Here is a 72,089-nt window from a genome sequence, read left to right as displayed (position 1 = left end):
AATGATATAACTGCCCTGTGGCTCTGATGTATAATCAGATTCCAGATGCAATAGATTGGGCAGCAGATTATCACCAACCCACTCCCATTTAAGCTCAGGTGACAGACTATTCTTTCCATTAATATGTTGATTTTTTTATAAAAACAACAAAAGATGGAGTATGGAATGAAATAAGGAGGAGGATGTGGAACTGAATGTTCCTTTTATCACCAGCTAATTCACCTTTTAAAACGTATGTACCACCTACAGTGGCTCTGAAGATGGACTTAAAGCATCATGATGCCTGCCTCATATTTTCCCTGTTTGAATGTATTTATATTTAATCAGGATATTGTGTATTTTTCCAGATACTACTTTGCCTGCAGCTATAGCAGCAGCCTTTTAGAAGAGTCTTTTAAATTGTAATTAAATAAAATAAATAGAAACAGAAAAAGTGCGGAAGCTGTTCATTGAGTATAAGAGCATTCAGAACACAAGAGGTGCTATTTTTCTGTGTTGACCTCTAATAATTTGCATAAACCACCTGCCTTAGTTTATCCAACTGTTAAATTGTTATATGTGCATGTTTTTCCCTCCAAGGGTTGTGGACAGGACTCATTAATGTCTCATAAACACTTTCAAATGCTTTTCTAAGATCATCCTATTCATAGTGGGTCACACTAATGAGATCTACTGATCAAAGGTAAAAAACAAGTATTATTATATTATTCACTCACAAATATTTTGATAGAGGATAACAATCATGGCATCTTTACAATTAGAATTGTATCATAATTTTTAATTAAAGCATTATTTCTAATTAAAACAGCATTAATTCTACAGCAATAATATTAATTTTTCCATTGACAAACCAATCAAAATTCTGACACTGACAGAGATTCTGCAATTAAATTCTTTATAACACATCACAGCTCTGACTCTGATTTTTATCTCTTTCCGTACATAATAACTTGATGACTTCTGAGAGAACAGCCATTTTCTTCCCTCCTCACCCTCAGTTGAGAAGATTATTGCCAATCTTCAGTGACTCCTGAAATGGGCCAGGTGTATGTGCATGAGAAAGGTGTTGACCAGAAGCATTTAGCCATGAGGCCCTGTTCTCATGTCCCCTGGCATCTCTGTGTGGCTGGGCTGGGACTGGGGCAGTGTGAGTCACCAGGCAGCCGTGTGCCTCTAGTGAAGGTGTGAGGCGAGGGTGCAGCAGGGCAGGTGTGCTAAGGTGCACAATAACTCCCTCACAAGGCAATGGAAAGCCAGTATAATTACTAATGCACAGGCACAGACAGGACCTTGAGTTTGTTCGCTTCTGAATCAGGGAGATGTAAAAGTTTTGCTACATTATTTAAGTTTTCCAAAGAACTATTTGAATTTTCAAAGGTAAGGTCTCTTCCAAACAGATTCAAATACTTTTTCCCAGGATACCCTCAATTTTTCTTGAAAATGATCCCTGAAAGTAGTGCTTAGTGCCTTGTGGAGGATGCTTAGTTCTCCAAATCTGGGCATGAGGTACAGACTCAATATGCTCAGATAAAGTTTAAACCTGCTCTAGCCAAAGTCAGTGGAATTATGGCAACCAGGATTTCATAAATACATGAAAAAATATCATTATATACTGTCTTCCAGATCTTTTTTCTCTGTTTTCAGTCCTAGGACAGCCTAATAGGTGTTAGCTTTGTTTACACAAGAATGCCCAAAGAAGTGCCTTCTAAAGGGAGGGATCTGTGCAGATTTCCTCTCTCCTACAGCTTGCTATAAAGCAGGCTACAAAAAGGAAATCCTGCTCTGTAGGAATTCATATATTCTTAGTTGACTGATCCTAGTGAAACATTTGAGAATGCATGTTACATGAGGCAGAAAAGCTGAAATGATAACACTGAATTGTTTCAACATTGTAGAAATCAATTTGCAACAAGATTTTTAATTTACGATTCCAATGAAATTAAAAAGTTTCTGCTGAATATTTTGATTTATCTGAAACTCTGCTTCCAATTGAAAAAATACAATAGCAATTGGAATACTGAATCCTGCTGGCAATTTGCGAGGCTATTTAATGTTGAACCACTCTTTTTAAAAATACCTTTTTTAAGGAGGCTTTTTTGGTTGCAGGTAGTGCATGCAGCAGTGCAGGAGGAAAGTTCAGCCTGGGTGCTTGGCATTGTCCTCCAGGCAGGATACCTAGGAAAGACAGCCCACAAATGCAAGCACCTGATTTAGGTGCTCCAAGACTCCTCTTTATATGTAAATAAAACACTTCAGCATGGATTTTTCTTAACTTCACAGTCAAGTTTTTGCACTAGGAAGGAGATGATCAGCAAGGTAGCAGAAGATACTATGTGGCAGAAAGAATAGTGTGATTGCCTAGTGATGTTTCCTTCATCAATTGCTTGGAAAAAAATGTTGGCTCTTTACAAAGGCAAACAGGCCCAGATTTATGGGGCTACCATACAGCCACAGGGTATACAGGTGTATATAGCCACATATACCATGTACCTGTACATACAGGTGTATGTAGCCACATACTTGAAAGACAAAAAATAAGCTTTAATTGTAGATGCTTGATATGCCCTGGAAAGGAGCAAATAAAGTGTTACCCATCCAGAATGAAGACTGAAGAATTTTTCAGGAGTCCACACATGAATCACTGCTGAAAATCTACAGTATTTCTAACAATGTACAAATCTGTTACCTGTTAACCCAAAACAGCTTTTAAGAGCTCTGAAGGTAATAAGTAACATGGATTTTGCTGCTTTATGAAAAGTATTGAGGTCCTAAGGAGGCCTTTTGCTTTACTAATGACCTGCTGAATATTGTGAAATTTAAAAATGTGGGTCAGATCTGGCCTAACACCTTTTTTTTTTTCCTTTCTGATGAGATTGAGGGCTGGGAATTTCTACTACAATGACCAGAAGAAGGTAACTGAACGTAAGGGAGATCCAGACACTTATAGACCGTGGAACATTAAAGATCAAACAACCTTCTCTTTCCCAGTCAGCTATGGGGATACAGCTAGTAAGTAACTCACAGAGTGGGCCTTCCTTTAGAAACTTCTCTTTCTCTTGTCTCTAAAATACATTAGGCTTTCCCCATCTATATGGATGACTTTCTGGATATTTGACTTTTAATGAAACACAGAGGCAAAATGTTCTTTTGCAAGTCTTATGAACACAGAAAGGTACACTTCTTCCAAGCTTTTAATTTTGCCCGGCACTTCTTGAAGGTCTGCCAATTGTATCAACAGCAAAACAACACTGCATTGTGTTTAACAGAAAGTAAAAATATGATGTGCCTGTCCCAAAAACTATGATCACGTTGTTGATCCTTGTAACCCAGCCATGGTACAATTGCCATGAAATGTACTCTGGCTACAGGAGGTCCACAGTTCTCGCTGACACCAAGAGGTGGAAGTACCCTTGAGAGTATGCAGTGATCCAGGTGCAGGAAAATCTCCATCAGAGCAACTGAACCCTGCTCTACTGAAGAGATGGAATGAGACAGTGAAGGGTCTCGACTTTGCCCACGGCACCCATGGAGTCTGAGTGCTCCCTGATGAGCTGGAAGCTGCTGACCTGGCAAAGCACTGTCAACCGAAAGTGACAGCCTCTCCTGTCACATCTCATCTTTGCAGCTCAAGGACCAAAAGTAAAAAGCTCACTCTACAGAAAATCTGGAAAGGATGTCTTCTGAGTGTCTGACAGAGCCTGGCCACTTCCTTGTATTCTCTTCATACACCACAGAGGATACTAATAACGGCCCTATGTCACTGAGGCAAGAATTTGGGACTCACTTTGTACCTGTAAGGTTTCTTTTTCGACACAGTGTACTCTTTTAACAACCAGAATAGCATTAGTGGGTTTAGCTGTATGAAGGAACACAGAACTGTGCAGCTTCCAGCATCACCCACTGCAATTGTACACTGCTGGCTATGCTTCTGAGCAGCCACCTGAACTGCAGACTGAACCAGCAGGCACACCTGGCTATGCTAGAGGAGGTTTACCACAGGTCTATATCCACTCATTCCCTCTTCAACATCCACATATTAAGTTCTTCTCTGATGATTATGTCTTTGTAGCATAAGCCCTGCTTTTGCTTGGTTGAGAAGAGGCATTACATGCCTGATGATTTGGAAGCTCCGCTGTAACACTTCCAAACCCTACTACTAACAAAATAGTAAACCGAGCACAGAACTACTTACTCTGTCACTTTTTGCTGCCAGTGAGTCTAAAATAAGTCCCATCTGAAGCCTACAGACATAGCTTTGGACTGAAGATTGGCTTTAAAATGTATTGAAAAAATATATAAGAAGACATTAAAACTGACATCTAGCCTCGTGTGAGAATACTGATGCTAATTCACACACACTTAGAAATGTGTGCATTGAGTGTACAGTGTTTGCACTGAACAGACCTCTGGTTGTGTAACTGAATTAAATGAATAAAAATAAAAAGTGTTTTCCCTCTGTGGCACCCATTTTGCAAATCTTCTAAGAATCACCAGGCTCTTAAAGCCCCTGTAGAATCTCCATCCAGTCTTCAGGGCCACAGATTGCTGGTGTCCCAAGTAGACCTCTTACAGATAACATCACTGAAAAGCCTCTATGCATGATCCCATCCTGGAAACTACAATTTGCATTGAACTGCTTCAGGATATTGCAGAACATCTTATACCTTGGGAAGGTGAGGACAATATGAGCAAAAGGGCTGGTTGCAAGCTGCAGGCTGCATCATGAATCAGTGCTGATGACAACTATTTGTCAAATGTGTTTTACATTTAACAGCAAACAACTTCCAAAACTGTCTGTTGACAGCTCACTGATCTGAATTTATTTAGCTAAATGTTTCCTACATTTTCTTTCAACATGAGAATCATGGCCTTTAGTGCAGTTCTTATCAAGAGAATCACGCTCTTGTTTCTCCCCAGTAGACTGAGCTCTCTGCTGTGTTAATTGGCAGATCGGTCCATTACCTCATATTAATACCCCCAAAGTCCACGCAACAAGGTTACCTAAATCCAGTACTAAATGGCAATGCTAACAATTTAACAATCTAGTTACAAGCAGTAAGTTACAAAAGAAGTCAAGTCCTCTCTGCCTTTCCTTAGTTTTCCCCTTAATGGTCTCATTAGTTTTTGTAGTTGGGCACAGCAGTTAATGGCCTCAGCAATAAATCCGGTAAAGTGAGGTTTTAAATCTTCAAGGTAGATCTGTGCTACTGGTTTGTCTTGTTATTTTCCATGTTGACCTTTGCTACCTTTATTTAGGTCATTCTCCCTTAACTTTAACTGTTTCAGTTTAACAAGCGATATTTAACTCTGAAATATTAAATTTGGACCACATATATGCCAAGTCAGTGAGTGCTCTAGGCTCTACAAAATGATGTATCAGGACCTTCCAGGACTACCGTAGCTTAAAATTGGAAGTCTTTAAAAACAGTAACAGTAAAAACACAGTTCCTTTTCATTTGTCTCTTGCACTTCTGAACTTTATTATTCAGGTTTTTCCAGCAGTCCTATGAGTGCTAGAGAGCTCCTTTTAAAAAAAATTACACCACCACAAAACCAACAGCTTTTATTAAATCATATGACTTGAGAACGTGGGAGCTTAAGGAAGAACAACAAGGAAAACAATAATCACAATCAGAGCTCAAGGCTGGTAGCAATGTGCCTGACACAACGATCCTTCATCATGACTTCAGGATCAGTGTACCACAATATTAACCAGATTAGTGATAAAGATCATTGCATTCTGTGTTTCCTTTCTCTTGACAGCTTTCATGTCTGACTCTCTATGGTGCTTATTGAGTCCAGGGATATTTAGCTAGTGTACGACTATAGTAAAATAGCCATGAATCATACCCTCAAAGTGCTCTTTACTGTAGCCACTAACACTTTATGGTGTTGTCTAGAAATCCAAAAGAATGATTTAGTCAAACCATGGCTTTTATTTCATTTTTATTAAACCTGGCTCTCTGCCTAAACTCTCAGCATTTTGAACAGTGAATATATTGCTTTGTCCGTAACATTTGTAACCTTTATTGATCCACTCAGGTAAAAGCACCAAGTAAAAGTCCTTTATTATTGATGTGGAAAATATTACTTCTCCACTGCTTTTTGATCCATAAACATCTGTCACTTTTCCTTGATAAATCCCTTTAAGTCTTCTTTCTTCAAGGCCTAGAAATCCCATCCATGGTTATTTTGTGGGATGCAGTTGTTTTTCCATATGGAATCATAGAATAGTTTGGGTTGGAAGTGACCTTCAAAGGTCATCTGGTCTAACTCTGAGCAGGTTATGTCCACGTTCAAACTAACCTTGAATGTTTCTGCAGATGGCATGTCTACCGCCTCTTTGGGCAACCTGTGCCAGTGTTTTGCTACTTCAGATGATTGAATTAACACTGGCTCACAGCACTTTCTCCACATCTAACCTTTGAATACAATATTTTTGCACAAATACAGCTTACTGTAGTCACTTATCTTCTCAGAACTATGTGGTCTTCTGCTGCAGCTTTGGGGGACCCCCCCCTCAGGAACCTCATTGCATTCACTGCAGCAGTACTGCTCCAGGGTGAGCATCGTTCTTGAGAGCACAGTAGGTCTGCAGCCTGCTCCTCACAGCGTGCACATATTTTCCAGAAGAAAGTAAATTGTTGTGCACAGCTCTGTTTCCTGATTTTATCACTCCTGATTTTATCGCCCCTGCTACTCCTGTTCCAGGAGCAAGAGCTGAGCTCCCCCAAGCAGAGAGGAGCTGAACATCCACACCTGCCACAGAAGCTGTGGGTGTAATATCACGACTAATGATTTTTCGACTTATTTTTTTCTGCCTGATGTCCCTAGTCAGTGTACCTGACAGTTCCAGCAGTGTAAGCAATAATTTTCCTGCCTGTCACAAGCCCTGTGACCTGGCCGTGGCCTGGGGAAGGTTGCTCTGTGCCTCTGCCCTGCCAGGGCTGCCATTCCAGCACCCTTTTTGCTCTTATGGCTTCTGAGGCAGAAGAAGCCTCCCAAGGTTTTCGGTCAGTGCATGGCTGTCATGTCTCATCGCACGTCAAAGTAATACCTTCGACAAGTGCATTTTCCCATACCATTTGTTGATTTCTTCTTTATAATTTCACCTGCTAGGACCCAAACTGGCACCACATCGGTCACCAGGGTACAGAAAATTTCACTGGATATTTTCTCTCTCTGAGTACAGTTGGTCATTTTTACTTATTAGCACTTAAAATTATTATAGATTATTACTTATCTATGTGTCTTCTGAGTGTAGGAGTATGTGTTCAGGCCATTTATATTAAATGTTCATTCCCATCTGGGCTGCATGTTAACTTTGTGTATATTTGTTTGCATATTGAGGGTGATATTCATCCTTGTACAAACAAGGTGTGTGTGTCTGTGTCTGTGCAAGCAACTTAATGTATCTCTTCATATATGTGCAGCATATTCCTGTCTGTATTACACAAAGATGAGCAAATGTTGTGGTTTGTGCTTCTGCACGCAGCACTTCTCTGTCTGCATGTTAATACTTCTCAGCACCCTGATGATTTAATCATATGTTAGGTAAGGAAGGCAGCACTGCTTCCCAGTGGAGAACATTTATTTTAGGTTTCCATTTTCAGAAATTATTTCAATATGATGCTCCACCATTATGAAAGAAAAAAAAGAGTATTTCACCTGTCTAAGGTATTTACTCATATTGGGAGCAATATTATGCTCCCAACATACTAAAGAACATCTCTGAATCCAGTGAGTGGGATCAACCTCCCCTGTTCTTGGCCCATGTAAAGTCAGACTACTCCAAGCTCATCATTGTGGCTCTTTCAGTAGTCAGTGAAAAAACCCACAGCTGTATAGACTCCTTCTGTAGACATCTCATCCTATGATAGATGCCTAAGGCAGTGAAAGGACCATTGTCCAGGGACAGGTGTTTGTAGTAGCCCTTTGGAACTTGCTGGGTTTTGCATTGCTTATATAGGAGGAGAGCTTTACTCGCATCTTTATTTGATGAGGTAAGCCTTGGTCTCCAGAAAAGCAAAAATAACTGAACTGAATGTAGCAGTTTTTCTCTTTATTTGTTTCATGACCACAGTTTTTCTTTCATGCAGGTTTTTCAAGTCTAGACGTGGCCCACACTGTATTAAAGGCATTAAAGGGAGTGGACTAGAATATGTGAACTATAAACAGAACAGGCATTTAATACTGGAGATCCTGGAGGGAAGTTTTAACAGAGGAACTGTGGATGCAAGACTAACCCCAAAGCCAATGAAAGACAATCGTCTTGAATTTATAGGCTCGAGTATCATCCCACAGGTGAATGATGATTATCTTGCAAATGAAGAAATCATCTGATTTTTAGTATAGGGCGAGGCCAAGAGCTAATGTTTACATTGCACTGGAACTGCTAGTCAAATAAACAGGACATCAGTGCTAGAGCACCAACAAACAACTATTACCCAATTTTTGATGATTTCTTCTAGCGTACTCATGAAAGATAGAAATCCAAGGTGAAACCTTGTGCCTTTTGTAGCTATTAAATGATAAAACAAACACAGATTTGGACTTAACAAAACTACAAGATGTTTATTATGCAGTGAAACTGGAACATCAAAAGTGTCTTGGAAGTCTAATAGAATACTCAAATTTGAACAAAAGGGAAAGATATGAGCTTTCTCTTTTTTAGCTTTGATAATCTTTAGATAATCAGTAACATGATGGATCTAGGGAAGCACACTTATTTATAGAACAAAAAGGTTTTTTATGAGTATCAAGTTGCTGATATACATAAAAATTTACACTCCTTCTTTGTTCTAAATCTCTCCGTTTAGAGAGGCCACACTAGGCATATGTGGGATTTTTAACATATGATCAATTTACAGCTTATCTTTGTGCAGGGTCCCAGAATGATACAATTTGAGGGGAAATAACTGCCAATGTTTAATTTTAAAGGCTGAGAATGTTATTTTTTTTTTAGAATTTCACTGGACTTCAGGTGGAGCTGAGTCCAACTCCCTGTTTTAATAAGAATGTTTTGGATTTTCCTGATTTTACTATTCTAAATATGGAAATGCTTCAGATTAATACTTTTTTTTAGGGCAGTAATGCTCATTTGTTTTAGGTACACCTCAAAGCTGCAGCTTTTCATTATATTCTTTTTTCCTCCTCTCCTCCATCATCCCATGACCCATGACTCCTCGGTGTCCCTGCCTTCAGAGATCTATAGCACTATATTTCCTTGCCACCAAGTAGTGTGTTCTTTTTCTCTTAGATTTGGAACTGAGAGTGTAAGAGGAAGTGAAGAAACATAACCTAACAATTCTCGTTCTTCTGTTCTTCAGTCGCAGCAGTACCTCTGCTCTCTCTTCTGTATCTTATCTTTAATGCTGTCATGCCTCACTAAGAGGGCTTGACTCATGGGTTGGGAACTACTGCTTTTAGTGATGACTTGTTACTTTTTTTTTCTTCTGTTTATCATGTCTGAATGAAGTCGACAGCTTTCAGTCACTGCCAGATTGTCAACACTGGACCCAGACATTCCCTGTGTACAGAACAAAAGTGGTCATATCTTTCCAAGTGCAGTATCTAAAAGCCTACTGCTCTCTGCTTCTCTCCTCTCCACACAAAATATGCCTCATTTCTTTCCTGAAGGGATGACACTGGCACCGAGGAGGGGGGATTTGGCTTCTTTGCTCACTTACCCTGCTGCCCTTTGGTTGAGATGCCAGTCTGGGAGTCTGCAGTGATGCTGGTGTTGGGATGTGGCTTACAGCAGAACTGGAACGGCTGTTTCCCATCTGGTTCAGAGCAGCTGTCAGATGATAACGAATGCCAGTATCCAACAGCAGGAGCCTGTTTTCGTTGCGTGTATGTGTTTGTGTTGTGCATGTGTAACTTCTGAACCACCCTGTGCTGGGAAGCAGCTCTTCTCTTTGTTAATGAATGCACTGAATGGCTCATGTAAAGGTACATATTACCCTGTGCTGTGGTTTGCAAACCATAGTTTGCATTGCTCTGGCTCACTAGCTAAAAGACCAAGTTAATGTGTACGTCTTAAAGTAACTTAATGAACTATTAACTAGACTCTACGCTTTATATTTTGCAAAGGGAGAGATGCTGGCTTGACATCTTCACTTAAAATCAGAAAGTGATAAGTGATAAGTCCTTCATTTCACATATAACATGACCTAATAGCTACAACATCAGCTATGATGTGTATAGATGGTGTTTCTATAGGAAGCATGCAAATGAAACAGGCTTCCCTGAAGGGCAGTATTCCTGCAAGGATACCATGTTTTCCAGCATTGTAGAAATATTTGAAAGTCTGCAGCAAACCCACAAAATGGAAAGAGGTTTAAAACTTTCCCTAACAGAACATTTTGAAATAAAAAGGTATATGTCTTCCCTGCAGCAGGTCAGTTTGGATTCCTGCCTAAGGAAAAGTGAGTCCTCTTTAAAAACTGAGTATGAGGAAGCAAAAAAAACTAAATAAAAGTTAAATAGTGTTAAAAACTAGCACTGCTTGTCTGGGATTCTGGACAAGACTTCAGTGAAGTTTTACTTACCTCAAGTATGGACTGGGTAATGGGACCAGCTTTCCAGTGCTTGCTCTTGCCCATCTGGCTGACAGGCTCTCTGTGCTTGGCCAGGACCTGACAACTTTCAGGACTGCTGGTGTGTGGCATTTAACCAAGGGAGCAGCTGTTGCTTACTGGAGAGCCAAGATCCTGCCCAGTCGCCAACTGAGAGCTTGTCATATAACGTAGCCCCATAATGGAGATTATAATGCTTGCCCTTCTTTAGAAATTACTTTGAGATCTGCCAAAGAAAAGGGCCTATTCAAATGCAAAGCCTGATGTTTTTATTTATTAATAGATGTTGTGCCAGAGTCACCAATCTGCTCCTGGTGCCTAGTGTGGCTCTGAAAACAGAGGATCTGCCTGCTTGATTGAACCCAGCTGGTGAGTTGAGGCCTAGGGCTGTTTCATGATATTGGAAGAAGAACAAAACAGCTAGATGTTAACCAGCAACTACTCAAGTAGTTTTATTCCTCTAAAACTTGAGCAAACATGGGAGTGCCTAAGCTTACCTCCTGGCAGCACCACTGCTTCTGATGCAGAGGACTGGTCTTCTCAGAACACCGTTATTCCCTTAAAGGATCTCAGATTCTTGCAGAAAATAGCAGTTACAGGTAAAACTACCATCTCCCTGGGGAATATATTTTATCTACTCCATAGGAACCCAGGGGAATCTTGTGCTGCAGCAGGCTCCTGGCAGGACCTGTGGCCCTGGGGAGAGAGGAGCCCATGCTGGACCAGTCCTCCCACCAGAGGAGGAAGGAGTGACTGGGACAATGTCTGATGAACTTACCACAGCCCCCATTCCCCATCCCCCTGTGCTGCTTGAGGGTAGGAGCTAGAGAATTCAGGAATAAAGTTGTGCCCGAGAATAGGAAGGTGTGTGAGGAAGGTGGTTTAAGATTTAGTTTTATTTCTCATAGTCTTGCTCTGAATTGATTGGTAATAAATTCAATTATTTTCCCTCAGCTGAGTCTGTTTTGTCCATGATGGTAAGGGGTGAGTGATCTCCCCCTGTCCTTATCCCAACCCCATGAGCCTTTTGCTGTATTTTCTCTCCCCTGTACAGGTGAGGAGGCAAGTCATAGGGAGGCTTTGATGGGTGTCTGGCAGCCAGATAGGGTCAGCCCCCCCACAGACTCATAAGCATAGCATAGGATTAAAGGCTTCACCTATTGCATTGACATTACTACAGCACTACCTGGCATCTCTGGGGCCTCTAGCTCAGCTCGTACCCAAACAAAATTTCCAGGGAAGACCAGCAGAAAAAAAAAGCTCTTTTCAATCTTGCTTTGGCTTTATCTCTCTGCTGTGAATGATTAATAGGTGAAAGGTCTGCTTGTCTAATTTTTTGCCTTCCCTGTTCTCTTTTTGACTGCACTTTCCTGGTGTGGAAAGCCTGCTACTGATTTCAGTCAATCCATAGTTCGCGCTGCTGGATTCATTTTTTCTGTCCCCAAGGGAGTCTTTTCATAGAATCACAGAATCACAGAATGTTTTGTGTTGGAATAGACCTTAAAGATCATTTAGTTCCAATCCCCTTGCAAGAGGCAGGGACAACTTCCACTAGATCAGGTTGCTCAAAGCCCCATCCAATTAACACTTCCAGGGATGGGGCATCCACAGCCTCTCCGGACAACCTGTTCCAGTGCCTCACCACCCCCACAGCAAAGAATTTCTTCCTAATATGTAATCTAAGCCTACACGCTTTCAGTTTAAAGCCATTACCCCTTGTTCTGTCACTACTTGGGGTTGTTCTGCCTGGAGAAGGGTTCTGAGAAACTTGAAAGCAGCCTTCCAGTACTTTAAGGGAACCTTCAGGAGAGCTGGAGGAGACTTTTTACAAGGGCATATAGTCACTGAAGCATTTTTATCACAGACGAATTGTAGAGTGATGAATAATTTTAAATGCATCCTTAACTCTCCCCTGTAAGTTCGAGCGAGTGTAGCAGAGCCCTGCTGCCAGATGTACACCGGGGTGTTTCGATAAATAAAGTAAGGGCTTAAGCAGGACCGCATGGATTTCCTGTCGGAGCTCCATAAGGAGCGCCTCCCGGCCGCGCTGTGGCCGGGGGAGCGCCGGGAGGTGGCAGCCTCGGCTCGACAGAGCCGGCTCGGCTCCGGGCGCTTCCGAGCGGAGTGGAAATTCCCCCTCGTTAAGCACAAAAATAAAACACTGGGTTGCCATGGATTTAAGGGAAAGACGAAGGGGCATTGTTGGGAAAGGCTTTGCCTTGCTGCCCGAGCGGCTCCTGCGGCCACTTTCAGGGCGAAGTGTGGGGCCGTGGGGAAAGCGGGATGGCAGCGAGGGGGCCACGATGAGAGAGTCGCACTAAGCTTGGGAAGCTCGGTTTGGCAGATGAGCACCTAATTTTCAGCTAGTTTAAGTCACTGTCATTCATAAATGTAAGGAGCAGAAGGTCATTGGAGCAAATCGAGAGAAAAAGAGCAAGCATTAAAATCAGTACTCTTTGCTTTCTCTGATTACTAACACCTTTTAATGATGTTCTCCCTCACTATGGAATGGGACTTTTGTTGGCTTACTTCAGTTTCCATTGAAGTAACTTGGAAAATTCCAACAGCTTTGGTGGAAACAAACTCCTGTAATCTGGGATTCTTGGAAGTGTCCCGCCTTTCCGAGAAACATCATCCTTCTGTGATTGAGAGAGCTCTATCTTCTGCAGAAGCTTAATGCTTCATCACTTTTGATGCTGAAAATGTACTGCATCAGAAATAAAGCCCAGTGCAAATGCGATTATACACTGAGCTTCCTACTCAAAGAGATTAAATAGCACATAATTTTAAATATCTTGCATTAATATTATTTCTTCCTTAATTTAATTTCTTTGTCTGACATTTGAAATTTATTGAATAATCTGAATTACTCTTGATTTAATTAATTGTCTTTAAGGAGTTGACTAAAATAGTGATTTTGGCTGGCTGTCTTTGAACAGAGATTTCTGGTTCTTACTAGCAAATTCCTGGAGCTGTAAATGCTTCTCTTGGTTTTTATACCTCCACATTGTTGCTGTGAATTGACAGAATCACTCAGAAATCAAAGCTATTTTTGGGTGTCTCCCTGGCCAATAATGAAAAATGTTCCTCTTGCAAAAGAAAACTGTTTCTCTTCTGCATGAGTCATGACTACTTGTATGCACAGAGCAAAAGATTTCCAGCTTCTCAGGCTTCACTGGCATTCGGGGTAGGATTCAGCCAGCCAAGACTCACATGTGGAAACTAAATATGGTCATAGGGTTACACTCCCATTTTTTGCCCATTACTCAGGCTTCTGCATTGTGTATTTCAGTGCCTACTCCCCTTGGGCTGCTGTGTATCTTGCTCTGCAGTGATAGTTTACTCTGTGGATATAGCTAGTAAGATCTTAGCACCAGTTACACATAAGTAGTGTGTTTCATCTGCTTAGGAGCACTACATAAAGACCCCCAGTATTAATCCTGGGAGGAAAGCTATAAGCTCAACACCTTTATAAAGCTCCAGGGTAAAGAGTGTAATCTTAAGTCTTACTCGAGCTTACAGCTGTAGTAATTGCCACAGTTTTCATTGTAGAACGTGCCAAAAATAGACAAACAAGAGGGAGAGAACATGTTGTTTTTTTGAAAACAAAACAACCCATGTATTTTCAGCAACAAGAAGTCAGAGGGACATTTTTATAATTATATACAACATGAGAAGGGTTCTGATGTCATGGGAGACAGAAAAATACATGCTAAATTATACTACATTTCACTATGGAGGGTAATTAGCACTCTAGAGTTGCATTTTAGGCACAGTGAGGGTGTTCAGCCCCTTCTTGAGACTGGTCAATATGTGTGGCTATGGAAGAGCAGTGGTGTACACAAATTACTGGGGTCTATCAGCTGTGCACTGCTCTGACATGGCAACACAGCTCTCAGTAAGGCACTGGCTCCCTTCCCATCAGCTCTCACAAGGAACCCTAATACCCCCTTCATGGGCTTTATAGATGGGAGTAGCAAAGGGCCCGATCTGATACTTTGGGCTCAGTTTTGACCTCCTTAAGAGCTCTGTGTTCTCGATTTATCTCCAAGCTATTCTGTGCTGCCTGGAGACACAAACTGCAAGGCATCCATCAGTGGAGAGCTGATGTCTGAGCTGCTCCCACCTTCCACCTTCAACATCCATGCGGAATTCAGTACAAAATGGTAACAGCACCGTGGTCAAAGATTTCTATGAATGAGTCCCATTTTCAGCAGAGCTTTTATGTAGTGTCAGATTTATAAGCTTCCTCAGCAAATTATATGAGACCAGACTTGATTAAGACAGAATTATGGTCAGGCTGGATTACCATTTGGTTGGGAGATATTTTGTTAGCTGATGATTTACTCTTATCCTGTAAAACCTCCATGGGACTTCTGGCTGGCTGCAATATTTCTGCTAGAAACCAAACCAAATAATTTTTTACAATAGCTGTGGTAACTACATGAATTAGCAGCCTTCAACTAGGAGTATCTTATACAAATTTTCAGCCAAACATTTAAAATTACACTTATTCTTTTCTGCATTTTGTTGTGTTTAACTACAAAATAGTTACCAGTGGAAGAAATGCAAAATAAATTATTCTAACTTTAATTAGATAAATAGAGCTTATTTCTACCAGAAGTGCCACACACTAGAGATTGGATTCACCACAATCACATCTGGGTATGGAAAAAAAGTCCTGCAGCTTATTTCTTTAACATGAGAACAAGCCCTTTGAAGAGACATGGGATAGACAATGCTGCAGGGCAATATGAAAGTGTTTTTATTTCTGTCATGTGTACCAATATTTGTTCTGGAAACAGACAACTGGTTTTGTGAGAACTATTCTATTTCATACCCTTTTCCAAGATTATTGAACTGGCTTTAGAAATATTCAGACATGCATTATGCCAAGTATTTGCACCTGTTACATTCTTTATGCAAAATTAAGTCACTGACTGTAAAGCTCCTAAGGGACTTATGTTCTGCCTCAAAAAATCATTTGGTGTTTATACATATGAAATTTGATAGTATGTGCCGTGAAAATAGATCAGCATGACTGCTCATCTGGGCCTCAACTACCCACCTACCCTTGGTTGACAGATAAACTGGTATTTTTTAAAATAAAAGCATTATTTCTTAACAGACTTTCATCCATAGCAGTGTTTGTTAACCCACCTGGACAGCTTAGCTTTGGGGAGCAATTTAAAATTTGCATTGGATGTGACCCTTGGAGCCATGGCAAGTAGCATCATATACTGAAAGAACTGGATCTAATCCATCACTGCTACCTGATCACATCAGTCATTATCTGATGGACATTTAGAAACATAGTACCAGGACTCAACAAAGAGGAATAAAATGGTTAGCTAGTAGGTTTTAGCCAGATTTAATCTGGTTTCCTTAAAGGAATAAAGGCTTTTTGTTTCAAGCTGGTGTCTGTAAATGGACACAAAAAAGAATGCAAGCTCCACCTACAGGAAGCTTATGAAATATTGTGGAACAGGCAGAAGATCAGCTAGAGAGGGCTTTTATTTCCCCTGTGCTCGGCATTGGTGAGGCTGCACCTTGAGTACTGTGTCCAGTTCTGGGTCAGTCATGACAAGAAAGGCATTGAGGTGCTGGACCATGTCCAGAGAAGGGCAACAAAGCTGGTGAAGAGTCTAGAGAGCAAGTCATGTGAGGAGTGGCTGAAGAAGCTGGGGTTTTTTAGCCTGGAGGCCCGGGAGGACCTTATTGCTCTCTTCAACTGCCTGACAGGAGGTTGTAGCAAGGTGGGGGTCGGCCTCTTCTCCAACAGGTCAAGAGGAAATGGCCTCAGGAGCTCCAGGGGAGGTTTAGTTTGGACATTAGGAGGAATTTCTCCACTGAAAGGGTGATCAAGCATTGGAATGGGCTGCCCAGGAAGGTGGTGGAGTTACCGTCCTTGGAGGTGTTTAAGAAATGACTGAATGTGGCACTTGGTGCCGCGGTCTAATTAACTTAGTGGTATTCAGTCTAAGGTTGGATTTGATGATCTCAGAGGTCTTTTCCAACTTAATTGATTCTGTGATTCTATTTGTATAAGCTTTCTATCGAGAATCATCTACATAACTGCTGGAAGCTCATGCTGAAACGGAGGCAGAGTACAACAGAGATTAAAACAGAAACAGAGCAAGAACTTTCTTTGAGACTCCTGCAAGTTGTAGACCTTCTGCAAGATTGTCATGAGTGAATATGGAGGTGGCTTTGGAGGGAAAGAAATACCTTGAGCTGAAGCTGCTGAGTAGAGCAGCATGGCTTTGTGAATTCCCTGTAAGTGTCTTGAAACAAGGGGGGTAGGGCTGAGCATTCCTATCAGCTAGTGACATGTCTGTGTGAATGAAGGTATTCCTGGATGTCGTGGTGGTTTAACATTGATGGTGAAATAGGGAGAAGGGCTTGCTGGAATGTCAGTAGTGACCACAAAAGGGCAATAGCTGAAGGAAGTACCATGGTTGTGGCCACTGTGAAACTGACTAAAAGGTTTAGTGCAAAGAAATACAGCATGAGCCTTTAATTGTTGCTAATAAAAATATATGATTAATTCAGCATTGTTAATTCTTCCCAAGTTTATTTTATTTTCTCTCGTCTCTATACAGGCTTAATGTTCTAAATGACAAATATTGCTTATTGATAGTCAGCGTTCAGTGACCCCAAGACTCAAGTGGAGAATTCAAACTGGAGGCTTTTGCTAGTGCTACAATCAATCCCTCTGCATATCAGTCTAGTTCTTGTTGCCATCAGCAACAGGGTTGCTTTGAGTTTCAGTCCTCAGTAATCCATGATGCAACAGGTCTTTGAAAATTAAGTTTGGTGTTGGGGTTTTTTTATTTCACTTTGGATGACTATCTACCAACAGGGTAGTTTCAACTGTAAAATTTTTAGTCTCTCAGCCAGGAAGGAGTAAATGGATACATGGCAAGGTCCAAGTTTTTCTGAGAAATCCTCAACAGAAAGGCTTTCAGCACTCTACTGAAGAGCTGGAGAGTGCTGGCTTTTACCTCTCTGTGCTGCATATTGGTGTTTTGCAACCTAGAGGAGTAAATCTGTACTTTTAGTGGCATCCTTCAAAGGATATTTGTTAGAGATACACAAAGCAATTTTTTAAACTATAGAAATGATGCTCCAAAGATACTGAAATTCAGACCAAAAGATCCAATCCTGCTAAAATATGACAAAAACTGTTACAGTTTTTTGTCCCTAAGCATCTTTGTGTCATAAGTTTCTTTGGGCTGTTTCAGCACAAATGAAAAAGCAGAATTTTAGCTGCTTTCAAATGTAGTTGAATCATTAATCATTCTTTAGAACACCTGCTTTTGTTAAGAGAAGACAGCTGAATTGACAAATGTCTGTAACATTCGAATTGGAGTCTACATATCATGAAATAAAGAGATAAAATACTGTACAAGCTGAAATATGAAAAGTCAGGAGTTGACAAAGTATGAACAAATGTCAAAGGCACTTGTCTAAACCTACAAGAACTCATATGCTCTATTTAGTTGCCAGTTCCTATTATTATTTAGTGTCCTGAAAGGAATCTAGACTACAACAGAAGATTTCTGTCAGTGAGACAGAGCATATCTGTAATACGAGTAATCTGGCAAGGCAGCAAATGCTTATCACAGGAAACACAGGGTAAGCATCACCCACCAGCACATCTGGATTGTGTGTTGGGGTTGCATGCAGAGGGTTTTCATGCATGAGTCTGACTGCTGCTGGCAGCTCAGGGTGATTCCCCAGCCTGCTTCCCAGTGTGCTTCTCAAGGATAGGAAGCAGCTTCCAGGCCTGTTGTCTGTCCAGCCAGGCTCCTGCTGTATGAATCTGATCATACATACCACATCCAAGGTAAGTTCTGAGCTTACTTATCTCTGCATTTAAACATAACCCTACCTGACCATACCTAGTGATTTCCCTTCAAGGCACCTCACACTTAAGTAGGAGTCTGCATATCTTAATGATACATTAATGCCTTGGTTATTGCTGTGTCTACTTGTACCTATCACTGCATTGTTCATATTTGCTCTTGTGTATATTCTCTTTTGGTTCAAAATTTATCTGCAAAAAGTTATAGGTAGGAACTGAAAAAAGGTATGAAGAGTCATGCCTCTTCCAATGGGTGCCAGGTCACTTTAAAGGCACTGCCTGAGCTGTGAGATACTATTATTGATCTAAAGCCTTCAGAATCCAGATTTTCCCTTTTATCAAGTGGTTAACAGTGCATCATAAAGGCATCATGGTCTCCAGTTCTAGCCCTTCTACAGATAATTCTGTTTTCCCACTTGAAATACTAGAGATCTAGGCTGAAGGTTGTTCTGCAGACAGATAGAAGCTCTCAGGAGTTGTTTTGGCACCCAGGGACTAACTTAAGTATAAGGCTGTCATAGGTGCAACCTTCTCAGTTGACCATATCTCTGAAACTTTATCCAGAATATTGAGTACCCCTACACGAAAGGAGGGATGGGGGGAAAGTGTTTTTAAGACTGTTTTATTTCTCACTCTTTGGCTCTTATCCTGTTAGTAATAAATTTAAGTACTATCCCTGCTTTGAGTCTGTTTTGCCTGTGAAGGTAATCAGTAAGTGACCCCTCCCAACTCTTATCTCTACTCATGAATCCTCAGCTGTTTTTTTTTCCTCTCTCCTCTGTCCGCTCGCAGAGGGAGAGCGAGAAAGCAGTTTTAGTGGGTACCTGGTACCTGGCCAGGGTCAACCCACTACAGTGCCTGATCACTGTTTCAGGGGAGAATTCTGAACCTCTCCTGGTGCAGCCTGAGGCCATTTCCTCTTGTCCTGTTGGAGAAGGGGCCAACCCTCACCTGGCTACAACCTCCTTTCAGGTAGCCTCCCCTGAGGCTCCTTTCCTCCAGCCTAAACAACCTCAGCTCCCTCAGCTGCTCTGCACAGGACTTCTCTCTGGACCCTTCACCAGCTCCATTGCCCTTCTCCGGACATGCTCCAGCACCTCTCAATCTCTTTCTTTCAGTGAGGGACTCAGAACTGGACATAGCACTCAAGGTATGACCACACCAGTACTGAGTACTGGGGGAAAATCACCTCCCTAGGCCTGCTGGCCATGCTATTTTTGATATATACACTACTTATTAAAAGTAGTTATAAATCTGGTGAAAATACTGTGCATTTATATCTTGTCTTAGTTATCAAATGTGCATTTTACCACTATGCCTTCAGAAGGCCATAACAGAAAAAAGCATCTTTGAGACAGGATGTGCTGGTTGTACTATACAAGTGAAATTTTAATTAAAAATTCTACAGAAGAGAGCAAGATAGAAATAAAAAACCCTATGTTGCATGATGTCCTAATGCCAGGTAACATGAAGTGAAAAAATCAAAGTTTGTAAGACATAAATGAAGATAAAAAAGGTGTTCTAGCCTAGCAAAGACTTTTATTCTGTGCTTCTTTCCCCCTCCTTGGGAGATGAGGAAACAAGAGGATGCAGCAGACACGAGGCAATCAAAGCAAACAAGTGAACAAAGAACAGTTCTATTTTGACCTAAGAGAGGGTCAAAAGGTAGCTTGGGTACAGCTACGGAAATTCTCAATCATTATTAAAAGCCTAAGGTTTGTGACTATATCTTGTTGCAACTTCATTTCAATAAAAATATTTTTAATAAAATGTCTGTATTTAGTTTGTTCTCAATCAAATAAAGTTCAATCAGAGGAATCAACCACAAAGCCAGACAATTCACACTTTCTCATTTCTCAATACTTGAGTGCTCCAGCTGGTTTGGAGTGTCCAGCTCCCTGATACATGGTCTCAGGGTAGTCAAAGTAAAACAGCTCAAGCTACATGGCAAAATTTAAGAACTGGTGACTCAGAGGATGAGAAGAGTGACCAATGAGAGCCAAGAAAGTTTTCTAGGAGGAGGAAAAAGAGATGTTGAGCCCACCTGAGTGCAAAGGTCCTGACTTTTGTATCCAGCAGTGTAAGACTGTCTACACCACGTTTACAGCCATGACAGGAGATTGCCTGGTGCCACTGTCCAACACCTAATGTCTAATCCTCTAGTAGACAAACCTGGATCTTACTATGGGGTGTATCATGGCTGTGGTATGGGTCTTAAGTGTTATAGCAGGAGCACTGATATGAGATCCAGCCACAGCACAGCCCTGTGACTGCTGCTCAGCGAAGTGCCAGGGACAGAGCGATCACAGCGTGAATTTGCACATCTCTCCCATGAAGTGTCTTGTAGTCATGACATTATAAGTGGTTAAGCCTGAATATATCAGGCTCTTTGCAAAAGCAAGATATTTTTTTGCTACCACTGGCCTATTAACCACTGCTAAATACACCATTCTGCTATTGGAAAACATACAATCGACTACATTTATTTGTTATCTGCCATTTGAACATTAAAATACTGTTAACAGATTTGTAAGCCATTTGTAATAGCCTGTTTTGTTGGGCTTTTGTGCATACTAGCTTAACAGTGTGACAGGTATTGTGCAATAAAACCATAGAAAAAACTGTCCTGTCACAAGTTAGGTCTTTGCACGGCTGAATAAAAGCTGTCATTCCCCTATTTCCATACATTAAATGCTTCAGCTAGTGAGCTTTTATTAGGAAAAATCCTGTTTCCACTGGACTGACAAAGACAGCTTTGAACAATTTTTGTCCACATGACTTTCAAGGAAAAAGAAGTCAGACAGGAGCTATCATTAAGCATCTTTTTATTGTAGTCATTAATGTACATGCAGAATTTTAAAAAAAGTGCCAGTTATATCTGTAAGCATATAACAATAATGTAAATGTTTGGATCAGCAATGTATTTAGATTAGGGACTAAGAATCTAAGTGAACAGACATCTTTCAGGATACACAGTTTGTATCGTAAATCAAGGTTTCTTTCAGAGTGATTTTCCTCATAAAACGATAAAATATTTCTTGTTTACAATCTTGCTTGTTTTTAATACTGAAAAAATCTATAATAGTACACTCTTCATTATGTACATAGAAAAACATAAAACTATACCCATACCAGTGTCTGTTTTAAATGCAAATAGTAGTTAATAGTTCTGTAATTTTTTTTGTGCACCCTCTCTCCCCTTCCCTCCCCCTTAAAAAAATGCAGCATTTCCTAAAGTTTTCAATGCTTTGGCAGAAATAGAACCGAAGGCTCTCCCATGTTAAGTAAAGCAGTATGTGAAATATCAGCGCTAAATAATAAAGCTGTAGGTGTACCAGACAGCTCCATGTTCATCCCAAGGGCCAAATCTTGCACACCTGGAGGGCAAGAACTGATTTGCTGGAGATTGCAGCTGGAGCAGGCTCAGGCCCCAGCTTGCTTTACAATAAAGCTGATTAGCCTCACAACTATTTTTACAAATGCTTCACACACACCAATGAGGATGCAGAGAGCATCTCTGAACACGGTACTACCATGAGGGCAAAAAGCTCTTGCAGGTCACAGCATCAGAACATGTTGCAAAGGCTCTGCTACCGAGGCCTTCCACTATGCAACACGGTAGTTTCACACAACACCCTCTAAGACTTCCTGATATGGCAGCTCAGCTAAAAATGAACAAACCAACACACAAATGCGAAGATTCTAAACCATCTCTTATGATGGATAAGTTTAAACTCAGCAAAGCATCCTGAAAACAATCTACATGCTAGTGGCAGGCTGACTTCTGCTGATAGGGAAGTTTTGAAAGATGATAGAAAAGTTTCTCTCAGGGGCAGTTCCTCCCTGGTCTCCTGTGGCTTGTTTGGCACATCTTCATTTTTCTTGAAACTCAAGATTATCTTTGGCATACCTGCGATATGCATTTATAAGAATACTTTGCAAAAATACCCCAGAAGCCTATGACATAAGCACCTAAATGGTTGCTAAGGGATGTGTCATAAGTCACAGTCAGGTAAACATTTCCATTATGACTAGTTTTTGAGCTCTCAACTGCAGTTTGCTTCTGCAATCCTAGCAAAGGCTGAGAAACAACAAGATGCAAACTTCCAAGAGAGAATGAGACAGAAAGGCACCCACCTAAGCTTTTACGTGTCAATTTTTACAGCCTGATAAAAGTGTTAAATTTTCAGGACATACACTAGTGCAGTAATATGTTTACTTAACTAATTTATTCATAGTGCACAATATCTGACCATGACTGTAAATAGCTGCAGTCAACTGACAATCCAATTGAAAAAGAACATTCTGCTAAAACCTGCCAGCTGGTCACGTTCATTCTGCTGCGATAGCTCTGCACTCTTTGGCCACAATAAAATGAATGGCTTTATAGTGTTGGAAAGCATTTTTGTCATTCTTCAGTATCACTGTGGATTTATCTCACAAGGAATGAAGGGTAAGATAAAAAGGCATCCAACAACACTTCAATCTCTGAATTGAACATCCAGTAAAATGATATGCAGCTGGCTTGGAAGAATAGCCATTTAAGGTTAGTTTGAAATGCAGACTGGAGGGAAAAAAAAAAAAAGGGGGAGAAAGAAAGGAAAAAAAAAGGCAAGTAGTCCAGTAAGAATAAACAGTAGAAAAAGAAACTGAGCAAGTGATTCTTTGTTTTGGGCCAGTATATCCACCACCAGTTGCTGTATGTTGCTTTGGGAAATACGAAACTGGCACCAAAACACTCCAAACAACACAAAAACCCCCTTCCTAGGCTGATGGTTCTCCTTGACATGTCCCTCAAATCTCTTTCCGTACTGTGAATCGGATGCTGCTGAACATTTTGCCTACAGCCTCGAACAGTGGGTCGCAGAATGTGTGGATGCAGATCGAATAGACGCGGCTAATGCACTGGATCTCAATCAGGTAGCTCCTTATGCACGGGACCACTGCCCAGATGTGCAGGAAGGACAAAATAGCAAAGTAGATGCCCCAGATGAGAGCCATAGGAATACCAAAGATTGCTGACAGTAAACGATAAAACCAGTATTTCGTTACAGTGAAGGTGGTAAAACTGGCCTTCCAAATCCCATCAAAGCTGTGTGTTCCCTCTGGCTCAGCAATCACATCTTCAAAATCGATCTGCAGCAAAGAACACAAAGTCAGGTCAGTCAGACATTCGCATCAAGGGTGTATTCCAGAAACACCTTTCCTAGAGAGCTATGGTCCCCTGCAACAAAACACCAAAGCATGTGCTTCTTACATCCCAACGTGATTTCAACCCATTATAACACATCATTTAAGTAATGAATCTTCAGTAACTATCTTTTTTCCACTGACTAGCAGAGAGACTCAATGATTAGCTCTAAATTAGATATCTAACTTCTAGATGGGAGTTTTTCACAAAGTTGAATATATTTTCTTCATCTCCTACAGCCCTAAGGTATGCCCTTAGTCTACTTAAGGGACAAACCAGGTGAGTAGAATCATTATGCTTTCATCGCCTAACTCATTCACATCTTTATGAATGGAGTCACTACTTTGACTTTTTACACACCTCAAGCACGTATCAATAAAATCTCTTTTATTCATCCAAATTTTGCCATCTTTCCATTGCTGAATGTTGGCAGTGAATAAACAGTGAGGCTAGCTATTTAAATACATGCTTTGAAACAGGCATAGATAGTTCCTAGTAGACTGAGAAATAAAATTATGGACTTAGACATGGATCAGGTGGAGCTCCTCTTCAGTCCTAAAGTGTTAGGGAGCTCTTTCATCTTACTAAATATGAGGAGGCTATTCACTTTAGAGTTATTTTGTTCTAGCCTATCCTATTTATGTGACAACTCTATTCATGAAAGACATGGTCAGGCTAACATGTTAATATTTAGAAGGAACACACTCTTCCATGTATTTTGTAGTTTTGACTATTCAAAAAGTCACTTAAGGAAGCAGTGCATTCCAAAAGGCATATTTTAGCACTCTCTGTTGAAATACTGAGCTGTTCAGGAAGCTTAATTGTCATAACATTTCTATTAGAAAATTAACAGAATTGCAATGATGGTTCAGCTCCATGTCACACAGATGTGTTTGATATAACCCACAGTACAGGATATTTAATTTAGTTAGCACAACCAATTGTATAGATACTGCATTCAGCAGGAAAGAGAACATCACAACACTATTCATCTGCAAGAAACTAAATGACTGTTTAAATCAGATGGAAAAAAAAAGAATTTGCATTCCTGGGACTGGATCCCAAAGTGAGATGACAATGCTGCTGAAAGTGAAGATTTACAGGAGCAGGGTAAGTATGATATGGGCCAGCAGCCTCAGAAACTTGTGCAATAGTACCTTAGCATGCTGGAAGGAGATGAATATACACACACTCAGTGTAAGTATTGCTTATACTATGGGAAAAAGCTCAGTATCACTTCTTTTAATCTGAAATATACATAATAACTGGAAAGCACTCCTTCTTCTCTCCTGCTGAATTTTTATCATCTCCAAACATAAGTTACTAACAAAGGGAAAAATACTACAAAACCACTGGACTTTCTTGCTTCTTTAACAAAAAAACATAATTCCAAGCAAAAGTGCACATCTAGGTGCAATCTTACATGAAGGGCTTCAAAGTCCTTGGGAGAAAATTTCTGAATCATCTGTGATATCAAATATCTTGAATGCCTAACATCAGGCTGGCTTAATTGGACATATTATTGTGCCTAAACATCACTTTCTCTGCCAGTTCTTCTCTCTAGACATCATGTAATGCAAACTATTAACCTCCTCTTTGTCTGCTACTCTGAAGGAGGTTCTAGTGGTCTGAAAGTCATTCTTTGGGATAGGAATTCATCATCACCACCGTCACCATCACAATCACACCTAAAGATAGCATTTGAGTTGAACTTCCACCTACACAGAAACCAAGGAACACAGGTCATCTCTACATGCTTGTCTGTAACAGCAAGCAGGGCCAAAAGTCTGACTGGACTTTCTGAAACTGAATAGCATAATTTTAAGTAATAGCTACAAAATGAGAAAATTAAATGAGTTTGAATAATGGTTCTGTTCTGCAAAAGTTCTACAGGTATGCAATAACCTCTCCTTTTGTAGGTTAATTAATTTTTGGTACAAATCTTGGAAAACAGGTTCCTTGAAATCAGTCTAAAGACAGTGTAGGAAGTACACTACATTCACTGCTCAGTGATGACATGAAATTGGAAATTATTTGGGCTCTGTAATTTCAATGCGTGCAAGACTGAAGCTCTTGTGGAAATAGCTCTAATTTTGGGGAAGGCATCACAAGCAACAACATGCTCTCTGTTTTCTTTGTGGGGTTATTAGATATAAATGTGCATCTTTGGAGAGTAAACAACAGACAAAAATTAGCTTTATGAAGTATGTTGACCATAATATAATTATCTACACGAGACATTAAAAGTTAGCTGAAGTATAATAAAATAGAGCAAGAAACTTTTCCAGATGTATTGCGATCTTTTTACTAAACGAAAAACACAGATGTCCTTGTATCAATCACAGGATTTTAGGACTGCATCATGAAAGAAAAAAGAAAAGGTCGTAGATGTATACATGGAGAAGCCATTATTACCAACGACAGCATTTTATCTTACATTTATTCCTACCCCTGCCCTTCCAGATGATCTGAAGATCTGTACATTGTCCACTGAAATCAATCTCATTAAACTGATTACACAAGCTGGGAAAATGTATGCCTGAGTTTATGGAGCACAAATATTTTCTTTTTGGAGTACATAAGTAAGCACATTTATAGAATCTGTTTCTGCCGTTATTCAAAAGCAAACTTTTCATGGTAGCCCACATCCCATGTTAGTTCATTTTCAAATGAATGGGTGTTCTTATCATCAATATTTGCCTTGCAATCAGATAATAAAAATATGCAGATGATGGCAAAACCCAGGATGATTACAGCAAAGAAAATTACTTCTCAAAAAATATTACTACGTAAAAACTATATGGTTGAAAATAGACCTAATTTCTAAAATTTATGACAATTTATTGCATGCTTCACACCAGCTGATGTTGTGATCGTTGGCAAAGGCAGCATAGCCAATCCTAGAAGTTCAGAGCATTGAGGGCTAGTCAGTGTCATACCTAAAGTCTTTTTATTCAGTTCAGTTGTGGTAGAGTCCACCTTTTATTTTTTCAACTCGTTGGTAAGGGAAATATTAAATCTCAGAAGGAAAACAAGTTTGCATTGAGTTCCATGGGCCTTTTCATGGTTACATCTTTAATCTAGCTAAGTGGGACCTATTTTTATCAGAAAAGCATTTTTTGGCATGCAAAAAGAAACCATGGGTTAAAGTGAATTTTCTAGAACTTTTGAAATATACAGTAAGACTGGTCCATAATTTGATTCCTTTCAAAATAATCCATTGTAATGAATGTTTTACTGGAAAATGGAACCCAATAAACTCACTGGTTTTCAAATCAAATAGTAAACTTTCTGTAACTGCAATTCTCAGTAACTAATAATGTTAGCCTGTTGTCTTCAACAAAATATCCATGGAGTTAATCCTGGGGAGCTGACAGAAAAATCATGCCATATAACATTTCCAGATGGACAGCCCTGTCTTCATTTCAGGAGATGCTGCTAATATTAGAACATTTATGATATATCTTTTGTCAGGATTTCCAGCTCAAGTCATACACAGTTGTCCTAAAGTACTCAGGGATAAATCCGTCTGTAAGATAATAGCAAATACTCATGCCACCAATAATTATCAAGGTTACTTTCTTGGAGCAATTTCAACAACTCTCAGAATGTTTCTACCAATGCACAGAAGCTGAATAGATGGCTCTGTAGGAACCATGGCTGATGTAACACTACTATGCCTTTCCCGTTTTATTATTCCAAGTCCCAGGTTCCACATTAGTCTGAATAAGGGAACTTGTGAGTGAAAAGACAGAAAAACAGCCTGACAACTCAAAAGACTCTTAGCTGAATACAGTGTTAAAATGAAGCTGTTATCTCCCTGAAAGCCGTAAGAACATTATGGAACTACATACATGTCAAGAAAGTCCAGCTATGCCTGGCACACAAACCTCTGCAGTGCTGTCCAAAACCAGACTCAACTGCAGTGACGTCTAAATAAAGATAGACAAGGAGTTGAGATAATCTAGGCTCTTCTATTTCTCATCTGCTAACAGATTACATAGAGATGCACTGGCTGGAAAATGATCTATTTATTTCACTGTTCAAGCAGTATAGGTAAGTCCTTATGCTGCAGGAACTGAGATATCACTCAGATTCTTCCTGCACTAAACCACTCCCATGAAGGATCCTACTTTTAACTCCTAGGGATTAGTCCTCCACAGGCAGCAGGAAGAACAGGTGACCAGAAGCATTTTGCCTTGCTATGGGTTACATTTACATCACTCAGGTCACTTAGTCACTCCTCAGTCACTCCTATTACTGTCCTCTGATTTTTAGTTCAGTAGCACTCACTGATGGTGAGTGTCATCAGACTGATAATGGGAGTCCAACTGAACTAAGTAAAAATAGGACTGACAGATGAAAGAAATGGCCAGAAATAGAATGCTACAGAAGAAAGACAGTCATTTCTGGAAATGAATCTAACTGGCTTGCAAGGATAACACACCTTTTTGGGGGTGCTGTTCTCAAGGCCACATTTGCCAAAGCATCACATACGTGTAGATCCATGAAGAACTCAGTTTTATCTACATATAGGCATGCTTAGGTTAGGCACAGGTCTTGTTCAGTAGATTGCATGTTCAGTGTGTAGTTTGTCCCTCCAGAGCAGTCAGGGTGTGCTCTAAAATCACACTGAGGTTGTTGATAAGCTAATGAAAATACAGGCACATTCACTTGTGACAAGGAGAGAAGTACAGGAAATTTGTTTTGACCCTCTAAAGGATGGTAATAACTTGCTACAGCCTTCTGTTTCAGCCTATAATATATAATGGCCAGTCTTCGCGAACGAAGATTTTGGGAAAGGTCTTTTACCTTTCCAGCCTGCGCAATGGATTTTTTTTTTTTTTTTTTTAGGTGAGACACAGCATGCGCTGAACTGAGCCCACCCTTTAATCCTAAGGTTCATCTGCCGGGGCCAAGCGAGCTTGGACAATGGCAGTGAGGTCCTCAGGACGTAGGTTTGTTTAGAGTGACCTTCTCATAGATGGATGGCCTCACAGGGCTAACGGGCTCCATCTGCCCGGGGGACTGGGATTCGAACCTGGGTTGCAGCGGTGAGAGTCCCGCATGCTAACCACTAGGCCACCAGGGGTCCCTGTTTCAGCCTAAACTATTAAATATTATCAACTCCTGTACCATGCCTACAATACACTTCCTGATTTCAGCTATTCTTTGTTTCCTACTATTCAGTTTGGCAAAGCCAGGTTTTATGTTACTTGAAGCTTTTGTCTTATTCTGCTATGATAATCAACACAACTTCTTTTGCTCTGTATATGTTTATCAGGAAATTAAGGAACCTGCTTTGATTCTAAAATAGATTTATTTACAAGAAAGGGATTTATTTACAAGTATGGGATTTATTTACAAGATTTTTTACAAGAAAGGGAAAAAGTCTGCTTAAGGAAAAGAATTACTAATTAAAAAAGCTTAATGGTGTTATCATCTGACTCAAGAATATATGCCTTATGTACGAAATCAGTTGACATTCTGACCTTACCATTGTAAATCTCTATGTATCAAAACCTGGCAGGCTGGAAAGGTGTGTTAAATGCCAACCTCAAATCACCTACTTACCAGTTGTGGTTTTCCTCAAAAGTTTTTTCTCTGAGGTATGTAATACCCATTACATAGAAAAAATTACTGTGCTGGGTCTATCAGAAAAAAAATTATTAAGACCATGAGCATTAGGTTTTGACCTACACTTCTGTGATTGTAATTATAATAATTTAAATCTTTGTGTGTGGTTGCTGCATGCTGACACTGTGCTCACAGCATGCAGTTTGTATTGCCAGGCACTACCCCTACTCCACTGAAGAGGAACCCAAACAAGCAGAGAGGGCGCCTACATTTTTGAGTGCCATCAATGTATTTTGGAGTCAGTAAAAGGTTGCTTAGATCGTTACTGGATATCTCTTGATTGATCACTATTATCTCCAGTCAGGGAAACCACTTAAATACGCACACAACCTGAAAAATCTGAACTGCCCCACCGAGGTCAATATGCTTATATACTCTGTCAGATCAGGGTTAAAGTCTAGTCTGAATGTATACAAGGAAGAGTCATAAGCTAGCTTTCTTTAATTTTTTTGCACAACTGTGGAAACTGTATTTACTGCTTATCCTGGGCTGTTTTTAAATAGGTTTTCCCTGGTTCCAAGACTGTAAGTTTAATACTGTTTCACCATATTATATTGTGTCCTTACAAGACTTGAAGCAGATATGGTATTTTTACAAATGTAATTTTTTAAAAATCCCCAATGTATTCAATGTCCTTTAAAGAAACAATCAACAGAAGAAAATACATAAAATATCACAAAATGACAAGCCTTTCTATGGCATGAGTCACATCTGGGCTGTGACATTCAGGATAGGTGCAACACTACTAACACTGAAGAAGGCCATGGTGTGTATTATTAAAAATAAGAAAATGCATGACCATACGAGATCATTATTAGCTTTTGTACTTCCACATACTATTTGAAACTTAAAAATTTCCAGTTACAGTGCCTGGAGAAGAAAGGCATCACTGAACAAAAACCCCAAGCAATAAACTCACAACCTTTCTGTTAAATCAGTGGTACAAGCTAAACATCTACGTGTTTCCTTGATTCTCTGGAATACCATGTTTCCACATATACTGATGCTTGTCTTCCAGACCACTGCCACAGTTTATCAGAAAATTATGAAAAAGTTTGTACTATTTCTGCTGAATCCATAGGAAAGAGGACGGAGAGGTGCTGAGACTTAAAGGAGTAAAGCTGCTCTTCTCCCTTCCCTCCCAGACATCAGGAGACTCATTCACCCTTTAAAGAGTACTGTTAATCAATATCTGGCAAACGTTTACTTGTAGTTATGTAGAGAAGCTGGTACTTTGTTCCTGAAAACAGGGAACTTTGTGATTCCTAGATGAGATACTTCCTCCCTAATCAGGTTTCCACAGCAAACATTAGGTGCTCTCAGGTGTTTAGTAAAGCCAAAAAGCATTCTATTCCACAGTATTTATATAAACCTCAGGCTACAGCATAAGTGACTACAAAACACGAACACCTAGCAGTGTCCAGCTCCATTCAAGACAAGAAATCACCTTGACTCTTGGCATTGGTGGCAAGCATCTAACAAGGGAACCCCAGGAGTCCCTCCAGGCAGGGTTGCACCAAGCTTAGGCTTTGCCTGTCAATCTTGAACTTTGTTTTCAGAGCACACTGATCTTCTGGGGACTGGCCAGATCACCAGGTACAACAGTTCCTCTTTTGAAAAGAATAAAATAAATAAATAAAAATAATAAATAGATAAATAAATAAATAAAGGCCATGACTGCAGATGGCTAGGACCACAGCTCTTGTGTGAGGCTGATTAAGTGCAGAAAAATGACAACAAGTACTTCCAAAGTGAATGAAAGCCTAAACAAGCAAGCAGAACTGTTGCACCCCAGTTACTTGCTCAAATTGACCAATGACTTTGCTTTACATTCCCTGTGTCCCTATGCCTGCTTTCCACAGTACAGCAAGAAAAGTGTTCTGCTGGCAATCTCTTAATGGAAATAGTGAATTTTTCCTGAGTGCTATAGAGACTGCCAGAAAAGCAAACAATGCTTGACGAACAAGATATTCAAGTTAGAGAGCAGGATAGAAGGACTGAACTCTTCCAGCCAAGGAAGAAAAACAGTCTGGTCAGGAGTGATTCCTACTGCATGCACAACAAATATTCAAATAGATTATGAAAATTTTTAAATGACTTAGAAAAAAGTGACTGCAGATCATCATTTCACAAAACTAAAAATCAATGAAAATAGCCAAAAATTAATTTGCTACTAATTACTGAGTGAACAACCTCCTGCTCCCTGCCCACGATGAATTACTGATTACATACCAGAAGAGCCCTGGTGATGGGCTTTGTTTTATCAGATGGGCAGGCTCATCAAAATGTGTGGAAGTACTTGTGAGAAAAATGCAACTGATACCAACGGGTCAGCACTGTAACAATCAGCTGTTCTCCAGAGATCTATTCCTGAAGCACTTGCCTGTTTTGTCTCAATACAGTCTGGCAGAACAAAAGACTATCATCTTCAAGGAGAGATCTGCACTCCTCTACAACACACTAGAACTTCCTGTGCAGGTGGGGATATCATGTTAGCTAGTTCCTTGAAAAATATCTTGAGATGTTGCTTGAGTAAGCAGTTAGAAAATAAAATTACTGTTTTCCTCCCTGGAAACTGGGCTGCTGGGAGGTTATTGCAGTTTTCCCTAACAGAAACTCCTAAGAAGCTTTCTTTGTTTCATGTTTCACAGTTCCCTGTTCAATACAGCTAGTTTAGCAAAGAACCCTGGTACATATATGTACATCCACATATGTCTGTCAATCTGTTTGTTTAAAGAGGTATATTCATCAACATTAACACCAGTGTGAAGTTTTGACTACACTAAACATAATGGGAATTTTTTTACTTATTTCAGTGGAGTATGGAGTTAAGCAGAATCCAAAAACTTAATAGAAGCAAAGATATCCTGTAAACAGATTTTCATATTTTACACTATATTTTATTTAATAAACATAAATATGATATATTTATATTTTATTGTTGTATGCTTGTATGCTATTAAGGTAATAAAGTGCTATTAAGTATAACTTTTTGGAACTTGGTGTAGCTTCATCCCTCCTAAGTTTAGGCACTAATGGGAAATGGAAATATAGAGATCTCAGACTCCTTTACAGTGCATGGAGAGAGACAGGGACCTTTGGGGGTTGTTTTAGATCTGGAAACCATTTTTTCCTCTTTATTGTTTGTAAAGGGATTCTAAAGGAGGGAGACTCTTGACTATGTATACTACCCATAAACACATTCCAGCTAACTGCTGCAATTCTTTTTTGCAAATCTGTGTAACTTGTTTTCACCTTTTACCTCATTTCTACCAGAACATGCTTATTGCTGACAGTGTGCAGTGATGCCCAGCTGCCTCTCCGTTCCTTTAAAAAAAATTTGCCCCAACATTCGTCCTGTTAGAAGGTTGTCTTTCTTATGCAAGATCTTAAGTTACCGATCCCTAATTATGAGATAATTACTTCTTTAGCATTTCAGAAAAATCAAGATATCATTATTCTACAGTTCTGCCCTTGTCAGTTTATGAGATGGGATTGAGTGCATTGTGATGCCACAAAGCTGTGTGGTGCAGCTGACACGCTGGAGGGAAGGGATGTCATCCAGTGGGACCTGGATGAGCTTGAGAGGTGGTCTCATGTAACTTCACATGAAGTTCAACAAGGCCAAGTGCAAGTTCCCGCACCTGGTTGAGGGCAATCCCAAGCATAAATACAGCCTGGGTGGAGGACAGACTGAGAGCAGCCCTGCAGAGAAAGACTTGGGGGTGTTGGTTGATGAGATGCTCAGTAAGACCCAGAAATGTGCACTTGCAACCCAGAAAGCCACCAGCACTCTGGGCTGCGTCAAAAGTGTGATCAGCAGGTCAAGGAAGATGATTCTCCCACTCTGCTCTCATGAGACCCCAGCTGGAGTGCTGCACCCAGCTCTGGGACCTCCAAGATAAGAATGTGGACCTCTTGGAGGAAGCCCAGAGGAGGGCCACAAAGATGATCTGAGGGCTGGAGCACCTCTCCTATGAAGACAGGAGAAACTTAGGATTGTTCTGCCTCGAGATGAGAAGGGTTCGGGGAGACCACTGAGCACTTTCAGTATATAAAGGGGGCTTACAAGACAGCTGGAGAGGGACTTCTTACAAGGGCATGTAGTGACAGAACAAGGGAGAATGGCTTCAAACTGAAAGAGTGTAGGTTTAGATTATATATTAAGAAGAAATTCATAAGTGAGGCACTGGAACAGGTTTCCCAGAGGTTGTGGATGTCTTATCACTGGAAATGTTCAAGGCCAGGTCAGATGGGGCTTTGAGCAACTTGATCTAGTGGGTTGCATCCCAGCCCATGGCAGGGAAGTTGGAACCAGATGATCTTTAAGGTCTCTTCCAACCCAAACCATTCTATATTTCTACAATACATGAACTTGGACTTCAGAGAACAACAGATGACTTTACAACTGATATCTACAGGAGATACTAACCTGATCTTGAGGGGAAACTGATTATTTTTTATAGCATTTGTTTGAATTTCAAGAAGAGATTTCAAAGTTGACAAAGGAACTGTTGCAATCCATCTAGGAGACTCCCTTAGGCTTTTCTGAAAATGCGAATATAAATTCAGCACAGCAGGAGTTTGGACAGAGAATTTGAGGCTTTCACCTTCAGCTGTGAGAGTGTCTTCTCACTTATCTGTGAAGCTGAATTTATCAGTTCCTATTTATTTGAAAATAAAGTATGTGGGCCAAAAAAATAAAAGACTAGGGAAAAACCCCACCCTTGTACAGCCCAGCTCCTTTATCTTGAATAAAATCGTATTTTACCACATGCTCATTAGAGTGGGGATAGTGGTACTGAAAATATTTGTTCTTTTGAATGTTAATCTGATAACATAATTTCTGATAAGAATGATATTGCATGAAATTCAAAGTTTGTTTTGAAACTAGCAAAAGACATTTTCATAAGAAATCTGTCAGGAAAATATAAAGAGACTGGTAGGGTTAAACCTGCCTTCTCAATAAATCAAACAAAATTAAATGGCATAACCTCTCTTTCATGTTCAAAGTCCAAGATGGGTTTTATTACTGTCATTTGTCTGGAAAAGAAAAGAGAGATGGCAGTTCTGGATCAAAAAGCTCATAAAATCAATTACTGATGTACACTTCATCCTGCTGTCTGTTTATTACACGAGTATTTGAGAGTTGTGGGAAATACAAACTTATCTTGGTTTAGAACTATATCTGTCTTCAGTTCTCCAGAGATCACAAGTGTTACAGAATCACCCAAGTTCATTTCTTCTTTCTGTTGCCTAAAATACAACAAAGATCAAATTTCCTCACTGGGGACCTCATAGGCAGACCACTCTACTGTACAAAATTACGCCTCTTCTCCCTGGAGAGTTTTGTATTTTAATATTTTTGTTTGTTTGCTTTAGATATCCATAACCTATGCAAGAGAAGATGGTGTTTCTATCCACATAATGGGCTAAAAACTCTACAATTAATTCAAATTGTTCTTAAAATTTTAAAACCTAATCTGAATTTTGATGAAGCTAACAGAATCGAAAAGTATTAGTCTCCTCTGAATCTGAGATAATGTTCAATAAATTCTAACAAAAGGAACAGCCATGCTGAATTGTTGGCTCTCTGTCCTCAGGGACATCAAATGAACATTTTCCTATGGAGTTATGAGTCATGTTCATCATGCTAAGCAAGAACGCTGTGCATAAGGCTTTAATAACACCACGAATTTAAGTACAAACATATTTTTTTGAGAAAGAAGCTTTCATTAGGACAGATGCCATTATTAGCTGTAATCTTACGGACATTTTGAAATTCCATGTCTGCGAACTCCTAAATAATGTGCAAGAAAAGTGTTTTTGAGAACTCTCAAAACCTTGCTCAATCCTCATATAAACTGGTATTCATAATGATGTTGAGTTTTTAATCTCTCACTCCTAGACTAGCCTTGGAAGAAAAATTTGAAACAGAATTGGATCATATGGGGAGCCAAAATCAAACATTTGAATTTTCTTGCATTTTAAATCTAAACCCCGTAGCCTGTTAATAGGAGACAAAGTTAGAGAATAATTACATTTAAATGCAGCTATGTACAAGTAAGGTGTCATGTCTAAGCTACATGTATCAGCAATTGAGAGAAACATGCCCTTTGAGAGCACTGCTTGTTCCATCCTATGGTTAGGGCTAAACTCTGTGATGTGAATCTGCCTCCAGAGGCATCTCACTTCAATCACTGCCAACTGCAAGCGCCCGGATGACAAGCTTGGATTAGAACACACACACACACACACATATTTGCATGTCTATATATTTATACATTTATATATTTATGTGGTTATATTTAAAATTATATAACTATTTTCTCAGGATTTTAACAATACCTAAAACCAAAGAAAAAGGCTCTGCATTAAATTTCACTTAATTGTGTCAGAAATAGCACCCTGTTGAGCTCTGCTTTTCTCTCATTTTATTATGTTGAAGAGCAGAACTGTGTTCCTCTCACGTTGACGCCTGTTGTCACATCCGAATGACAGCCCTCAACACCTTAGCCTTCCCATCCAAAAAGAGCAGGGTTCGACACCTGCTTTCCTTCCAGGAGGTTCTCAGGTATAGGGATGGGAAGTGCTTTGCCCAGTCATCTCTCTGTGCATCTTACATTTTTTTTCACTGCAACAGGGAGATACCTTCATTGTGAAAGATTAAACAAAATGGCAAACTGCTTTTCAAAAACCCTCTCTTTTCATTAAAAAGAGGCAGAAATTGTAAATGGCTTTAAAATGGCTGAGTAATAGTTCCCTCCCTAATGACTACATAAGGGTATTATGGTATTTGTCAACATCTGACTAAAAATTCCAGACTTTTCCTTGCAGTGAGCTGAATTGTCCTTAACTGCATTAGTTCTAAGTGGAATGCATGAATACATAACTGTTTAAAACTTTGTACAAAGGCTCTGCATCCTCACATCTGTAGCCAAGTACTGGATTTTTTTTTTCCCAGACAAAAAGGACTCCTATATAACAAACAGTGGATACACATCACTTGTTTAAAAGAAAATAATAAATATGTTCTAGATGGTAGACCAGGCACAGGCCTTTCTTCCTAGCACATCACTGTAGGAAAAAAAAAATGTAATCTGGCTGCAGATGTGACTGCACATTTGGTCTTCAGTAGTCCCAAAGGAGTAGGCTTTTCAGGGTTGGCTGCAAGGTCCATCCCCATCCTGAGCAAGGAAGTTACTGAGAAGAGCAACCTGTGGGAGAACTGGCTCTCTCCTCTGTGTCTTTCAAATTCAGTAAACTCTGTGCAGACCTGACCACAGATACTTTGAGAAACTTTGGACTCCAGAGTTGGAAGGCTGCAATTTATCCATACTCTGGAAAACACAAATATTGTGTTGGAAAACAAGAAGAGCAAAGGAAGAACTTCAGGCATCTTCATGTGAGTGCTGGGTCATTGGGGAAAAAATGAGAAAAAAACCCCAGCAATCAGCTTTCTACCCTGATTGTTGCATCTCATCACACACAAATAAAATGCAGGATACAAGTCCAAGGGTAGAATTGCCCAGTGAAGGATACAACTGTGACACAAACCACCTGTATCACCAGCAGTACTCCCAGAGAGCTACCAGGTGCACAGAGGCTGTTTCTCCTTTGCCTGATTTTGTCCTTGCCTCCTCCCTGACTAGCCACTTTCACAAACCAGTGCCTGAAAGAAGGGGACTACTAGTACAAGTTCTCCTGCTGTCAAGGTGATGCATGAGGGCAGTTGTAGGAAGAAGAAACTTGTTCCTTTCTGGTCTCTACTGTAGGAATTGTAACAGGAAGGAAATTCTGGTGATTTTCACTAGATCGTGCTTCCTCCAACACAAAGTTGCCAACTTCATTGTCTGCATACCTCAGGTTCTGTAAGGCCTCATTCACATCCCTCTCTTAACAGAAATCCAGTCATTTGCCCCAATTTTCTGGAATCCTCTGAGCTATTAGCTTCTACTTGGTAGCTAATTTGAAGACAAACCATAAGCAAAGTCACCAACAACTTTGGTGTAAAGCTGCTCCGTGCATCTAGTTTTTATAAGAGGGTCTTGATCAGGTTTCTTCCCCTTGCCTGGATCCCAACCCTATTGCTGCCTGTACCATGCATCTGCTGCAGGGGAAGCTGTGCAGATGCTTTGTGTTGCAAACCAAGGGAACATGTCTCCTGCTTCTCACAAGAGAAGGTTATTTTTAAAATGTGCTATGGGAAGTATTTGAATGCAGACAACACTGAGGCCTTTTAGAGAGCTGCTTACAGAGCAGATTCCTCGTTCTCTGTCTAATCATTTCTATTTCATGGCTGACCGATTTGTCCCCAGTTTCCATGCTATTGTGCCTATAGTCAAGTGGCAAGAAATGCATAAAATACTGGGTAAAAAGCAGAGGGTCCTGAAACTAGAAAAACGTAACCGCTCAAAACAAAATTAAGCTCAGCCTGAACCCCACTTCTGGCTTTACAGCACTCCTGAACATTTTTTTTTCTGATTTCCAGTACCTGACTAAGACTGGGGACTCATTCTGTTATACAAGTATATCTTTTATACTCTGCCTGGATGACTTACAGCTGAAGTACAAAAGGCAGATGCATGACAGAAGGGGACCACAGACTGATGGCTAAGACAGGAACAGAATCTGTGTATCTTCACCCCAACACAAGCCTGTCCCCTAGGTATTGTGTCTGAATTTTATTGTTACATCTGACAGATGACTCTGAACACAGTCTCCAAATAAGCACAAATCGTGGCAAAATTCTTCTCTCTACTCTTCAGGTTGGACCTATCTGTGATACACTTACAAAAAGCAAAGTTATTTTTATTTATCCTCATAACAGAAAAGATTGCTTTACAATGCCATTTTTTACAAAAACTGCTGTTTTTATGATGCAAAATGGATCCCGTCTGGTTAACATCAAATTCATTTTGGTATATTCCTGTGTCTTGATGTGACTACGTTCCTACCAGGAGCTCACTTGTTGACACAGAGGCAGTACTGGTATTCTGGCTGTTTGCTGTTTTTCAATGAATGTATTGGTCCATAGTTGTTTCAAAAGGACTAACTGAAAAGCTAGCTTTTTCCATTTCTATAATTCTTATTTTCCAAGTTTCTTTTAGAAGACTGGATGTAACAAACTTCCTTAATCCTTGCCCCTGTGGGATGCAGAGAGGGCAGGATGGGCTTTGTATGCTTCAGTTTAAGTTCAGTAGGGTTTTTTGCTGTCAGTGGTCTCCCTATTTTCCCAGTAGGATCTTTCTTCACACAGTTTGTGGACACCAGGATTCTGACTTGCCTGGGGGCTATGACTCATCCTCAGAAGGTTTGGTTGCTTTGGGGACTTCTGTTGGTGTACGAAATAAGCCATGATGCAGTCTCCTTCATCAGCTTTTTCATTCCCTGTCTACTCAGCTGCTCCTTCATGGTTAGAAGAAAAAAGAACTGCTCTCTTCCTTTTAAAATCAACCATTTTAGTGTAAGTTTTGTACCAAGATGAATTTTTCTAAACAAGTAACAACTTCATGCCTTTTCTTTCTATACAGCAAAGCTGACAATGGCTCCTTAAAGGTATGGACTGCTTTGAAGAGTAATTCTTAGCATTGATCCAGCATGATGGTTAGTCATATCCAGCACCTCCAAATTGTGTTGAAGTCTGGAATTTGAGGTTACTCGGGACCTTGCTAAATTGTCTGCACATAGCATGAATAATTTTACAGATACACATTCAGAAACCAGAGTCTAGCCTCTTGATTCTCTAGAAACAATGCAGTATTTCTCTTTATAAATAACGGGTCTTCGTGACCAAGAAACATGGCAAACTGCACACATTCTGACACTGCTGGACACTAAACAACCCAGCTAGTGGCTTAGTCATCCACTACGACTGGGCAGCTCCCATTTTTCCTAGGGTCTGACAAGTCCAGATGACAGCATCCTCAGTTTTCACATGCACAGTGTAAAGTTTGTCTGCTAAGAGAAAAATTAAGCTCTGACTTTTATGACCAAAGTGACTTCAAGCAAAAGTCTCCACTGACCCTGACCTGTGAAGATAGTCAAACTGATTTATAAACCCAAACAAAAAAATCTAGACAAGGACACAGTTAGATTTTGCTTAGCTTTCTTCCCTTTATCACCTTTTGAAGGACACAAATCCAAACGACCACCAGGACCTCTGATTTTGCACCCGCCAGGCTTAGGGAGGGCGATCCGCTTTGTGCCATCTCTCTGCCCTGCCTCTGTGCGTGTTTCGGGGAAGGAAAATCCTTGTGACGGTGTTACACAAGGTCACATAACTCATCCCCCTGCTCCCCCGGCCCCGGGCGGGACGTCCTGGCTGCGGAGCTGAGTGCCGGCACACACCGCAGCGGGAGCCACCCCGCTCCCCGGCGGGCGCTGCGAGCCCAGCCCGGTGCGCCCCGGCGGGAGAACGCGGGCATCCCGCGGCAGGGGAGCCCCGCACCGCACTGGAGCGACGAGCTACGGCGGGCTGCCCTGCCTGCTGCCCGCCTCTCTCCGGCTGTCTGCCCCCTTTCTTTGAAAAAACTAAACTAAACAAAACCTAAACTATATATAATCAGCCCCTTCCCTCTTTCAGCAGGTGGAAGGATGCGATTAGCTGCTGCCGCCCCGACAGTGCCCACGTACCTTGGTTCCGCAGGACCTGGCATCGCCCCCCGCCCCGTCCCGCCTCGGCCCCTCACCTTAACCACGTCGTCGTTGAGGTGCTTAGGGTCTCGGTTGACCAGGTCGATCTCTTTGGTGTGCACGTCGTGCACCGCCTTTTCGCTCAGCTCATCTGCCATCATCTTGTTGTTGGGCTTGTAGATGTTGCCCTGCTCCCGGACGGGCGCCGTGTACAAAAAGCCCTGCGGGCAGGAGAGGGAGCGCGGGCGGGATGGGAGATCCCAGCTGAGGCAGGGAGGGCAGGGCCGGGCAGGGCCGGTCCGCTCCGCGCAGGGGGACGGGCTGGGGGAGGCGGCCCCGCTCCCGCGGGCGGCGGTATCCCGGCAGCGCGGAGGCCCTCGCCCAGCTATTTAACCGTGGCCGCGGGGCGCACACCACACCCCCGCGGTGCCAGGCACGGCTCCCGCCGCCAGGCGGCCCCGGTCCCGCACCCCCCGCACCCGGCCAGCGGCGTTCCCCCAGGGCGGAGCGAGCCCCCCCTCTGCGGGGAGGGCGCTCCCGCGGCCCCCGCGGGCACAGCTGAGAGCGGCCGGGGATCCCCGCACGGCGCCCTCCCCACTCTGCCCTCGCCATACCGCCCTCGCCGCGCTGACTGGAGCACGGCGCACTCACCGTACTGTCCTCACTACACTGACCCCACGGTATTGCCCTCCACGCAGAGCCATCACTGTGCCCCCTCCATCCCGGTGCACCCGCCGTAGTGCCCTCCATGTAGCGCCCTCCATATACCGCCTCCTTATACCGCCCTCCACGGACTCCAGCAGCCCCTGTCCCCGCGTCCCGCAGGGGACAAGCCCCCCCGGCTCCCGCTGTCCCTGCCCGCAGGTGCCCGGCTGTCCGCCCTCCTGCCGCCCAGCCGTCTGGGCCCTGCTCCTCCGACGGGTCGAGGAGCTTGGGGGGCCGAGCCGCTGCAGGTACTCGGCGGCGGCGGCGGCGGCGGCGGCGGGCGGGAGGGCAACGGAGCAGCATCTCGGCCCCATCCCCTGGCGGTCCTACCTCCGAGTCTACGTATTTGGTGCCGGACATGCTGCCGCGGGCTGCTGACGGCTCTGCCGCGAGTGACTCTGCCCTGTGACTTGTAGGACCGGACGCAGGAAGATCCCGCTCTGCGGAGCGGCCGGCCGGGGGAGGTAGCTGCGAGGAAAGGGCTGGCCGGTGGCCAGGGCGGCTCCCTGCCTCCGGCTGGGGTGGATGACAGCCGCGATACGGCCCCGCACACAGCAGGGCAGCCGGGAGCTGCCGGGGGTGGGAGGAGAAAGTAGCCCTGCCCCGGCAACCTGGGAGTTGGCGGCTCCGGTCCCGGATGCTTGGGCCACGCTTGCAGACACAGGGACACTACCGGGACAGGGATACTGATAGAGACAGGGTTCCCTCCACGTCGCCCGCCCTGTCCCGGCCGCCCGCCACCCCCGACAGAGGGTCCCCGCCGCTGATTGCGGAGGGCGACAGTGGCTGCGTGTGGCAGAGCTACGAGGGCAGGGGCGAGGGGGCAAGGAAGCAATGAGGACATGGAAAACTTGGTATCACGTCCAGAGCGAGCGAGGCGTTTGTCGGGCTCCCCCCTCCCGGCACTGACAATAGTTTACATAGAAGCATCGCTGTTCCAGGAACAATTGTGGAAACTTGGACATCCTTGGGATGAAGAGAAAGAGATTTTCTCAACTGGTTCATTTCAAAACTATGCAAATATTTAAGAGTTCTGCACTCTAACAGTGCTATATTTTTCCCGGGAGGAGAATTGATCCATGCGTGTCTGCCATGCATATTAACCTCTGGGATTTACTTTTAAAGGGGAATGGTGGGATGCCGACGTCTTGCCATGCTCTGACCTCAAGGTTCTTTTTAAGCTCGGGGGCATATGTTGGTGTAAATGCTGTAAAGATTCATCACTGTATTCAAGATGGCTCAGGTTAGGGTTGTAACATCACTATACATCTGCAAGCTAAGAATTTTTTTTTTTTTTTGTGCTTGCAGCCATTAGTTTTGTGTTAGGAAATCAGACTATGGTGAAAGATTTATAACATTAACAGAAAAATAGTGACCTTAGTGTTAGTTTAGCACAGAATTGCAGCAACAGAAGTAGAAAATTCTTAACTGCAGTATATTTGGCTTTGGCAATTCAACAGAGAAATGACCTTGGAAAAGCCACTGGCTAAGATGGATGTAAATAACTGCACCTGTTGAAAATGCAGTCCACATAGACGTGTATTGCTTATAGGGTCATCAGTTAGCAGTCAACTTTCTTTAGGAGTTTATATTGCTCATAAACTTTAGAACAAATGCTTTAGATGGAAGTTTTCCAACTTTCCAAGTTAGTCGTAACTTTTAAAAGTAACTTTTTTACTGATGCAATAATTCACTTAAGCCATCATTAAAATATCTTCATCTGTCCACACATTGGAGTGTGTATATGGAGTCAAATGAGTGTATCGAAGGACATAGCCATCTGAAAAAACCCACAAGACAGTTCTTTGTTCTCATACCTAGGAAAGTTTTTCAATTAGTCCCTGTCCTGCTGTCCTGGTTAGAACGGCTGGGACCAATTCATCCCTGGATGGGTGTAACCCAAAACTGTGTATTCTATAGCCTCCATGCCATTTCCCAAAAACTGCTGTCAGTAGAGGCCTGCAAGGTGGGAAGATGTTCCTGTACCCTTTTATGGAATTCCCTGCTCTGATATCCTTATATGGAATCCCCCGCTCTGATACCCTTATATGGAAGAGGGACTGAGCATCCGCTTGCCCTTTTATGGAATTCCCTACTCTGAGGGAGGGACTGAGCACTCCCGCCTGAACTGGAGAGTATATAACTGGGAGTTTCAGAGCCTTAGACTCTCTCGTGGGATCCAGAGGAAGACTCCAGACCACTGCCTTCAACTAGACTGAGACCACCACCCTCGACTGGACTGCAATCACCACTTCTGACCAGACTGCAGCAGCTCTCCCACCAGCAGGTTTATTCCCTCTCCCTTTGCTTTGGACTCGGGGGTGGGCCAAGGTACACCACTCTTGTTCATACCCTAGGGTGCTGGTTTATACATTTGGGTTTTGTGGGTTAAAACCAATTGTCTGTCTGTATAATTGTACTTATTGCATTATTTTAATAAATTGTTATTGTGACTTATAAATCTCTCTTTTAAATTGAGTTCATTTTCCCTTGCTGGTTAATTTTTAAACCAGCACACCTGCACATAAATCAGAACATTTTGATTCATCATTCGGTATTACGGTGTATCTCAAGAATGACTGAAAAAAGAGAGATACTTGTTAATTTGAAATGATGAATTGATTCTGGAATTGTTTCTGCAGAACCACAGCCCCCATTAAAAGACATTTCTGAATCACACAACACCACTGCAGCTAGCAGAATATCAGAAGCTAGTGGAATTTATAAGTTTTATGAGATGAATTCTGGAATAGGCTGCATACAAAGTGAAATGACCCATCACATCTGATGAAACTTAGTGGTGTTTTCTTGAGCTGAAGAAATATCAAGGAGACAGCCTACAGAGAAAATGACATGGGTATTACCAAGCTGTAAGAGTGAGCAAGTTACACCTGCAGAGATGGAGAGGGATGGAGCCATGGCCCATTGCCTCTAGCACCGCTGCATGAGAAATGCACACAAACTTAGCAGCCAGAGACTTGGCATGGGTGCACACAGGAGTTCTACAAAAAGTTCCTATTACATTCAAAAGAAGAGTATAGCTCAGTGGGAAAGGGCCTGGTAAGAGCCTGCAGGGAACTTCTGAAAGTGCAAAGGGGGGTGTCCTAAAATTGCCAGAGATTGTAGACACCCAACCTGGCCTTGGAAATGACACCCAAACAGTCTTCTCATGGAGCTTTGCTGTGTCTTCTAGTAGCCCAGGTCAGTTGCTGAACACTGGCCACCTCACTGCCTTTCTTCTTTCTCCTTCGTACTAGCCTTAGGCATTTCATATCTAATTTTAAAAAGTTTTTATTGCTCCAAAGTCTTGCTTTAACTGAACTTTCAAACCTCGGGATTACCTTAATTGAGAACTTGCTCTAAACCTGGAGCAATTTGTGTGCAAGTTATGATCTGGTTTTTTTCTGTTTTGAGAAGAGGAAAAGTTTAGTATGGGTAGTAAACATGTCTTCCAAAAAGCCAGTGCAAAAAAAAAAAAGGTTGGAAAAAATTCCTGGTGTCAGAAAATGAGTCACAAAACTGAACTGAATGTGGATGACTGCTCACTGAGTGTCTTTGTCTGGTATCAAACACTCCTTCTTCCTCCATCCTCAACTCCCCTTTTTTTTTAAGCTTATGTAATTATTCCAGTTATGGTATTAGCAATACTCCTGATATATTCCAATGTCAGCAAGATCAAAATCAGTCCTGGGAAACTGTTTTCTTTATGTATAGTTTCAACAGCAACAAGGCTGCAGATAACGGAGGCTGTATGTTAGCAGCCTGCCTTATGCAGAGCACTTACCAACCTGAGGCTTAGGAGTGGAAGATCATTGCTTTTTTGCGTATCTTCTGTTCAACTGCCTAATCACATAATTTTATGTGCATTTTTTTTATGTTTTGCTGGATGAAAGCCTTAGCTGTCAGAATTGTTGTTACTGAACTTTTCTGAGCCATCCTACTGTCTTCACCCTGCTGCCTGATAACAAGCACTGGCATGGGTTTAACATGCAGGCCAATGTATTCCTCATTCCATTATTTATAGACTTGTAGTCCTGGAGAACTCACAGTGATCACCCTGTCCCCACTGTCTGGAGAACTTCTGTATTTTAAATTGCGAGTCCTTGGATCAGAACTTTTCCTTGGAGAGAGGTGTCCCTTGCCCCCAATATACAGGTCTGCACTTTCATGTATGCATTTGTTATTTGGCCTATTTGTTTCTGGCATCAAAGGAATAGTTTTCCCAGGAGAGATGGGTACCTCCTCTTGCATTCCTTCCTTCTCACAACCTCTAGCTAGGAGTGATTTCATTTTATGTGGACGTGCTGCTGCCATAAAACATTTCACAATAGCCTAAGGGCTAGAAGAAGTAAACCAACACTGCAGAAACCTGAAATCAATTTTGCCTGAGATGTGCCAATGCATATGGACTCACTCCTGGCAAAGTATATTCCGGGAAGTACCTTATTATGCTGATGTGCAGTAAGTGTATTTTAAGGAGTCTAAGGCAGTCTCTTCCCTTCTTTTGGGATTCTGACTGGGCTTATGTGTGAATAAGATGCCAAGTTGCTCAAATAAGGGCAGTTCTGGGCATGACAAAAGTAAAACTGTAGGTACTGAGAGGGGTTATGCGAAAGGGAGGTGCCTTCTGAGTTCAGACATGTTCCTGGTTTGGTGGCAGCTGAGCAGGGATTACAATTTTGGATTGAAATGCCTAGCTTTCTCTCACTTCAATCCTGTTGTAGGTGTGTACATATTTTATTAGAGCTAGTCCTTGAAGGTCTTGATCAAGATACCTTGTAACTGCCTTGGCTGGAGAGGCAAAGACTGGAAGCTTTAGTTCTGCCAGACCTTGTGCAAATCAAGTCACTCTTTTCTCAGCGCTTTTCAATGTCAAATTCCTTTCTACTGAGCTGGACCATGAACACTGGTCTATGTCAACACTGTTCTGAACCATTCTGTTGGTTCTACCTTATTATTAAGTGTTAAGGTGTTTTATAGAAAAATCAGACTAGTGAGAACTAGTCTCATTAATGGGACTTGAATACCAGCTCCTTAAGGCTTATGTATTGTCACCAAGCTTCATTACCTAAGAATTTCATAGTCAACACTATCTGATAGTTGTAGCATTGTGTTAGCTCTGATAGTGTAAAGTAAAGCAAGATGAGGTAGGTACATGGGGTAAAAAAGCCACGCTTATTGAACTGAGGCAGTTGGAAAAGTAGACAAGCTTTCCTTGAGGTTTGAAATAAAAGTGTGAATTGCTACATTTTATTCAATTTAAGTGCCTAAAGTAGGATTTCATTCAGTGCTATGTGAAGGGGTCCTTCTTTGTCCCACTTGCAGCTGGAAGGGGAACCAGGGCAACAGATGAAACATCTAACACAGGTGACACTCACCCTTGGCCTCAAGTTGTGAGAGAAGTATGTAGAAAAGAACCTGCCTCACTACTTACATGAAGCTGTAGTTGCTTCCATCAATCTTTCCAACTTCTGCATCAAATACAACTATTAATGTAGCAGAGGAAAGAAGCCAAGCCAAGCCCAACATTTTGCATTAATCAATGCAGAGTGTCTTCTCTGGATGATGATTCAGAGCAGGAGCATATCTTAGATCCTCTGAATTGCCTCTCAGAAGACATTTTCTTTTTGTCGCAATAAGCTTAGGAAGATTAGTGTCACCAGGCTAAAATTAGCCTTTATTAATTCACCTCTAATTGGTAAATCCCTGCATGAAGAAAGCACCTTTATTTTTAATGCATAACTGCTGGTTCAGCATACCCACTGGAGGCCTTTAACTGTAATTTTTATGAGCACAGACAGACAACAAATAAGACTGGTAAAGTGTCCGGTGTTTGACCTTGTTCCATTTGCATTTTTATTTTTAAAAAACCCAAACACATGTATTTTTCTATGTCTTTTTAAAAGAGAGTTAATAACTACAATAGTTTTATCTCTGCAGGTGGGGGAATGATCACACCCTGTAAAAATAAGGGACTTACCATTCTTTGGCTTCCACTAAATACAAGTGTGTGGTCTGAGGTCCCAGAGCTGCAGGGATGTTCTGAACTTTTTAGGCAGTGAATGCCTAAGTGAACTTTTTGGATAGGTGGGAACAGGCTCTTCATTTACAAATACATCAAAGTTTCTGTTAAGAATTTATTTCAATTTATATTGTGAACAAGTAAGGTGGGGAAACATAAGATACAAGTATAAATGCTCCAGAGTCAGATTTGGAGGATTTTAGGAAACTAGTACTGATAGATTTATTTTCTTTTAAATGAATTCATCAAGGGGGTATTTTTCAGTGGAAAATACCTTTGTAAAAATCCTTGGACACTGTAAAAGAAAATAACTCTCAAAAGAGTTCAAGTCTAGCCTGGCCAATTTTTATTTTCAAAACAGTTATTTCCATTTTTAACAAGCTAACTTCTTGCCGAATAAAAAAAACCAAGGGAAGTTTCCATGGGCACTAATCATTGAGATCCAGTTTTTGAAAGCCATATGAATCCCTCTCTAAATGTCATAAATGCTAAAAATACTTTTAATATACAAAGATTTTCTTAATGTACAAAGAATATGCAGTGTCAGCTAGCTTCAATAGGCCAATAAGCAAGAAAGGGACATTTCTGCAGGTCATCTGTAAAAAAAGCACACGCTTGTAAAAAGAATTAAGCATTTTTTTGAATGTTGCCAAAATTCCGCAGAGAGACCCGCTTCAGAGAAAGCAATTGTTCTGTATGGGCTTAATCACACACAGAGATACGTAATTTTCTACTATAAACATGTTAAATGCAGTTGATAATAGTGAAACTGTACTGATGCTCATCCCTTTTTTTACCTCTCACATATTTTGGAAGAACTGCATAGTACTCTATGCTGTTTGGCATTTTAAGAGTTTTTTTTAAAGCTGATAAATCTGAAAAAAAAAAAGATCAAGTCGAAAAGGGAAACAGTTGATGTTTTATTTATATATCTTGTGTTTGATAAGAAATTTGAGACATCATTTTAGAAAATAGCATTCTAAATCATACAAACATTTTACAATTGCAACTTACCATCTGTATTTAAAGGAAACAGCAGCATAAGTCCATCAGAAGGCTAATGTAATTTTAAGGTACCTCTGCATACGTTCTGTTATTCTGATTTAAAATGTCATATTCTGCATAGGTGCAGAAGAAAGAAAGGCTTTTGGGGGGGGGGTTAGGCTTTGAAGTAGTAAATAAGCAACACAGAGAGTCAAGTCAATAGGTCAGAAGAATTAGACAAGGATACCAATTACATTCACTTGCCTTCTTTAAGAGCTTGCTACCTACTTAAAGTACTAGCATAGTGTCTATTGCTTTAAATATCACAGTGTTCACACCAATAATATACAGAAACAGGCAGGGTTGCATTTACTATACCCCATTTTAATAAAAACCATTTCTCATAAACAGATATTTCCAGATCTTTTGCACAGTTGTGTATGAAAACACTTATAATTTTTGCTTTTACATGCAATGATTTATAATTAATATACTAGAATTGCACAGTAACAGTCAAAATTTACTTATCTAATTAAGCTAGTTTATTCTAAAGTTATTTTTTGCAGCATCCCACTCTTGCTGCTTAATAAGTTGGTTAGAATTCAAATACTAGAGAAATAATGCATCAAAGAAAACCAATCAAGTGTAATTTACAAAGGTACAAAATATACAGCAAAGTTAACCTCTCATTAAATAAAATATACAGATTAGCTGATGTTACAAATCATTAGCTAACACCTTATTTTAAGTGATAAACTTCTAGGGAGCTTCCCCCTCACCTTCAATATAGGAGAATTACACAACAGTTCCTTTCTCTGTATGTTTATGCAATGAGTCACATTCACTTTAACTGCTGATAACAGAGGACTGTGTTTATCATTTCGCACAGTGCAGCCAAAAATGATCCCTGGTGGAACTGCAGTAGAGTCAATGTGAAACCCTAGAGATCAGTTTTGTCTAAGGTATGACAGCCTATTCATCTAAATATTTATAGTAATAATGCCAATCATTATCACTGTGGTGGCTGTTAAACCTCCATGAGAATTCTCCTGTAATCTAGCAATCAATGTATCATTAAAATAAAGTGTTGCCAATATACTCTGCGACCACTGTTAAAACAGCAAGCTATGAAAACTGCCTACTTATTCTTAAACGGATCTCCCTGATAAAAAATGAGTTTTAATAAAAATAGCATGTTCCCACTTAAACCAGCCATTGTAATTAACAGTTTGGAATGAAGGGTAAGTGCTTGTATGTTAGGTTAGCAAAGAAGTATAACACCAGCCCCGACTACTGCAATGTCACATCCCTGATGTTTACTCTTGGTCCAGGCGTATATTAACCATGGCAAAGCATCGGCCTAGGCTCTGAAAGAATGGTACAGCAAAAACATCTGTCAGGCTCTTCCATACAGTTTGCACTGAAGGCAAGACCATGAGACAGGTTTTCACAAAAGGCACCACAATCCTGTAAAAGAGAAAATTAAAGATGTGAAGATTGGTGCTGCTACAGCAGGGGGAAATAAGGATAACAAAACACAAGTGTGACATCTTATGGCAAAGGAAGTGATTTTATAACTCAAAATATTTAAACAAGTTGATTTCACTCTCTTGCAGTCCTTCTCCATCAATTTTGTTTGCTTACAGCCTCATACCTGCACATGCAGAAGCACCATGATGCATGTGGTCCTCAGGCCAGAATAAATTGTGTGCAACACAGGGGACAGGAGACACCAGCTTTCTTTTCATCATGTCTCTGCTTCCTAGTCAGAATTTTTTTTACATGCCTTTTAGAATGATGATATTTTGCTGTTCTCTCGCTGCTGCTGGCAGGGCTGGTGTACATGATATGCTGTAGCCCTGCTGCCACCAGCTGTGGCTGAAGAGCAGACTCATCTCCTAAAGACTTACTTGCGCTGTGGTAATATCTGAATGTGGGTCTTCGGGGCTAGACAGAAACACCATGTTCCCCACTTTGATTGACTGAAAACAGTGCTCTTTACAATCTGTTCTTGCCCTGCTGTCTCTTCTGGTGTTTCTCCTATCTGTCTCTCTCCCCCACACACAAATGCACAGGCACACATGCACATCACCATTGGTGTCTCAATCCTGCCAATCTAACATCTCTGTTACAAGTTGCTACAATAAAACAGAAAAGGAAAGCAATATCCAGTTACGTCAGATTACTACAGTACAGAGACATGCCGCACCGCAGAAAAATGGGCTGATCCTGTAAATGTTTTCATTTGTGGGTGAGAAATTAACATAGAATGAGGTAAAAATGCCTCATCAGGGGAAAAGATAATCTTATTCACTCAGGGTGCATACTTGAAAGTATTGTGCTTTCATCTCCTGAGTACTGGTAAGCAACTGGTAAGCAACACTCCATATGTGCCAATTCCAAAGCAATATCTTTAGTGGTGCCTTTAGCCAAGCACACTAACAACGCAGGTGAGCCTGAATTGCACATATGGGCAGCTCACGAGGGCCAGTGGGTACATGATAACTGACCACACTATTTTAAGTTATTCTCCTTTCTTAATTATTTACCAGCCTAAACCCCTGGTCATTTCACTAAGCTGGATGTTCTTACTTTGGTGCAGACAAATTAAATGTATAAATAACTTATGTAATACTGAAGTGGTACTAGAGCAAAGTTTTAAAAGAATCTCTGTGCCATATAGAAGACATTTATTTCCTAAATTAGGTAAAAGAAGCTATAGATTCTTTTGATAAAGATAATAAATTCTGTTCTAGTTTGCCGTTGCATTAAAAATTTGAATTCCCAATCTTGCATCAACATAATTCCGCTGCAAAACTCTCACTGACTTTGGTGGGAATGACAGAAAATATTTAATTTACTATTTCATCATAGGTCTGAAAAAATTAAAAAAAGTACTGTGCATTTACATTGCGTACCTCTCAGAATAACAATGTAGAAAAAAACCCTGACCCATTCAAAAATGTTGAAGGTTAGAAATGCACAGAGTCAAAATTAATTACTTTCACTGTTTATCTAACTGGATTCTCAGCTTTTGTCACACAATACAAGCCATATACTAGTATGTCCATGCTGCAGTCTAAGCTAGCCCAGATGGATTTAAACGAGAATAGTTTTTCTAAAACCTTCTCTTTTGTCTCTGCTGAAACAGCTAGTAATATACACCCCATATAGAACTGTGGGTGTTACTGGAATAATGTGTCTCTAGTTTTAAACTGAACACTGTAAACTATGTGCTTTATAACCCCCTATAATACCACTGCACATAGAATTGATGATTTCTAGAGAATAAAATCAGGCCTTCACCTGTTAGAATACAGCTGATAAACATCAGTAATGCAAAGGAAAAAATAATTAGTATTTCTCCAAGGAACACAGGGAAAACGCCAGAAATGGCTACTCAGCTTGTGTTGACTTCAACTCTTTTCCATTTCAGTTATGTCACTGTCATCTAAAATTAATTTGGCATGACTTTTTTTAAAAATCTAACTGAACTGGAGAGAAGCAGAAAAGCTGACATTTCTACTGGACCCTCTGTTGACAGGATTACACAAAATACAAACTAAACAAACACCACATTATGCAGAAGTTTCTTAGAAAGATGTAGAAGGCTGGAAAAGCAGTGATCATAGTACTTGCGACTGCTGTAGGAGTCATTCACACAGTGCCAGAACTCAGCCTATATTGATAATTTTAAATAAAATAAACATTAAAATGTTTTGGTAATGCTTTATAATCTTTTAGCACTTGCTATCCAATTTTATGGTAAACGCATGCAAAAACCAATGTAGGCTAACTCCACATGAGACAATACATGATAGCAACCAAAGCTAATTAATGTAAATAACTTTCAATTTTAAAATAAAAGTCAGTCTACTTAGACAACAATTACTCAAACACCTTTCCTCAGAGAAGAAACTCCTTTACAGCCAAGAGAGCCGTAAAAGGTATTTTCTAGCTTTTAAAATATGTTAGTGTGTGTATATATGTATTTACATGTAGGTAAGTCCACATCCTGTTCTGCATGGGACAGGTTATTCTACGGTGCAGTATTTCCAAATCATCAGAAGGTGCAATGTGTCTTCTGTGGAGTGACCAGGCACACGCAAAAAATAAATAACCAAATGCCATTAGAAGCCATGTTTTTGTTTTGTGACCTGACAAATATAACATACACATTCTTTACTCACAATGCTGTGGGTTTACTCCAGTCTGCACTTCTATTCACAGACGTGGTAACTGCTTGCTTGAATAATGTCTAACAGTGAAATTAAAGGCAGCATATCCCAAGGATATTAACATTGATGCCATATACTGGTACTACTAGTGTTGCCATGTAGTACAGCACTGGGAAGAAAATGAAAGCTCTGTTGAATTTGTCCTCTAAGCTGAAGACAGCTACCTATATGACCTCTCATTGAATCTTGCTATGTATGTATATATTATAAAACACCCATCCTTTCACTAAGTAGAATGAATCGTATCTTTTGGGAACTGTTGAACTGAAAAGAGCAAATTACCCCATTTTTTCCCATCCTATCCTATTTTGTCTTCATTCTGTTCAAGACATGACATCTACAAAATCATACCCTTCAAACTTTCTCACTTTTACTCACATTTCTTTTTTTTCCTCCTAATTCCTGAGCGAATGTTGTCAAGAAACAAATACCTCTTGGAAATGGCAGAGCACAGTTAAACTCCCACTGATAAGGAAAATCAACTTGTCAAATACTTGGGCAATGAGGTTGGAGTAGTCATGCACTGTTAGTTCAGATTCCTGCTTCAAAGTGAACAATCACATCTTCTCTTGCAATGTTTTTCAAAATGGAACCTCAGACATGTCTTAATGCTATTTTTCAGATCCTACGTGTCTTAATGCTATTTTTCAGATCCCACATGTTTCTGTGCTTAAACTACCTAATTACAAGTATGCACACATACTACATCATGATTTTGAATTAAAAGTCTTGTATGGTTCTACAATACAAGCAAGCATTGTGAAAAGATGGCTAACTATCACCTAGAATTGTACAGTTTCTTGTTGTGTCCCATTAACCCTTGGGATGAGTGAGGCAACAGATAACCACCAAAGCCCTTCACAACTCCTACGCAGTATACGAAGTGCATTATAACCAAACATTATCTACTCAAGGACCTGGGTACACCGGAAAAGATAAAATTACTATAAAGGAAGCAAGAGAACATCCACCTACTTCCTCTTCATAAACCAAGGGATATGTATTGGACATCAAAGAAGAGGCATCAAGGCAACACCACCAGGTCATAAGGTGGGTCTTCATGGCATAGCTGCACTGTAATTTATTTCAATTTCAGGCAGTCAGTAGGGAGATGGTTTTAGAGTTGAGTATGATAGTAGTAAGTTAAGTAAATGAAGTTGTGGAATAAAAAAAAGGTAAGAAATTATGCATGTCCATATGTGCTTCTCGGCATGGAAGTTCCTGGCTACATCTTAGCACCGTGAATGGAAGCTCAAGCCAAGAAATACTAGCTGATGGTAAGAGTATAAAGCTGTGTGAATCCTTGTGGTTTACAGCCCATTTCAGATCCCAGACTCAAGCTATGGATCCTCAAATGAACCACTGATTACTAGCGTCAATATGCAACATACCCAAAAACTATTCAGGTAAGACTACAAAAAAGCATATATGAAATCCAAGTTTTAATTTCCAAGAGGAGGCAAATATGCGGCTTGGAACAAGAATCAGCCACTGATCTATAATAAATATAATGGTTTTGCATGTGCTGCCTGAAAAACCAGAAGTGTTCTGCTCATGTTCAAAAACCAATAAACTTAACAGCTGCAATCTAAGGACATATTTAAAAGCTTGCTAATTTTCACAGAAAGATGTTAAAGCTCAGTCTGGAAATTTCTGCCATGTATAGTCTGGGGTGAGAATGACAGTCATCTGCAAAGGAAAAGTGAAGCAGAATTCCTTGAACTGGCTTATGTATAGATCACCAACCTGCTAGCTGGCCCAGTTTCAGCCCGTAAGTATCTTTTACCAGGTAGTGTAAAAGCAGATTCTGGCTCAAGAAGCCAGTTTAATAACGGAAACAGAATATGCTCCATCTTTATGGTTAAAATGAAAATTAAAGTATTATTACATATTTCTTACTCAGCTTCCTTTTTGCTCTTCAGGAAGACTCACACGTTTGCTTCCTTCTCTAGCAATCATTTATCTGGTAAAAGACAACATTTACCATCAGGTATGAGGGGGGCAACTTGCAAGGTGTCCTCGAGCATGAAAAATGTTGAGTCAGACTTCTGTGGATTTTATCATACAACTGCAATGTGTGACAATCAACAGAGCTTTGTACTTGAGTACTTCCAAAAGCTGTTGAAACACTTTTGAATTTAGCCTCAGGAAAGGCTCCCTTATGCCATATCAACATCATCATCTCACTGGTTTGGATGATAAATGTGAGGCACAGAGACTCTGAGTGGCAGCCTTCTGGGAGGGTGCACCCAGGGTTTTCCCATGACATTTAAACAGCTGAAGACAGAGTTATAATGGAATTCCCTTCCTTTCACGCACAAAACAAGAAGTTACTTTTTTTTTCAGACCCAATGGGGCTACAAGGGAGCCAATACCATGTGTTTAGGGCCTCTGTACCTGCACTACTTCTGCACTACCCTCTTAAATGCAGAAATGTTGAACTTCTTACTCCCATGAAATCTGGAACACTAATAAGAGCAGAGAAGCCAACTTAGTTTTGGTGTGTTCCACCTCTGTGTTGAAACAAATCCAGCTTGGGTTTGTGGGAAGATGAGACTATTGGCTTTGGATGGTAGCACTGGATGGGGCTCAAGGAGGTGTAGATAGCACTACTGAATTACATGATCCTTTCACACTCATCCCAGGTGCAAGGAAGATCAAAGGGAGAGATCCCTTCAGTAGTGACAACAAATGCAGGGAAAGAAAATAAGTTGCCGAGGAAGCAAGGGTGTTCACAGAAAGTCAGGGGAAACTTTTCAAATGAAGTGCCACATTCAGACCTATTTCAGATGTACTGAGAACCCACAGTTCCTGAGATAGTCACTAGGGACTACTTGCATAAATAGAAACTGACCTCTGAGTCCTGGATCAGTGAAACTCATGTCTATGTATCCAGTCTGTGAAACCCAGATACAAGATCATTGTGAAGCACAATAAAGTACTACAGTTTTAATATATTTGACACTGATGAATTTTTCCATGGATGTCCCACTACTGGAAACTTATATATACTCACTGTACCCTTAAGCAGTCACACTGTACACTATGGCACAGTGACAGCTGACAGACCTAAAAATCTGGGCACACTATGCACTGTTTGTTCATAACAACTTGGGAACCAGAGGTGTAGCAGGTGGGCAGCTCTAAACTGCATTACAGCTCCTTTGGGTATTATGCAAATACTATGCTCCAAAAGTCAAGTAAATCGGTTTTCGAAGTGGGTAATGATGATGTCATCAAGCCAAACTTCCATTCCACTTTCAAAAACTGAAATCTGCATCCACAAGATTGACACTACAGGTTCAGATAATCAACGTATTTGTAGTGCTTTGAGTTTGTTTCCAGTCACTGTGTTGTATTTTGCTTTCCTTAACAACTTCTTCATGATTCCAGTGTTACCCAAGTCAAATGAGACTTTGCCTAAAACTCATGTATATGGAAAATCCTGGTTTGCAGAAATGATGTTAATGATCTGCATTCATCCCTTCCTCTGCAGCCTGCTGGATTCTCAGTTCTTTCCCCAACCTCATTCTTTTCCCTGCCTTTCTACCTTCTCCACAGTCGTCTCCCTTTGTGGTCTCAAGGTACTCTTCCCTAATATTTTGCCAGTGTATTATATTTAAAGTACATCAGGTTGCTGTGACTTGGAGAGCCACTGTATTTGCCTGTGAACTTGGGCCATGGCCAGAAGCAGCTTTCCTGAGCTCAGCAGGGTTTTCTGCTTAGGTGGAAGTGCTTTGGGGCACTGCATCTAGAGATAGCCATGTACCAGATGCAAGACAGTGACAGTAAATTTTTTAGCACTAACAAAGAGTGAGCTGGGCCCTCAAAAGCTTTCTTCAGTCTGTGAGGAAAAAAATGAAAGAGGTAACTGTACTAAAGAGATGTCAGGTGTTAGTAATACTTCTACCTTTACATTTAAAATACACCTTTGAATAAATTATGTACTTCAGTTTTTAAAAATCGCAGTCATTACTATTACTCCAGAAGCCAGCCAAGGCTGGAATGCACAGCGGTAGGTGCCATCCAAATGGCAATATGAGCTCTCTGCCCCAAGGAGCTTACATAGTCATGACAGACTGCTGGTAAAAGCAAGGCAGGGAACTGAATCACAGCGAAAACACTGTTTTCTTTTCTTTCCCTTCAAAAATAAAGCAGCTGATTGACTACCGGTTGTAAAGACGGAGATCGCTAGCTGGGCAGTAATGAATGCTACAGGAGGAGAGCTCTGCGGAGCTGCCGGCAGACATAACACGGGCTTACCAGATGTGCAGGCAGCTGAGCGCCGCGAAGATGATCCCCACGACCAGGGCCAGGGGTATGGCAAGGACCAGCGTCAGGAGTTTGTAGATCACGTACTTGCTGAGCTCAAACAGAGCGTGGCTGCAGATCCAGACTTTGTCGAAGGAGTGGGTGAGCTGGGGCTCCGCGATCACATCCTCGAACCCGAGCTGGAACGAGAGGAGGCTTTGCCGTCACCCGGGGCTGGGGCGCGGGGAGCCCGCCGGGGACCTCCCGCTCGCCAGGGACCCCCCGCTCGCCGTGGACCCGAGACCCGGCCCCGGCCCCGGCCCCTTCCGCCCCCGGCCCGGCCCGGCCCGGCCCGCACCTGAAGGTGGGCGTTCATCCCGTGGGGGTCGCGGTCCAGCTCGTCCTCCGCGCACTTCTCGGCCTCCGAGAGCGCGGGCCCGCCGCTCCGCGGGAAGTTGTCGTCGTCCATGAAGATGCGGGTGTCCACCTTCTCCGTCTCCAGCCCCATGGCGCTACCGCCGCTCCGCGGCTCCGGCCCGGCCCGGCCCTGCCCCGTCCGCCGTGGCTCCGCCGGGCCGGCCCAGGGCGGAGCGGGGCTGCCCGGGACACGCCCCGCGGGCCGCGCCGGGGACGGCGGTGGGAGCGATGGGGAGCCCCGGGCTGGGCTCACGGTGGGCGCCTGGCGGCAGCCCGCCCGACCCCCGGCTCGGCAGCTGCTCTGTGGGCGCTCAGACCTGCAGAAGGGTCCCCTGGCCGCCCGGAGCCGCCCGGTGCGCTCGGTTTCCCCGTTCCCTGCGGTGCCCGGCTGTCACCGCGGCGTGACGGGCCTTTGTCAGCGTTTGTGGCATCGCAACAACAAGCAGCGGGAACAAAAAGCCTAGGGGATTATTGGGCCGTGTTGGACCGTGTCTGCCGACCCTTTGCAGCTGTAGGGAAAACAGGGAAAGAGGAGGGGAAGGGAGGTGTCGCCACTGACCACCGAGTTCCCATGTCCGGCCCCACTGGCCCGTCAACTCCAGCGTGATTTACTTGACTCTTTCTCCCAAAACTGCATAATTTTTGCTGCAATAAAATACTGAATCTGCCATTACAAGCTATTTTCATGCCCTCTTTGGGTTTTAGCTTCAGTCCATGCAAATTATTTCCTCTTGTTTTATTTGAGAACATGTTTTAAGCCTAAAAGTGGTCTATATAAGGTAAATTATTATAATGACTGCTAAAAGTATCTGGCAATATTGATACGCAGTGTGAGCTTATGAGCTGGCAGAAGTTCATTCTTGCTGCATTCAATAACTACAATCACCATCACTCTCAGAGAGAAATGGTGTTACTAACCAATAATCCAGGCTTGTTAAATTAAAAAAGAAGTTCCAAGGGGTAATTTTCTTTAGTTTTCACCACTGCATTAAATTAAGGATAGCTTTAAACTTCGAAAAGCTCACAGGAAAGTGATATAAAAATTACTTAAAGTTTGGCCAGGAAATCACCTATTACAATGCTCTGGACCACATTTTGACTTCTGCAGAAAAGCTTTGCATCTATGTATTACTCATGTTGACACTTTTTTTTCTCCCATGTTGATGAGTTTACTGATACTGCTGCCATGTAAATGGTTTGGATCTAGCAATGTAGCTGTGGCTCTTAAAGGCTAAGCTTGAAAATACAAGTTTACTATAGGTTCAAAGGCAACCGAAGAAACAGCATGATAACTCAAATACTTATGAGCTGCATTTCTACTCCCCTAATTCCTCTTTGCTCCATGAGTGAGAGGAATAAAAAGACCAGTTGACAGAGTCAAGGTCCAGCCCCATCCTTCAGGGTGCTTCTGTCTAGAAACAGCCTATAGATACAGGGGCTGAGTGCAGCTCAAAGGCATTCATCAGGCTTCTGGTGGCTACTTGGGTCAGGGACAGAAATTTGGTTTAGTGCTGCTGAAAACCAAGGCAGGAGCAACCAACAGAGGATCCCAAACTAGCCCCTTGGTTACACAACTCAGACCATACTCCTTTATACCAACTACTTCCTACCTCTCCCCTCACTAGAGGCAAGGATTGGGGTGTGAGCACACAACCATGGAGCTGCTTTTGAACAGCTCTGCCCATTTCCCAACCACTTCTGCTGCATCTCACTCTACCCAACCAGCTGGAGCAGCCACTCTGTAGCTCTGTTGCTCAGTTCCAACTTTGCTGAAAGCTAGGGAGTGGTTCTTTTTGCAAGATCTCCCAAATCACCATCTGCCAGTGGAGAGTGGGCTTGCAGTACCAGCCGCCCTTATAAAAAGCAAATAGCACTCTCTTGTTCATGTCCACCTGCTTTTTGAAATCTGTTATTGTAATGACTGATAAATGTTGAGACAGCACCACGGAAAATGAAGAGTTTATCTTTGTAATCTCTGAGGATTTAAAATAAAGCAATGCAATTGCTCCCGAAAGAATATTTTTCATGAAAAAAGCATATTTGTTTTATAAGGATATTCTTGTTTAAGCTTTGAGCATTGCTTTGATTATTGTAGTGCTTTATATACAGATAGAAACTGTCTTTCTTGACCACAGCAGGGATGTCAGTTATATGTCTTTTGGCAAAAGCTTTCACACTTATACTTTGCATTTGAGAAAACCTCTGAATTTGCAACAAGACATAGACAACGGCCGCTTGGGCCTCATCCATTCTATTTTGCTTGTCAGGATGATTTCAGCTCTCAGGGTGTCCTTTTCCTGTTTTCTTTGTCCTTTCCCTTTAAAAAATATTTTTAATTTCATCTTAAAGTAGCATGTAAGATTATAATATAAATAACACTTTATATTTTCAAAGAGATAAAGGACACCAATTTATTTCCATTGTAATTTTGTTGGGAGTTTTAACAGATGTGTACTTCAGATATGTTATTTCCTTTTCAAGATCAGTATTGAAAATCTGAATGATTTCAGAGGAGCTGTGAAAAGAGTCTTTTATTTTACCCTCATATCTCTATGACATATCTGGGGAATTTTTGTTACTACCATTTCACAGCTAGACAATATACTGGGATACAAAAAGTTCAGATGGGCTCTAAGTACTTATTTACATTAGGAGTGAGGTGTAAAAACAGTGGCTACAGCCCTCCCCTGGCCATGCAGCAGGGTGGAAGGGAAAGGCAGCTGCACAGCTGAGATTGCAACAAGTGAACCAGGCAGTGTTAGTGGACAAGTTGCAAACCCTTTCCCCAATTTTCCTTCTCATAAATGTATGCCTGGATGGAAATCCACATGAAGAAAGCAGGTATAGAGAACTGAGAAATTTGTGTGGCATTCAGGGATACGCGAGATGTGTTAAAATGAAGCAAAACCTGAAGGATCTTGCAGATTAAATATATCGATTAGAATGTAGATTTTCTTGTTTACACAGTGGGCAGTTTAAATATTCAAGTTTGAAACATAGAGAGAGGTTTTACCTGTAAACTCTAAAACATTGTATTGATATAGCCATATCTGTTCAAGAAAAAAATTATTTCATAGATTACATGTTTGAAGAGTATGCATAAGAAAACCTGATGGGAGACTTCTAGAAAAAAGTGTGTGCATCATATGTATGCCAGTTTGTCACCACTGAAGCAATGACCCTTGACTTGTTCGATTTAAAACCATAATTAGATCCTGTCCCTGTGTGTGGAAATTCCCTTGCTCTCAGTTGCTTTTCTTGTCATTTTTTGTCCTTTGGAGTGTAAAATTCAGCATTTTCAGTGACCAGTCAATGCAAATAAATGTAAGCAATGGCTAAACATTTGTATTTATTTTGCTGAATTATATACAACGCTGCTGAAATTAAGCCAAATGCTTCTACAAAGGCTGGTTTTATACGTGTTGGAGTGAAAGCTGCTTCAGGAGTCGGAGTAGAAATGACACGATAAATATGTTCAGGTCAAAAACTGGTTGCAGAAATGATTTTAGGACTTTCTGGATCTCTTTTAGCCAAGCTAGGTCAGTAGTAATAGAGACATTTATAGTACCTTTCAGCATGCCTCTGATTTCTGATATGAGAAAGAAAGAAAGAAAGTACTCCCATGAGGTCTCCTGAGTTACTGTTTTGATGATTTACTAGTTAGTGCTCAAATACTTTCCAGCGAGGGGTGAGAGAGTTTGCTGTTTAATGCTGACAATGGGAATACAGTTCCTCGTCAGCAGATGGAGAGCACAGGGAACAGCAAAGGGGCTGGGCTCATACATTTTTTAATACTTTCTTTTTCTTTTTTCCCATCAGTACAAGTCTGGAAATGTTTTTAGAGTGTTATTAAAATTCGTTCTTGTGTGGTTTTATTTTTTTTAATCTTTGGTTCTTGCTGCAGTTTCTAGGACGTATCAGCAGAACTGTTATTAATGTGTTAGCACATGTTACAGAGTAAAACTCACAATGATTCTGTGAGACTCGGATTTGAATGATGAAATAAGTGGTGATCTAGTTGAAAAGATCCCAGGTTGGGTTTCGGAGGCTGACTGCATGTATGATATGTATTAAATCATAGAATCATAGAATCATTAAGGTTGTAAAAGACCTCCAAGATCATTGAGTCCAACCTTTGACTGAACACCACCAAGTCAACTAAACCATAGTGCCACATCCATTTCTTGAACACTTCCAGGGATGTTCCCTGGGCAGCCTGTTCCAATGCCTGACCACTCTTTCAGTGAAGAAATTCTTCTTGATGTTCAGTGTGAACCACCCCTGGTGTAGCTTGAGTGCATTTTCTCTTGTCTCATCCCTAGTTGCCTGGGAGAACCCCCACCAGGCCACAACCTCCTTTCAGGTAGTTGTACAGAGCGATAAGGTCTCCCCTAAGCCTCCTTTTCTCCCATCTAAACAACCTCATCTGCTCCTCATATGACTTTCTCTCTAGACCCTTTACCAGCTTCATTGCCATTCTCTGGATGCGCTCCAGCACCTCAGTGCTGGATGGGGAGCTACTCAGTGCTGGATGGCAGCTCCAGAGCTTGTTCGTGCCTCAGCCTTGCCAGAGTTGGGGAAGAGAACCATCTGCTTTAACCTTGCAGCATGGTGGTCCAACAGCTGCTACTGTTCAGCTGACTCGTGATAGCTTGTTAAAATGTGGTAACCCAAGTGTTTATGACTGTTTATTCATATAAGCAGAGCAAAGAAAGACATTAAACTTTGGTGTAGCATGAAACCAGATCTGAATATTCATCAGAAGTTCAGAGCTTGGGCTGTTTGCCTACTGAAATGAAAAAGGAAAGAGGATGTTGTGGAGGAGATACAGAAACAGCTCTGGCGCTGGTGGGATCTGCAGGAAGAACAGGGGATTTCTCCATGAGCATCCAATAGTTAAATCATATTCTGAGTGAAAATCATGATAAAAGGAGTAATTGTTCTTGTACCTCTCTGCTGCAAAGATTCTGTGATTAGCTGTCAGTGATGGAGAGTCCTTTACCTTGGATCACACCATGTTTTCTGCGGACTGCTAAATGCTCTGTTTCAAATAGGGCTCTGCTAATGGTTGTTTTATTCGTTCTTCTATTGATGAAGTGTCACTTTCAAATGCTAATTAGTTAGCTAATTAGGTGCTAATTAGCTTCTTGAACTCTGTCAGGCTTGGTGCTGTGACCACTTCCCTGGGGAGCCTGTTCCAGAACCCAACCACCATCTGGGTGAAGAACCTCCTTCTAATGTCTAACCTAAATCTTCCTTGACACAACTTCAGGCCATTCCCTTGGGTCCCGTCACTGGTAATCACAGAGAAGAGATCAGTGCCTTCCCCTCCTCCTCCCCTCACAAGGAAGTTGTAACTGCAGTGAGGTCTCCCCTCAGTCTCCTCTTCTCCAGGCTGAACAGACCAAGTGACCTCAGCCGCTCCTCGTACGGCTTCCCCTCAAGGCCCTTCACCATCTTCATTGCCCTCCTTTGGATGCTCTCTAAGAGCTTAATATCTTTCTTATAATGTGGTGCCCAAAACTGCACACAATTATCAAGCTTTGTCTGGTGCTCCCCAGGACACAGTTGGCCCTCCTGGCTGCCAGGGCACTGCTGACTCATATTCAACTTGCCATTGACGAGGACCCCCAGGTCCCTTTCCATGGCACTGCTTTCCAGCATCTCATTCCCCAGTCTGTGCAAACATCCAGGGTTGCCCCATCCCAGGTGCAGAATCTGGCACTTTCCCTTGTTGAACTTCATATGTTGATGATTGCCCAGTCCTCTAATTTGTTGAGGTCTCTCTGCAGGGCCTCCCTGACTCTGAGGGAGTAAATAGCTCCTTCCAGTTTTGTATCACCTGCAGACTTGCTTGGTATCCCTTCCAGTCCTGCGTCCAAGTCATTTATGAAGATGCTGAAGATCACTGGGATGAAGATGGAGCCCTGTGGAACCCCACTAGTGACAGGTCACCAGTCTGATGCTAACCCATTCACTATTACCCTCTGTGCTCGACCTGTGAGCCAATTGCTCACCCATCACATGATGTGTTTATCCGATGTGTGCTGGATATTTTATCCAGAAGGATCCTGTGTGAGACAGTATCAAAAGCTTTACCGAAATACAAAAAGATTACATCAACTGGCTTCCCTTGATAAACTATGTGGGTTACATTGTCATAGAAGGAAATCAAGTTGGATAAGCAGGACTTTCCCCTCATGAAGCCGTGCTGGCTGTGACCAATGACTGCAGTGTCCTTCAGGCGTTCTTCAATACCTCCCAGAATAATCTTCTCCATAACTTTACCAGGCACTGAAGTGAGGTTGACAGGCCTGTAGTTTCTGGGGTCTTCCTTCTTGTCCTTCTTGAAAATCAGGACAACATTTGCCGGTTTCCAGTCAGCTGGGACCTCCCTGAATTCCCAAGACTGCTTAAAAATCACTGAGAGAGGTTTTGCAATGACATCATCCAGCTCTTTGAGGATTCCAGGATGAATTCCATCAGGCCCCAGAGATTTTTAGGAATCCATCTGGAGCAGCAGATTCCACACAATTTCAGGGTCAACTGGAAGTTGATCATTCTTGCAGTTATGGTCCTCCAGCCTAGGGCACTGAGACACCCTTGGTCTGTCATCCATGTTGGAGACAGAGGCAAAGAAAGTATTAAATACCTCTGCCTTGTCTCTCTTCCTGTTGGTGAGGTGACCATCCGCATCCTGTAGCAGGCTGATGATATTTCTATACTGCCTATTGCAACTAATATATGTGAAAATACTCTTTTTATTTCCCCCCACATTTCTGGCCAGCTTCAACTCCAGCTGAGCTTTGGCTGCATGAATTTGCTCTCTACAACTGTAAGCAGCATCTCTATATTCTTCCCACATCACTTGACCTTGCTTCCACTGGGCATACACCTTCCTTTTTTTACCTTATTTCCAAGAGAAGATCACTGCTCAGCCAAGCCGGCCTTCTGCCTCGCCTGCTTGACTTCCAGCATTTGGGAATTGCTGCTTCTGTGCCCTTAGGAGGTCATGTTTGAAAAGTGACCAGCAGTGATGGACCCCAGCAGCTGCAAAAACATTTTCCCAGGGGACTTAACTAATTCCTTGAGCAGCCTGAAGTCTGCTCTCCTCATGTCCAGAGCTGAGGTTTTGCTGGCACTTTTGCTCCTGTCAGCATAGATTTTAAACTTGATCTCTTTGTGGTTGCTTTGGCCAAGACAGCCACCAATTTCCACTTTGCTCACAGGACCCACTCTGTTGACAAGCAGCAGATCAGGGAGGGCATTTTTCTGAGTCAGCTCTCTTAGGACGTGTTCCATAAAGTTGTCAGCTGGGTTTTTTAGGGATCTTCTGGCTGCTCCTTTGAGAAAAGTAGAATTTGCGGAATACTTTTTCAAAGGACATACCATTTAAAAATACCTTTAAAATTGAAAAATACTTTGAAAACTCCACTGAAAAAAGAGATGAGAATGGAAGACAAATGCTCATGTGGGCAACTGATAATTTTTCTAATCATTTTGATTAGAAGTGTAGTTGTTCCAATTCTTAAAGGTGCATTGGATTACATTCCTTCTCTCTGTAAGACTTTTCTACTCTGAGTTGGCCTGCCCCTGTAATGTCAGTGCAACTGGTCCACTGACAACACCTGCATATATAATATATATACACATTATATGTATGAATGTATTACAGTGTTTTACTCTGTTCAGCTTATTCAAAGAAAGAAGATAGGTGCAGATAGAATTCAAAGTTGCTTTCCAGACAGGATGCACATGATCAGTAGTCAAAGTCTAGCAAACTGTGGTTAACCTCCAATTGGCTACTTCTACAGGTTGCTTCCTCCCAAGGCTATGAGAACTCTTCCTCTTCCTGTCTTTCACACAGACTTCTATTAAATCCGAGGGGAATAAGGAAACTCTTGCCTGAAGAGTCGGCAGCAGTCAGTGAGTTCAACATGTGCTGAAAGAAAGTATTGTGTATGTGATGCTTGCATCTTAAAATTTCCTTCAATGTTTATGTTTGCAGCAGCAGTGGCAGGAGACATAGCAGAGGACAGGGTCTAAGTTAGGGATTGGTTTGTTCTCAAAAACTGTTTTGACCAGAGCCAGATGATCCTTGAATAAAATGCTAGCTACTACTCAGTCTTAGTAGCAAGGAACACTGAACTGTGGAGATGAATTAATAAGAACAGGAATAAGAAATTTTTAAGACACCTACTGTAGATAGATCTGAGAAAAAAGAACATTTTTAGTCCTAGACTGACAAATCTTTTACACATTCTTGAGAGACTACTTCAGTCTACTTTGAAAATCCAACATGCATTTTTTTCTCTTGTTTATTTTCCCTTCCTCTTTTTCTATAAAAGTCCCTCTCTTTTTGTATTCATGCCTTTCAGACTGCAGATTGCTGTATCTCTTTAAATGTCATAGAGCCAATGTCTTAAAAATTCAGTTCTATTTTAGTCACCCACTACATATTAGTCTCTCCAGCTCTCTGATAATTTTTGCTGTTTTCTGGATTCTTTCTATTTTCTCACTCAGTCTTTCTGATAGTTAAACAGCTATAGCTACCTGTAAAATTCCTGATAGGCGCACAGGGAGTAAAGTGTTCTACAGATAGATTTTCACCTCTCTTCTTTTTGTCTTGTGTTTGTGAAAACAGCTCAAAACTGTTTTGTTTGTACTGCAAACAGTGCATTTATTTTTTGTGTGAGCTCGCTCTCAGTCGTTATAGCTTTAAGATTAGTCAGTGCTTTGGTTTATACCACCTGAAGGTTTGTCCCTTTTTTTTCTGTAGGCTACTTCAATTTATAGATGAGTTTTTGTTATTTTTTTTTCTGTGTGTTTTTGACTTTTTCTGTGATTTTCTTCTTTTTCTCTTTGACAGAGAATTCTGCATGAAGACCCTTATCCTTCAGTTAGAAACCCGTAGATCATAGAGCTGAAATAAGTCAGAGCTCCCGATTTTCCAGCTAAACTTTTGGGAATGATGGCAAAATCAGAGCCTTGAATGTCAAAGCCTCTGTCCAGGCTATATATGGTAAAACAACACAGGCAATAGTTTGAACTCTAGGCCACTCCTGAGACTTAGATCCCTCTTGCCCTTTGAGGTAATGTTCCCTCGAACTGAACTCTGGTTCCTTAAAAATCCTTCTCACACTGGGCCAAGAAATGCCTGAGAAGGTTACTGGGGCCCTTCTAAGGAAACAGGCGGGAAGCACGTCCCCAAAGCACAAGGGCAACGAAGCTTCATATATATCTACACTTTGTTTTCATGTTGGTAACTGTCTAAAACATATGCTGGCCACTCTGAACCTTTGAACATCAGGTTTATTATTGACATATACTGAGAGCATGGCAACCCTGAGGAATTTCTTGGATTATGACTCATTGTTTTCCATTTCAGCAGCTCCAGGTTTATTTTGGTGTCTTAACCAAGTATTTTAGATTTAACTCTTTTAATTATAAGCTTTCTAGTTTACTTCAAATTTGTTACTAAAAGAAAAGTAAAAGACAAGAGAACACATCTCTTGAGGACCTTCTGACATAAATATGAAAGCATCAGTATGGTGACTGAACACTGAGAGCTGTCAGATCAGGGTTGTTTTCCTCTCTATATATTTTCTGGCAAGACAACTGGGCTTTTTGTGCTATATTGTCTTTATCTATGTAACTCATTACCATTACATTGTGTGGGAATGAATTGCAGTTTTGTCAAGCTCATGTTTATTAATCCTGTGAAGCATATCGGGGAACACAATTGCCTTTATACATGCCCAGTGTGCCATTTAAAAACATGTTAGTTTGTGCTGCACAATACTGTGTACCTCACTTCCAGTTGTACCATGAAGATTCAAAACTTTCTGACAGACTCTCCTTTTCTCTTAGATTAATTTTATAGTCCACATCCTGGGACTATATTGTCATAGTGTGATATTGTATAAGTACTCAAATTCTCAGAAACGGTATATTAAATATTTTCAGCCACTTAGTTTGCCTCATTGGTATATCTTTTGCTTCTTGAACTGATGTGTAGTAAGGAAAAGTGCTGTTCAGCATGCGTGGTAGGAAATCTAGAAAGCTGTTTTAAATAGTCTCTGCCTGTTGCATGTGATGAAATGGATGCAACCTGCATTTTCAAAGTGAGTTTGAAAATACAGTACAGACTCAACTTTGGGATCAACACGATGTCTGATGAAAAAACAGTGTATCAGGATGTTTGCTGGTTTTTCTCTTGTTCCAGTGGAGATATACTTTGACCAGTCCTTGATTTGCAGTTGATCGGGTCAATGGTATGGGTAGGGTCAAAAAAACACCGCTCTTTTCCTAGCTCACTGCCTGCCCATCCCATTGTTAGGAAGCAGATGACTAGTTTCCCTGCGGAGTTGTTGCTTGTGATGACTTTTGTTAATGCTGGGAGGAAAGCTGAGGTGCCAAGGGACATGGAGGAGTCCATTTCTACTCACAATGAGTGCATAGGATAAAGCACAAGCCTGCCCAGAACTGTTACTAGAAATAGCAGTGCAACCCTTAGGGCCAGATATTCTGCAGATTGACAAGGATGTATTTTGCCAAAAATGCTCAGTCTGCCTGGAAAGACCACCTGTGAGAGGCTGACTAGGAGGGATCTTTAAAAAATAAATGAGACCTCAGTTGCAGAACAAGGGCTGTGCAGTCTGACTGTCCCTCTTGTAGGTGTCAGAAGGAAAAAAGTTCACCTTCACCTGTTGCACAGAGAATACAGATTATTCTGTTATTTTAAAAAATACTATTTTGACACAGGCCTGTGAGAAAATGTCTTTTCTTTCAATTTTTTTCCATTCAGAGACATTATTTCCAAATCACTGTGACATGAAAGAGAATGTGTTTACACAGTATTACAGAGTGTCTCTGACAGAACATATCTGTAGGCAATATAATCTGGAGAAAGATGTCTCATAAATTCCACCCTATTTTATGACCCATCCAGAAAAGGTTCTTGTTCAGACACTGATCAAAAACCAGCTATCATCATGTATGCAAAGATGATTAACAATAGACCATGAGAGCATTTACCCAGAGCTCACCAGGGAGTGGGCGGTGGGCAAAAATCTAAAAAAAATTCAGGAACAAAGCTGAAGCCTGACATGGTTAACGGAAGGATGTTTTTGCAATAAGTATGCCCTTAACAACCAAAATAATTTGTTCCTTTTTAAATGCTCTGTATAAGCCAACCGGGCAGTGGGTAATGCTGGCCAAACATTCCTGCGTTTGCAGAGAAGTGCCACATGCTTTCTCTGTGTGCAATGTTTGAAGAAGTTGCAAAGCTATTTTCCCTATAACATCTGCAGACTATGACTAACAAATAAAGAATCAGAAGAGTACAGCACTGGCTATGCCATCCTGCCCACTGATAAACTCGTTCTCTCTTATCAGCCCTGGCAGTGTGTGTGCTCTGGGCATCCAAGTCCTGATGGCTGCAAGAAAGCAGACACTGTTGCAAAAGAAGGTAAACAGCACAACTCAAGCTGGAATGGTAGAGAATGGGTAAAAATGAAACACAGGGAAGGGAAAAAGCCTCATATCATACCTTTTGGACATTATACAAATCTCCACTAATAATCTCTGTAGCAGGAATTTATAGAACAATCTCAATGGAGAAGAATTTTGTCACTTGTGTGCCACTCCAGTGGCTTTTACACGGTGTCCAAAAGAAGTTGAACGCTGCAGAGGTTTTATATTTGCCAGGTACAGAAGTTACAGAAGCTATGAATCTTATCTGTGTTTTTATCTCAACATGCTTGTCAGAGAGAAGGGGACTTGGTTTTCGGAGTCTGCGCACAGCTCAGCCAAATATTTCATGTCAACTCAAGTTCAGGGAAAGCAAAAAGAGATTCAGCACAAAGAAATTGTTTACATTCTGGGGCTGCCCTTTTGTAGGTTGAAATTAGGGTGGCTCAGTCTTTTGAAAACCTGAGGGATGGAGAGGTTGAAAGGCTGAGAGCACCTATCCCTATTCTTTTCTATGTGAGACAGACTAATTTGGTCTTATTTCTGTGTGAGGAGGATTTGAAAGATACTGAAGTAGAGATCCATATGGTAGAGGCTTCCTGTGAAACAAGTTGCCTGTGGTTTACTAACTGTATAATGCAGTGATTGAGCTTAACTAGTGAAACAATATCTGTTCCTCTGTTAATGGTCAAAGAGTTTGATAATGAAAATAACCTGTTAAAATAACTGTTTAAAGTTCCCTATATTCACAGTGAATTTTAAAGCAGGGTCTCAGCTCTGCCAGTATATCAATTAGAGTCACTGAAGACCTGTTCATGCACAGCACCTCTCTACAATCTGAACTGAGAAGAACTAGGGCCACAAGCATGGTAACCAAAGCAGAAACACAAGTCCATTTGCTTGCTGGGCACAGGGCAGCAGTGAAGTCTGGCATTACAAGAGAAACATCTATCCCTGGATTCCAGTTTTGGACAGTAGAAAAAAAGGAAAAAAAAAAGCATTTTTGCATTAAAATATGCTTAAGTACACCCACATATGTTAGTAGTCTAGGAGATAGACTTCGAAATCAGTGATCCGCCAAAGTCTCGTTCCCTTGCTACTAACTATTCTCACTGCTAAGGGGTCCTAGTGGTTTTTGAAGAGCTCCGGAGTAGGTCAAGTTAGATAAGAACTATGCTAACAACTGATTGGGTGGTTGGTTAAGCATCTCAATTCCATTCACCAGATCAGAATTCAAGTTTGGGAACTCAATCTATTCACTCAGGAAAGGCGGTCTCTCTGTCTGCTGACTCCATCTACCAGCACAAGTTTGCAAACATAATAGAAGCTCTTTTATGGCCCTAACAATGCACTGCACACTTTTGTGATAGGCAGGGAATTGTTTTGAGTGTGCCAAAAGATCACATTTAACAATTTATGACCAGATAAGAGAGATGTAAATATTGTTTGATGGGAGCTGGCCAAGTGCCGACCTGCAGAGGTTAATTCCGGGGATGTAACAGAAAGGTTCAGGCACTGCCAGGAGAACAGAGTGGCAGACTCAGAGGTGGCTCTTGTGGTTTCTGGTTCCTCGGCACTCATTTAAGGGAACCCTTGTTTGTAGTGGTTGGGATAAAGTTTAATTCTGTGGACTGTAAAAATATTTGTAATTTCTTTCATGTGGTTGTGTGACACCATCATATCTAATGTTTGGTTTGTGTGGGGTTTGATAGATTGCTTTATTCATAGGTTTCTTAGGTATTGGTTTGGAGTTAACTCTGGGTGCTCTTATTTGGCTCAGCCATTTTTGCTGAAAAATTGGCATCTAATATACTTTTGATAAAACTCTTTTTAAAATTTTCAGCTAGGTGGGAACAGCTAGACTATTTGTCTTGTGTGCCAATAAAAATCACAATATCCTGCTTCTTCCCCTGTGTTGGTTGGTTAGTGCACTTCCCTGTGATTTTCAGGCTTTAATTTTTAGCCTCCTGAGACTGAAAAAGCCAAGAGCACAGAACTCACAGCTTATTTATAGAGTGGTTCTGCTAACCACAGTGTCATTGTGCAAAGGTAGGCAGCATCACAGACTGTTCTGGTCTCAGAGCTGACTGCAGGGATATCTACTTTGCAAATTGTTTTAGCAATTGTTTATCTACTTAGCAAATTGTTTAAGCTGGAGATGTACCAGCTTAGCTCAACCAGAAAACAATACCTATGGGTGAGAATAAATAAGTAGGAGAACCTAGATTCCAAAAGTGTTTAAATAACATAATGCATTATTTTCACTTATGGGGACATCTTACTATACTTTTAACTTAAAAATTTAGCAGGGGGATTTGTTTAGACTGTGAATTTGTTTTGCTGCTAAGCAACAAGGGAGACAAACTCAGTGCCTTTTTGAAACACCTTCAGAAAAAAAAATGATTAAAAAAATTAACCAAATCAAATATGTGTCCAAAATGCTGCCTTTCACAGCATCAGCAGAATTATCAGTGCTATGACTTTTACATTCTGGTGCCCATACTGGTGGCCCAGTTTCTTAATATCTTTTTTTACAGCCTTTGGTCACCATGCAAGGAAACAAAGAAAGCTTATTGTTCTTAATTTCTTGTTAGAAGGAAGAAAATGTAATTGTCTTTACAAGTGTTTTCTCTCTGTTTTGTTGCAGAACATCAATCTAGAACCTGTATAAACTGTCTTACAGTAAAAAAGTATATTATATGCATTTCATCTTTTTTCCAGTATTATATAGTGGAGATATACGGAGTGTGCTTTAGGACAGCTTTTAAAAAATGTCTTTTTTTTTCTTTTGGTTTTTGGAAGTGGCCAAGCCAACAAATCAGCACTGGAAACGGAAAAAGATCTGTATAGGTCTAAAGAATTCCAAATACTAGTGCCTAGTCTGATTTTGTATTTCTGTTTATGCTATCACTGACATGCCACTGTTTTTTTAAATTGCCTTGTGTCCTGCAGGATAAGATAGTAACATACTTCCCTTTGGCTTTCAAACTGTAATTAAATTGGTCTAGTTTACCATTTAAATGGGGAGAACTCCCTACACAATTCTCTGTATAATGCATAAACACTGATTCCTGTTTATTCATACTGAGAGATCTGTTAATGTTTTATTATACCAACATCTGTATCTTGAAACAAAGTGCACCCATTTTTAAAAATCTGTGAATGAATAATTTGTCTAGTTAGGTTTATGGAATAATAAGCCAATGGAAAGTTCAAGTGTAAACAATCAGTGAAAGCCACCTGAGCTTATTTAATTAACACTCCAAAAAATGCGAACACGTCGGAAGAACCATTCCTGTATGTTTTGACACATTTCTTTGTTCTTTTACCCATCAAGATACAATCCCTACACAATAGAAGTCCATGTGTTGTTTGATGTCTGGGTAACTGAGAATAGAATAAGGGCTGTATAGCCTGTTTATGTGTTTTGTACCTTAGATCTGTCAGGAATGTGCTGCAGCCTCCAGCCAGCCAGCTTAGGCAGGCTGCATTCCCTTGGGAGCGACATCATGCTAGGGAGGGACAGGGTAGCCACAGCACTCTCACGAGTGGGGACTGGGTGTGTGGGTCCTGCAGCTCAGAAACCCTGCTCCCGTGGATGAGACATAACCCTCGGGAGCTGGACACTCCAGGACTTTACATGGGAGGCAATGCTGGTGCAGACAGTGAAGATGTTTCCCTCCTGTGTAGTCTGCAACAACCAGGGATGGTTTGAATTGCAGTTCTTGGATTGAAGTGAACCCAGGGACTGCTCACTGTTAATTGATGTAATACGGCCATGTGAGAAGTCAGAAGATGTACATGGCTTCATGAAATGTCCTATGATGGAACTGTCTGGATTAACTATAAGACACATGGCTGTACTTAAGTGGTGCTATCTATTCTAAAGAACCTGCTCTTACCAGGCAAAGTTTTTATTTAGAGACACCTGAATAATGGCAAAGCATTTTCAAATGGTGGCATATATAATATTCTCTATGAATGTATATAGTCACATCTGAAAATATTTTTATTGAGATGACAACATTAAAGTAAAATACTGAACTGGTGAATGCTAGAGTGTGAATGGTGGCCTAAAATCTTCTAGTGA

The 72,089-nt window shown here is 41.3% G+C and overlaps 2 protein-coding genes across 2 annotated transcripts; both read right to left on the bottom strand.

The window, feature by feature from the left end:
• Positions 1 to 21,255: 21,255 nt before the first annotated feature.
• Positions 21,256 to 41,071, bottom strand: CAV1 (caveolin 1). The gene is made up of 3 exons (XM_027682213.1): positions 40,946 to 41,071; positions 39,967 to 40,131; positions 21,256 to 23,583 (listed from the first exon to the last, which is right to left on the bottom strand). Exons 1-3 carry the CDS (start codon positions 40,973 to 40,975, stop codon positions 23,242 to 23,244), a joined length of 537 nt encoding a protein of 178 aa, XP_027538014.1. The 5' UTR covers positions 40,976 to 41,071; the 3' UTR covers positions 21,256 to 23,241.
• A 6,467-nt stretch (positions 41,072 to 47,538) lies between these two features.
• Positions 47,539 to 56,667, bottom strand: CAV2 (caveolin 2). The gene is made up of 3 exons (XM_027682214.1): positions 56,469 to 56,667; positions 56,123 to 56,310; positions 47,539 to 49,088 (listed from the first exon to the last, which is right to left on the bottom strand). The coding sequence occupies exons 1-3, from the start codon at positions 56,616 to 56,618 to the stop codon at positions 48,938 to 48,940; spliced, it is 489 nt and encodes a 162-aa protein (XP_027538015.1). The 5' UTR covers positions 56,619 to 56,667; the 3' UTR covers positions 47,539 to 48,937.
• Positions 56,668 to 72,089: the final 15,422 nt, after the last annotated feature.

Source organism: Neopelma chrysocephalum, unplaced genomic scaffold (genome assembly GCF_003984885.1).
Source record: "Neopelma chrysocephalum unplaced genomic scaffold, ASM398488v2 Primary Assembly neopelma1_62, whole genome shotgun sequence".
Classification (NCBI taxonomy): domain Eukaryota; kingdom Metazoa; phylum Chordata; class Aves; order Passeriformes; family Pipridae; genus Neopelma; species Neopelma chrysocephalum.
The sequence above is the reverse complement of the archived record's forward strand: the minus strand, read 5'-3'. Positions and strand labels throughout refer to the sequence as shown.

What these genes read in the sequence shown, in the direction of transcription:
- CAV2 (XM_027682214.1), bottom strand. Translation starts at nt 56,618, where the DNA reads ATGGGGCTGGAGACGGAGAAGGTGGACACCCGCATCTTCATGGACGAC. An exon ending in GGATGAACGCCCACCTTCAG is followed by an intron (nt 56,311 to 56,468) that starts GTGCGGGCCGGG and finishes CTCTCGTTCCAG; the next exon opens with CTCGGGTTCGAGGATGTGAT. An exon ending in CTCAGCTGCCTGCACATCTG is followed by an intron (nt 49,089 to 56,122) that starts GTAAGCCCGTGT and finishes TCTCTTTTACAG; the next exon opens with GATTGTGGTGCCTTTTGTGA.
- CAV1 (XM_027682213.1), bottom strand. Translation starts at nt 40,975, where the DNA reads ATGTCCGGCACCAAATACGTAGACTCGGAG. An exon ending in CCAAATACGTAGACTCGGAG is followed by an intron (nt 40,132 to 40,945) that starts GTAGGACCGCCA and finishes TCCTGCCCGCAG; the next exon opens with GGCTTTTTGTACACGGCGCC. An exon ending in TCAACGACGACGTGGTTAAG is followed by an intron (nt 23,584 to 39,966) that starts GTGAGGGGCCGA and finishes TCTTTGCTGCAG; the next exon opens with ATCGATTTTGAAGATGTGAT.